Here is a 72,089-nt window from a genome sequence, read left to right as displayed (position 1 = left end):
GGGTAAATGAATTACAAATGGTAACCTACAAAAATAGTTTAAAAAGTGAAAAACTGTTCAATTTCCTTAGAGAAATTTGAGACACACTATTAAGTGGTGTCAATCAAATTCACCATAATAAGAAAATGCCAATACACAAAAGTAGAAATAGTATATATTAAATGGCAGAGAAATAATTTCAACAAAAACCAAAATTATAAAAATTTGAATAAAATATCAAACATATGAAATAAATTCTTTGAAAATGAAATAATTGAAAGTGACTCAAAGTAAAATAATTTTTAAAGTAATTAAAAAAATAAAATGCTTTAAAAGTAATGCCATTTTATAGAATTTTAAAGATACCATGGGAACAATTACATCTAAAAAAAAAATTTTGCTATTAAGAAAAAGAGGAAAACTGTGCTAATTTGTTCCATAAAACATTGAGATCTCTAATGCCATTTTGATTATGATGGATTTACTAGTATCAAATGTGTCAGCTGACATAAATAAAAATGGCAAAACATATTAAACCACACTTTAAACACTGGGAAAGGGTTATCCAGGACTCTAGTCCTTAAAAGAAAAAAACTAATAAAATTATTCTTCCTTTTGCCTTAGCTTTCTGAGAAACTTTTTGGACAGTAGAATTGGCTGAGGATTGGGAGAAAACCAAGTAGAGCATACATCTCTTGCTGGGTTGAGGCATCAAAGATTAGAGTGCAGGAAGACTGCAGCAGATGAAATTTTTGGTACATAATATCAGCAAAGAAAGAGCCAAATGAAAAAAGAGCCCCGGAAACCTGCATGGGATTCCCCTTGATGAACAATAAAGAGCACATGTATAATGACTCTCCACTCTGCTGAGTAAAGAACTACCGGGAGGATCTACACTGAACAATTTCCTGATCATACGCAGGGCTAAGAGACCTTGAGATTCTGAACAGCCAGAATGAAGAGACCACATTGGACATCATGGAAATTCAGTACAGACCACAGAAGATCTATCTTTCTAGTCATGCTAAACTAGTTCTAAATTAAAAGCAACTCTAAACTCACCCTAAAATTATGGCGAAATGAGGTTCTTGCCAACAGTTACGTGAGTCAGCCACTTTGGGACTGGATTCCCTATCTCCAGACAAACAGCTACGTGATTGTACTGATGGCCAACATTTGATGGCAACTTCATGAGACACCCTGAGCCAGAATTTCTGAACCACAAACATGGAAAGAGATAAGAAATGTTTGTTGCTGACGTAGCCACTAAACTTCGGGGTAACTTGTTACACAGCAGTTAATAATTAAAACAATTATGTATTCAGCTAACTTTAGTGCTGTGTCCAATCTGTAACACCAGAAGCCAGTGGGCAACTCCCAAGCTGTATCATCTCCTAGGTGAACCAACCTGGGAGTCCACTGATTTCACTGTACCCCTTCCATAGATTGAATAATCTTTTTGTCCTATCAAGAAAATACAGGAGCATAAGTATAGATTTGCCTTTCCTACACAAATGACTCTTGTAAGAACCACCATTAATTAGTCTCTTGACAAAATACCCTGGATATTTTACACAATATTGTATTTCAGCTGCAGATACAGTTCATGGCAAAGAAAGTGTGGTAGTAATCTCACCTCTACAGAAACGTGCCTTTTGTCATTACTTATCATGTAGAAACAGCCATGTTGATGAAGCAGTAAAATAGTCTACTCATTTATGATCTATGCTGGGGGACAATACACCGTGAGGTTGGGCATAAATTTGCCAGATCTGATAAATCCTTTGAAGCTGCAACCAATATATATTGCCACTCCCTCCATGAGTAAGGTATAGAGGTCAAGATGGTGATGTGAGTGCTTTTCTTATGAAACTTAATATGTAATGGAAAAAAATTTGCCTCATCTTCTCACAATTGGTGGACTTGGACCAGTCCTAATGGAAGAGTAATATTCCAAATAAACAAAATCAGATTTCTAATGGATAAGGAGATGAGTCTGCCCCCTGATCAGTTTGCTCTCAGCATGTCCATGAAATAACAGTTTGAGTAGAGTTATTGAAGCAGGAGGGTGTGTTACATCGTGGTTACCAGGGGCATCTCTCAGTACTGACTTTTACAAAAGTCCTTGTCAGTGGAAAACTGACACAGACTAGCTTCCAAGACTTGGATTATGCAGGAATGAAGGTTTGGGTTATCCCATGAGGAAAGAAAAATTGTGTCCACCTCACTAGAAAAAAATCCCTCAGGCAGAAAAGTTAACATGGAAGAAACAGTGTTAATTTAAAATATAAACTTTTTATATTTCATACTTATTTTATGAATATTTTATTGGACCTTCTGAACAGAAAAGCATGTGGAGACTATAGCAGCTATGTTTAATATTTTCAAAGCACTTCTTTCCCTTAGCACCTTACAAAAAATACCAAGGAAACTTAAAGTTTCAGGTGGGAATATGACCAGAGTTATTCCAAGACTCCACAATTATAGGGAGGTTGATGAGCCAATGATATTTTGCACATTTGCTATGATAGGGAAGTATTCTCAAGCAGATAAAGGACATTAGAAGATGGTAAGGGGCAAAATGGGTGAGCTGTACTCTCTCTTCTCCACGCTTCTCCATTCTGCTTTCTACACCAACAGGCTGAAAAATAAGGAATCTGCTTTCCATGGGTTTCAGCCAATCCGCACAGAAGATCCAAGGGAGAGAGGAGAGAGAGATGACATCTATTTCCCTGATTTCTGCTGCTCAGTGTCACATTGATCTGGCCATATCCCTTGGTCAAATGCCACTACCTCTTTCACATTGGCCAGCTTTATACAACTCTTTCTCTGTAAGTTCCTCAGACACCTTCCTTCCTTATTCTTTCTGGCCTAGGAAACAGTTCTAAGAACTGTTATGCTGCAGGTTACTGCTGATTCCCTTACCCTTTTACTGTTGTAATTAGTTCTTTTAAATAAGCCTTCTGTGAGTTCTGTTTGAATGTACCATCTTACTGGGATCCAGACTGATATACTAGGTTAACTGTAAACAGCCAGAAATATTTAAGTTAAAGATAACTTTACCAAGAATCATAAAAAAATAAGTTGATCAAAGTCAGGTACCATCACTTGGAAATCTTGGTTACACATGATTAAGTATCTAGCAGACATTCAGATGGTATTGCCGATTAATTAAATGATATTTAAAAAAAATAAGATTACTCCTAATTCTGAGATGTGATTATCAATCATATAAATAACACTTCTAAGAAACATTAAAATATTCGTTGCATAGAAACAGAAAAACTGCCAGGTGAAAGATGAAGAATCAGTACAACAATTTATCTCTGAAACTGACATCAAGGACTTTTACAATTATATTGTTCTGTTTTTATAATACATATAGGAAGATTTTTCTTACCTGGGAATTTACATGATAATAAAAGTGAATTCTTTTTACATCTGTTTACATTATTAACTTATATACCCATTGTCAATAATATCACCATTTACCATTTGAAAGTTATGTTCATGTTCTACATCTACCTCTTCTGTGCTTTCAGGGATAGTCTCTCATTCTGCTCCTGGATCTCTTAAAATTTGCATTTCTCCATTCATCAGGGCCATTTTCCTGTATGGTTTCAGTAAACCATTAAGCTTCAATCTTATTTCTCTAGATGAGCAATTTTATTTTTGTCATTTCTTCATTAAAATTTTGATTTCTTCATGGCAGACAATTATTCATGAGGAAATGTCAACTTAGCTAGCATATTCAGGCATCTTTAATTTTAAGCTAAGGAATTATTCTGGATAATGAATTACATCTTTTAAATTGAGATAGTTGACCACAGTGATATATCTGGGTATATTAATTCAACATGAATAAAGCACCTACAGTAATTAATGTTTTTTCTACTTTGTTATTATTAATATAAGAATTATGCTGAGAATAAGCTTATGAATAAAACATAGCTTCTGTCCTGAAGGTGCTCACAGGCAAGTGGAGTTATGATGAGAAGTAAAAAATCCTTGGGGTGTCTGACACAGGATTCATTACATTCAGAAATCCCCCAGTAAGTCCTCTGTATTTTGTTAAATGGTTTTCTTCTCAATTCAAAATAATTTCACATTGTCCAACATAAATTAACGTTTGTATTTTATTGAAAATGGTTTAGATCATATTTTATTATGTTTTTTACTTTTGGATATTTGTGGTATGAGTTTATTCATCTCTTATTATATGGAAACAAATAGGTCAACATGGAACAAACATAAATGGCTAACACATCAATTATTTGTTTCTTACTAACATTAATATTACAGCTGCAAAGTGAGTCTGTTGGAGTTTGGATAAATTATTTATTATAATTCAGTAAAGGTCTATATTAATTTATGATAACAACTGCCTGAAAACCAAGTACTGAATCATGCATGCAGATCCTACGTAAAAATGGAGAAAAAATGTAACAAGACAAAGAGGGGAGAGAAAATTAAAAGAAGAAAATTAAAAAAATACAGTAATCGAGCTGAACTATGTTCTGTCTTAAATTCTTAACTTTATTTTTTGTTTTTAAACATAGGGTAAAATTTATTAGAATTAGTTTTGGTGGGTGATGCTGAGGCATATTTATTGTGGTTCAATGTTGGATTTCTTAATTTAATAATCTGAGTAGTGTAGGTAAGGATAAGATATATCAAAATAATATGTTTGAGGGTAAGATAATTATATCTATCAGGTCAAATATGCTGTCTATAAGATAGATGATTTTTGATAAGTCAAATTTTAGCAAAATCTCACTTACTTGAAGTTATTATCTGGAAACTTCAGATATCCATAATCCAGTGAAGAAGTTTGAAGAAAATACCTCATTCCACCAAAAAAAAAAAAAAAAAAAAAAAGGATCTTCTAAGCAGCCAAGACTTGTAATGATATGAAGTACTGAAAGTGTATGCTTAACAGAGTAAGATTCAGTTGTTTGAAAATTTACTTATATGGATTTTTCCATGCCTAACAGTGCTGAATGAATAAAATATCACCATATTTATACAGCAAATAAATTGGAGATTCTTTCGGTTGCATGTAAGATAAATGTTTATATTAAAATAAACTTGATGATATGCAAAATATGCTATTTTAATTAAATAATACATAAATGGTAGAATTAAATATGCACTTCAGATAATTTCAGACGATTTCATTGTATTATTATTCTTGACTCTATGTAGGAATTATAATATAGAGGCAATACAGTCATAAATTATATCAGAAGTGAGTAAAGCAACTCAAAGACTTTGGCTTATGAGGTCTAGCTGTCATTGATATTTGTTCAGAGCCCAACACTGCTGTTGTCAGTAGGCAGTGGTTGCACTCAGGCAGGTCTGGAAGATCCTTCCACAGGTACTTGCCGAGAATCAGGGGCCATGAGATTGGTTCTCATGGTGATGGTTTTTTTTAGAATAGGCCTGGTTTTAGGGTCCAAGAAAAAGTCCTCTGGTTACTTACCTCTTCTTACCCCAAGCAGACAGCATATCTCTCAGTGTGGTTCCACCTGTGGTTGGAAGGATGATGTGTGTAATGTAAAACTGTTCTCTTATCTTCTTCCATGCATCTTTAAAAAAAAATTATTATTATGCATAACAGGTATTGTGATCTTGCACCTGTTTTACTTTACCTTTGTGAAGACTTTTTTTGTTTGTGTATAGTTGTTCAAATTGATGTTTCTGTGATGGGATAATCACTAAAGAATTCTTTTTTGCAATTTTACAACATTTTCCTCTTGCCAAAATACTCTTTACTGCAAAGAAAATCCTGGTCTTCAAGGACAATCAACTTGAGTCAGTAAGATGTTTCCTATGTTCTAAGGAAACTTCCTTTAACACAACTACTCTTTGGAATTGTTATCCTGTATACCTGGGGAAATATAGATATCTTTTTTTTATCTTTTCTTTTTTAAATTATACTTTAAGTTCTGGGGTACATGTGCAGATCGTGCAAGACTGTTACATAGGTATATCCATGCCATGGTGGTCTGCTGCATCCATACCCCTGTCACCTACATTAGATATTTCTCCTAATGTTATTTTTCCCCAATCTCCCCACACCCTGCTATCCCTCCCGTAACTCCCCCCCGCCACCAACAGATCCCAGTGTGTGATGTTCCACTCCCTGTATCCATGTGTTCTCACTGTTCAACACGCACTTATGAGTGAGAACATGTGGTGTTTGGTTTTCTGTTCTTGTGTCAGTTTGCTGAGAATGATGGTTTCCAGCTTCATCCCTGTCCCTGCAAAGGACATGAACTCATCCTTTTTTATGGCTACATAGTATTCCATGGTGTATATGTGCCATGTTTTCTTTCTCCAGTCTATCATTGATGGGCATTTGGGTTGGTTCCAAGTCTTTGCTATTGTAAACAGTGCCACAATGAACATCCGTGTGCATGTGTTTTTATAATAGAATGATTTATAATCCTTTAGGGTATATACTCAGAAATGGGATTGCTGGGTCAAATGGTATTTCTAGTTCTAGATCCTTGAGGAATCGCCACACTGTCTTCCACAATGACTGAACTAATTTACACTCGCACCAAGAGTGTAAAAGCATTCCTATGTCTCCACATCCTCTCCAGTATCTGTTGTCTCAAGATTTTTTAATGATCGATCACCATTCTAACTGGTGTGAGATGGTATCTCAATGTTGTTTTGATTTGCATTTCTCTAATGACCAATGATGATGAGCCGTTTTTCATGTTTGTTGGCCGCATATATGTCTTCGTTTGAAAAGTGTCAGTTCATATCCTTTGCCCACTTTTGACTGGGTTTGTTTGTTTTCTTCTTGTAAATCTTTTAGTTCTTTGTAGATTCTGGATATTAGCCCTTTGTCAGATGGGTATATTGAAAATTTTTTTTCCCATTCTGTTGGTGGCCAGTTCACTCTAATGATTGTTTCTTTTGCTGTGCAGAAACTGTTAAGTTTAATTAGATCCCATTTGTTTATTTTGACTTTTGTTGCCATTGCTTTTGGTGTTTTAGTGATCAAGTCCTTGCCAATGCCTGTGTACCTGAATGGTACTGCCTATGTTGTCTTCTAGGGTTTTTATGGTATTAGGACTTATGTTTAAATCTTTAATTCATCTGGAGTTAATTTTGTATAAGGTGTAAGGAAGGGGTCCAGTTTCTGCTCTCTGAACATGGCTAGTCAGTTTTCCCAACACCATTTATCAAATAGGGAATCCTTTCCCCGTTGCGTGTCTTTGTCAGGTTTGTAAAAGATCAGATGATTGCTGATGTGTGGTGTTACTTTCGTGGCCTCTGTTCTGTTCCATTGGTCTATATCTCTGTTTTGGTACCAGTACCTTGCTGTTTTGATTACTGTAGCCTTGTAGCATAGTTTGAAGTCCGGTAGTGTGATGCCTCCAGCTTTGTTCTTTTTGCTTAGGATTGTCTTGGCTATGTGGGCTCTCTTTTGGTTCCATATGAAGTTTAAGGTGTTTTTTTTCAGTTCTGTGAAGAAGGTCAATCGTAGCTTGATGGGGATAGCATCAAATCTATAAAGTTTTGGGCAGTATGGCCATTTTCACGATATTGATTCTTCCTAACTATGAGCATGGAATGTTTTTTCATCTGTTTGTGTCCTCTATTATTTCCCTGAGCAGTGGTTTGTAGTTCTCCTTGAAGAGGTCCTTCATGTCCTTTTTTAGTTGTTTTCCTAGGTATTTCATTCTCTTTGTAGCAGTTGTGAATGGGAGTTCACTCATAATGTGGCTCTCTGTTTGTCTGTTATGGTGTATAGCAATGCTTGTGATTTTTGCACATTGATTTTATATTTTGAGACTTTGCCGAAATTACTTATCAGTTTAAGGATATTTTGGGCTGAGACAATGTGATCTTCCTAATATACAATCATGTCATCTGTAAATAGAGACAATTTGGTTTCCTCCTTTCCTAAGTGAATATCCTTTATTTCTTTTTCTTGCCTGATTGCTCTGGCCAGAATTTTCAGTACTATGTTGAATAGGAGTGGTGAGAGAGGGAACACTTGTCTAGTGCCAGTTTTCAAAGAGAATGCTTCCAGTTTTTGCCCATTCAGTATGATATTGGCTGTGTGTTTGTCATAAATAGCTTTTATTATTTTGAGATATGTTCCATCAATACCTAGTTTATTGAGAGTTGTAGCATAAACGGCTGTTGAATTTTGTCAAAGGCATTATTGTCTGCATTTATTGAATAACCATGTGGTTTTTATCTTTGGTTCTGTTTATGTGATGGATTATGTTTATAGATTTGCATATGTTGAACCAGCCTTGCATCCTCGGGATGAAGCCTACCTGATCATGATGGATAAGCTTTTTGATGTGCTGTTGATATTGGTTTGCCAGTATTTTATTGAAGATCTTTGCATAGATGTTCATCATGGATATTGGCCGGAAATTTTTTTATTTGTGTCTCTGCCAGGTTTTGGCATCAGGATGATGTTAGTCTCATAAAATGAGTTAGGGAGAATTCCCTCTTTTTGTATTGTTTGGAATAGTTTCAGGAGGAATGGTACCAGCTCCGAGATCATTTAAGTGAATCTTATTGGCATTTGATTTTTAGAATTTTGTTTTTCAAGGTAGTTGTATTTAGACACTAAGTAGGACAATAATAATCTTAGAGACTTAACTGAGTAATAAAGACTATCTAGCCTATTCTAGATTACTTATCATACTTCACCCTTCTCATTTTGACAATGTCAATAAATACATACATTCTTCCATTAACCTCAAAGTTTCTTTGTGTGTTTGTATACATATATGACACATATCTATGCTATTATAAAACAAGGGATGAATAAAAGAAAATTTAGATATTTTTCTTTTGAGAATGTCATGCTCCATTGCCCAGGCTAGTGCAGTAACATGACCATAGCTCACTGAAACCTCAAACTGCTTGGCTCAAGTGATCCTTCCATCTCAGCCTCTCGAGTAGCTAGGTTTCAAAAAAAAAAAAAAAATTGTAGAGATGTAGTCTTGCTCTGTTGCTCAGGCTGATCTCAAACTCCTGGCCTCAAGCAATCCTCCTGCTTTGGCTCCCGAAAGGCTGGGATTACAGACATGAGTCACCATGTCCAGCCTGGATTAAAATTTTTACTGAATACCTTTTCCATGAATCTACCTGATAAATTGATTACATATCAAAATATGAGACTTATTCATGCATTATTCACTTCAATTTTTCTAGTGTATGAAAATGACTTTTTTGTTTAAACTAATTTGAATTTTATGGATATATTTTTGCAATATATTCCCTACAAACAGCTAATATATGATATTTACATGTTTCTTTATTGGGAACACAAGAATCACAAGTACATAATTTTTACCACTGGTATAATTGCTTATATAAACACACACACTCACACGAGAAACGAAAACCCAGAAGGCAAGCATCAAGCTGATGAAAAGAAACTAATATTTTCTAAGCACCAAGCACTGTACCTGATTACTATTATCTCATTGAAATGTAATACAATATTATGAAATGGGTTCTTATTCTCTTTCACAGATTCAGAAATTTAGGCTTACAGGAAATAGGCAATATTCTTCAATGTTTAACTACTAGTAAATAAATTGGTATTAAAATCTAAGTCTGCTTGAATCAAAAGATCTCATTTGTTAGCTAATATATCACCGTTTTTCCTTTCTTTTTTTTCTTCTTCTAAGACTGTGGTTCAGAAGGAACTCATATATCATCTTATACCTTCACCTAGAACATTTTAAAGCCCTTACTATGTCCTATACACAATACTGGACAATTTTTCAATTGGAAACTTATCTTTTTTGCCAAGGCCTTGTTCTTATTACACTTAATTTCTAAGACAAAGACTGATTATCATTAGGAGTTTGTGGTGTTTAAAAAAAAAGAACTCAAGACATTCAGTCAGAAAAAAAATCTTGTTATAATGAGTATAAATAAGATTTGAAGTTTTGTCTTATTCACCTATGTAAAAAATAAAACAGATTAATAATAATGTTAGAATTAAGAGAGTACAGTCAATTGGGTTAAGTGAAATATTCTGTATTCAGAGGATAATTTGTGAAGTATGCTTCAAGGGGTGTAATACCTGGAGAGAATAATATTTACCTAAGCTGTTACAGGATTCTGCTTTAAAATAATGACTTACATTAGCTCTGGGTGTGAAACTTGTAATAAGTTCCAAATATAGACATACAGAATTTGTAGATATTAAAAAACTGTAGAAGTAATTCTTTTTGCTGAAACATCTGAGCTGAAAAATTTGCTCTGACCAGTCACTATGAACAACTGAGATATTCATAGATGTCAAGGCAAAAAAGTTATTTCATTGCAGGTTTTGGAAGAAAAAAAAGTACTTTTAAAAATTTTCATAGATCCTCACATTATCTCAGAGGTTCTGTACTTATTATTAGACCCTTGATTTCACCAAGATTATGTTCACCTACAAAATATCTTAAAAATTTATTAGCTGCTGAAAGATAACACAGAATGGTCATAATGCAATTTGCAAACAGGCACTAGTAAGAATATCAAGGAGATTTTTTCTGAATAAAGTATTATGATTGCTCTTTTGTCTTCCCACTGGAGAAAACTGTTATCACTGTGCCTTTGGTTTACTATCTAAGTAGTAGAAATGAAAATCCTCAAAGGAACCATTTATTATTAAGTAAGTGAAATATATTAGTCACAGTTCAGCACTTGGAAATGGTAGTTACTTAGGAAACATCTGTCTCTAACAAAAATTTAGTTTGTGAAAAAAATAAAGAAACCCTTACCAAGTATATTTATTTTCAGGTTAAAATTTCAGCTAAAGCCAGGGAGCTCATCTTTCTCTTAAGATTGACTTTTATTTTCCTCACAAAGAGTAACATCTTTGATAACTTTCTAAACAAAAGAAGAATATCTGTGACAGAGCACAATGACTTGTAGCTTATGTTGCATTTTGGGTTGACATTATGGCCTTTTCTTGCCTTTCAGAGTCAACCATACTATTTAAACAGAGGAAGACACTAATGCATCTGAATTAATTTTCTTCTTTTTTACAATATTAAAATATATCTACTAATTATTAAATTCATAAATTTAAAACTTTCCAAACATTTACTTTTAGTTAAACTCATAAACTGATACAAGAACCCAGCACCATAATATACAATAAAATGTAATTTTATATTTTCCTTTTTTAATGTTATATATTGTATATTTTAAAAGTAGTATTTACCATTCCAATTTTGGTAATGAATACATTTCCTCCCACAGATAATTATATATTTTATTCAAAATATCTACAAACAACTATTTGAAGCACAGGTGAGTGACTAAAAACAGGCAGAAACTGCAGCATAAAATAGATAAAAACTCCATTTAGTGACATTTGTACTTATGTAAATTTTTTCCTGAATACAGTTACCAGCTCACAAGATGAAGATAGCTCAAATTCAAACAGAAATCCATAATTTTACTGACTTGAGGCATTAGAGGATTAAGTTATAGGGTGTCAAACAGCCGAAAAGTGAATGAAGAAATTCTGGAAAGGAGAAAGAGATACAGAAGGGAGTACTAACATTTGTCTTTAAACTCCACCAAAAGTCTGGACTTTAAGACAAGCATAGCTATTACTACTATTTGTATTCAAATTTGTAGCAGAGACACTAACCACTGCAATAAGGTAATAAAAAGGAACAAAATGCATACTATTCTACAACACTAAAGAGATAATAAATAATGAAATGTTTTTAAAATTTTATACCAACAAATTTGATGACTTAGATTATACAGAAAAAGTCCTTGAATCAGTCCAACTAGTAAAGCTTACTCAGGAAGAAACAGATACTCTGAATGCTACTGTGTCTATCAATGAACATACAATTGAAATTAAAAGTCTTTATCTTTTCACTAGTTAATTCAACCAAACATTTATAAAAGAGATAGTTCAAGTTCACACAAAATAATATAGATAAAAGCAGAGGAAGGAATATTTTCCAGCTATTTTTATGAAGCCAAAAGCAGAGAAAATCACTATGAGAAAATAAACTATGGACTAAAAATTCTCATAAAGTTATATGTGGAAATTAGTAAATCATATCCAAAAATATGTAAAAATCCATGACTCCGTAATAACAGAAATAAATCAATGTATAATTAAAATATGAAGATGAAGGAAAAGCTCTTCTTTAGAACAGAATGCCAACCAGTATACATATAGACACAATGAGGGTTAAGAAAATCACCACAAGTCTCTAAAGTCAGTAGTTAACGATTTTTAGAGAACAGGATATTTTCATTGTCTCAAGGTAGTCTCCACAAATTGCTTATTAATTCATAAGAAAAGAGAGTCACTTTATAGTGAACAAACCTGAGGGACCTTTATCAAGTGATCAAAGTTAAAATCATTAATATTGGGTCTGTACTGAAAGGAATTAACATCATGGCCTGAGACTGCTATCCTTAGAAAGGCTTCTTGCAAAGTTAGTCCCTGGCATCTGGGAACGTGGCTCTTCAAATGTTCTCTGGGCAACAGTTAACTGATAATAAGGGTGGGGTTCACTGTCCATAGACTGCATGTGCGAACAATATGGTTATTTTGAATGCCTACTTTTCAGAGTCTAGAATTTGTGTACATGTTAGGCAGAGGGTGCTTAAAAATAAAATAAAATCTTAAATAAAAAAATATAATTTTTTCTTTTTAACAATATTAAAATATATCTACTAATGATCACATTTGTAAATTAAAAGCCTATGAATAAAGAAAACTTAGCTACTTAAATTATAAAAACAAAAATCTTAGCTGCTTAGTCTCTAATGGGCTCCCCTAGGCAGAAACATTGCACACATATTGCTACAGATGGGGTTCAGGACATGCTACACCAAAATACGGCAGCTTGGTCTTTAAGAAAACAGTAGAAGCATGATGTCCATTTACCTTCTTTCCCTTCTTCTTTGAAGCAGGCCATAAAACCTAGGTCACTCTTTAAAACCTTCCACCCTCCCTTCTCTTCTGAAGACCTTCCCGTGAAAAGTGTCCTCCCCTGCCTAGATGGAAGGAATATAACACAGGGATGCCAAGAAGCATCTGAACAGGCAGGCCTTGCTAAGTTCCTCCCAGTTTATTACCAAAGATCATACCATTTTGTCCTCCATTAATACTTCTCAACGACTGTCCATAAAAATACACAGATTCTTCTGTTTCTTGGGAGTGTACATTTCTGGAGACTGCAATATCATGTAAAACTTATATTAAATAAATTTGTATGCTTTTCTTTTGTTAATTCATCTTTTGCTATGGATCTTCAGCTACACACACACAAAAGGTGAGAAACAATATTATATATATATATTTTTCCCCTACATTTTTTTTTTGCTGAGGAAAAGTGTACTCTAGGTGACCCCATGTGGGAGGCAGAGAGCATAAGGAAGAGAAGCTTCAGGTGAATTCCTCTGCATTTTGACTGTCTTTTTCCCTTCTGATCTGACCACTTGTCTGTACTACATTGCTGCAATAAATTTTAGTTGTATTATTATATGCTTTGTCTCTTGAATTTTTCTTGGGAATATCTGAGGTTGTCTTGGAGACTTCTGTCATAGGGGCAAATTGACCTGATGTGTATCTCATCATGATGCAATGAGAAAAACAAAACACCATTTTTAATATTTCTGCCAAAACTGTATAAGCTAAATGTAATCATGAGAAGATATCAGACAGTTTAAAATGAAGGACATTTTACAAAATAACTTGTCAAATATGTAAATGGGAGGAAAGACAGAGTTTGGGAGTTTTTTAGAATAAGAGAGACTTAAAGAGACATAAAAACCCTATACAATGACCCTGGAGTAAATCCTGAACCTTGCAAAATAAAAATAGTTTTAAAAGACTTCGTTGGATAGTTTAAAATTTTTGATTTGGGACAATGAATTAAATAATAGTAAAATATTGTGGTTTAATTTTTCTCAGTTTGGTAATTTTACCATGGTACATAAGAAAATATTACTTTTTGAAGTAAAAGTATTAAGATATTTAGGAGATAGAGACATCATGACTCCAACTTATTCCCTAATGATCCAGAAAAAGAATAATAGCAGTACGTGCTTGTGTGTTTGTGCATGCGTGTGTGCATGTGTGTGTGTATGTCTGAAGAGTGGAGAAAACAGCCAGAAGAGGATAAGAACAAGAGCCAGAAAGAAAAAACAAATGAGGCTAAATATAAATAATTGGCAAATATGGGTAAATAATACATGAGAGTTCATTGTATCATTCTTGCAAATTTTGTTCTAGTTTGAATTTATTTCAAAATTAAAAGATAAAAGTTAAAAATAAAACAATGTATGCATTAAATTTAACAATGCAATGGTGTATAAAGAGAAAGGTAAGCAGCCTCCCGCCAACCCCATTTGTAAAGAATAACCATGTTAATAAACTCACGGGTGTCATTGTGCAACTTTCTCTTCACTTATACAAAAAATTCCAAAACAATTATATGCTATATATTAAAATTTTGTATTACATATATATTGTATTTAAGTATATATAAAGCTTTAAGCCTTGTGTGTTTACTAAATAGAATCATAATATAAATACTACCCAACAGCTTATTTTTCTCACTGAATAATATGTCAAGAATAACCTTATCACAGTCAGTACATAAAATTTGAATTAACTGTTTTTTAAAAAATGTACACACAAATACACAATTTCGTATAAAAGAGTACTTTGTTACTGTTGTTTTTAGAGCCATCTTTTTTTGTTGCTATATCTTTTTTCTTTTGCCTCTCGCTTACCCTCTCTTCTACCACTTACTTATTTCGCCACACATCTTCTCTAACCAAGTAACCCATGTTAAAAATATGGGATGTTTTGTTCTATTCCTTACCTCCTGTCTGTTTAAATTATTTTATAGCTTTTAAAGTTACTACTATAAATGAACAATTTTCACAATTCTATTTCTGTGTTTATTATTAGATTTGTAAGATTAAAAGTATAACTGTTTTTGTCTCTGATTTAGCTAAGTCGGCAAAACAACAGCTTTCCCATTGCACAATGAATTGTGAGACTAATATCATCTATTTACATAAGGAGATGAAAATTCACTTTTCAATATTCTCCACCATCACTTACAGCCCATAAAGTCACCGGGTTGTGGGAGGTTAAAGTGGTTCCTTAAAGAAAATTGGTGCTGTCTCCAAGGGAAGGGCGTATGGCTCCCACAATCACCTCAGGTCATGGAAAGGGGCTTCAGTGGGACCATTGGGGTAGCTTTTGTTGTCTTCTATTTATGTCTGAGAAATATAAAAGAGGTCTGGGCACTGGCTTCAAATATGCTCTTAACATAGAATAAAATAGAAGTTATGTTTTGGCTGGTTTTTATATCTAAAGTTTGAGCGCAATGGATTTCTCTAAGTATTTTCTATGGATTAGAGCTGAACCAGATGCAAGAAGGCCAGACAGTACTGGAGCTAAAACAGCTTTCAAACCTGGGGATGGCACTGCCACCTGACAATACCACTAGTCAAGTAAAGTATTTACTGACTCTTTCCTACTCTCCCTCCACCTCATCTGATCCCATACAGAAAAGAAACTCTTAGTCCTGTTATCCTTTCTTTGGGCAACAGAAAAAGTAAACGATGGGAGAAGGAGAAGCAGCCATGTGCCCATACCTCTTTCAATACTAGTTGATCATCTTGCAGTGGTCCAGAAATGGGAAAAAACAGAGATGAGGAACAAAAACGGGATGACATTTAAACTTTTTATTACTGCATTGGACTGGACTTAAGGATACTGAATATTAATTACCTTCAATGACCTAAAAAGTCATCAGAATTTCTGTAAATTTCATCCAGAAGAATGAGAAGACTCAGCATCATAAAACACACATAAACAGCTTTGAGAAACGATTTGTATTATTCTAAGGTAGATTTTTTTAATGTTTTATTGACCAGTTTTCGGACATAAAACAACAGACCTTTGTTGTAGTCCATTAACTTTGTAATCCAATGCTAAATTTTATATATTCCATTTACTTTTATTTAATCCATATAATCAAAATTTTTATATTAATAAACATAATTTGTCTTACGCTTTTCTATTCATGTCTTCTTTTTAGATTTCATTATTATGACTATAAAGACTTTAAAATAAGCATCAGAGACAGTGTCATTTCTTTTGGAGTGAAATAGTTGAAGTATTATTGGAATTATCTTTTTAAATGGTTAGAACATCACTGTGACACTATCTGATCTATGAAATTTTTAATGTTTAAAAATATATTACCATTTTATTCTCTTCTACTGTAATTGGTCCAGTTACATTTCTACTTTTCTTTGAAACTATTTTTGTAGATTTTCTGGAAAACCATCCATTTTCTTTAGATTGTCAAATTTGTTTCTATGGATTCACAAGTTGTAGTCTTTTATAATTCTTTTATCCAATTTTTCCCTGTGGTTGTCATTCCAAATCTTGCATAGTTTTATTCTTTTGAATTTATGTAATCAAAATGTCAAGAATATTGTTGGCATTATTAGTCAAAGAAACCATGTTTCAATCCACTTGTGCTTTTTAAAATTTTCCATTTTCTATTTTATTAATCACATATAATCTTTATTAAATTCTTCTCTTGTTTTTGCATTTTCTAAAATACTATGAATTTTTTTAATGAAGGCTATAAATTTCCCAATGAGTAAAAATAAATAAGTAAATGGATTACTCTTTGTTGTGTGAATAAACCACATTCAATCAGTTGGAGGCATTAAGAACAAAAACTGAGATTTCTAAAAAAGAAAAAAAAAATAGTTTCAAGGGGTGGTAATAATCCCAGCACTTTGAGAGGCTGAGGCTGGAGTATGGCTTGAGCACAGCAGCTTTAGACCACCCTGAGCAATGAAGTGAGACCCTCATCTCTACAAAAAATTTAAAAAGCCAGGAATGATGGTGTGTGCCTGTGATATAACTTATACCAGACCCTGAAGCGGGAGGGTCAAGAGCCTTGTTCCTGTCACTGCACTTCAGCCTGGGTGATATATTGACACACTGTCTCAGAAAAAAAAAAATGAATAAAATGCTTTAGGATTAACTTTTGCCTGGATTTCTAGTCTGTTGGCCTGCCTTACATATTTGAGACTTGCCAGCCCTGACAATTGCATGAACCAATTTCCTAAAATAAATATTTTGATATATGTTTTTTAAAAATAATTTTGCTATGTCCCTTTGGCTTCATTCAAGTTTTATTTTGTTATTGTTTTCCTAATTGGTGGTTATAATTTGTGATTTTTGCGTTTTCATTTTTATCCAAGATTTATCTAAAAATGGATTTTAAATTTGTGTCTGTGTCCTTGCCCAAATCTCAACTAGAATTCTAATCCCCATGTTTCAAGGAAGGGACCTCGTGGATGGTCACTGGATCATCGGGGCAGTTTCCTTGTCCGCTCCCTACTGCCATGTAAGACCTCCCTTTCTTCTCTTTCCATCATGATTGTAAGTTTCCAGAGGTTTTTCCCAGCCATGCAGAGCTGTAAGTCAATTAAACCTTTTTTCTTTATAAATTATCCAGTCTCAGGTATTTTTTATAGCAGTGTGAAAACGGACAAATACAGACTGGTGCCAGGAGTCTGAGGCACTGCTCTAAAGATACTTCATAATGTGGTAGCAACTTTGGAACCGGGAAATGGACCAAGGTTGGAACAGTTTGAAAGGTTCAGAAGAAGATGTGGGAAAGTCTGCAACTTCCTAGAGACTTGTTAAATGGTTTTGAGCAAAATGCTGATAGTGATATTGACAATGAATTACAGGCTAAGGTGATCTCACATGGAGAGGAGAAACTTACTGGGAATTGGAGCAAAGGTCACTCTTGCTGTGCCTTTGCAAAGAGACTGGAGGCATTTGGCCCTTGCCTTAGAAATCTGTGGAACTTTGAACTATGTGCCAGAGGAGATTTCTTAGCAGCTAAGCATTCAAGAGGTGACAGGGCAAAAAAGTTGGGAAAATTTTCAGCCTGACCCTATGGCAGAAAAGAAAAATCCATTTTCTGAGGAGAAGTCAAGCCTGCTACAGAAATTTGCATAAGTCATGAGAAGCTGAATGTTAATCACCAAGACAATAGGGAAAATGTCTCCAGGGAAGGTCAGAGATCTTGAAGGCAGTCCTTCCCATCACAGGCCCAGAGGCGTAGGAGAGAAAAATGGTTTTATGGTCCTGGTCCAGGGAGGTGCTGCTCTGTGCAGCCTTCGGACTTGGTGCCCTGTGTCCCAGCCACTCCAGCTCCAGTTGTGGCTAAAAGGTTCAAGGTACACCTTGGGCTGGTGCTTCAAAGGGTGAAAGCCCCAAGCCTTGGTGGCTTCCATGAGGTGTTGTGCCTGCAGGTACACAGAAGACAAGACTTGAACTTTGGAAGCATTTGCTTAGATTTCAGCAGATGTGGGGAAACACCAGGTGTCCAGGCAAAATTCTGCTGCGGGGCCGAGCCCTAATGGAAAACCTCTGCTAGGGCAGTGTGGAAGGAAAATGTGGGCTTAGAGCCCCCACACAGAGTCCCCTCTGAGGCACTGCCTAGTGGAGTTGAGAAAAGAGGTCCACTGTCCTTCAGGCACTGGAGTGTTAGATCCACTGATAGCTTGCACCATGAACCTGGAAAAGCTGCACATGCTCAATGCCAGCCTGTGAAATTAGCCAAAGGTCTGTATGCTGCAGAACCACAGAAGTGGAGCTCCCCAAGGCCATGGGAGACCACCCCTCCCATCAACATGCCTTGGATGTGAGAAATGGAGTTAAAGAAGATCATTCTGGAGCTTTACGATTTAACATATGCTCTTCTGGGTTTCGGACTTGCATGAGGCCGGTGGCCCCTTTTGTTTTGGCCAATTTTTCCCATTTGGAATGGGAATATATACCCAATGTCTATACCACCAATGTATTTTAGAAGTAACTAACTTGTTTTTGATTTTACAGGCTTATAGGCAGAAGAGACTTGCTTGATCTCAGATGAGACTTTAGACTGTAGACTTTTGAGTTAATGCTGAATTAAGACTTTGGGAGATTGTTGGGAAAGCATGATTGGCTTTGAAATGTAAAAAAGACATGAGATTTGTGAGGGACCATGGGAAGAATAATATGGTTTAGACCTGTGTCCACATCCAAATATCATCTCAAATTGTAATCCCCATGTGTCAAGGGCAGTACCTGGTGGGAGGTGATTAGATCATGAGGGCAGTTTCTCCCATCATGTTCTCATAATAGTGAGTGGGTTCTCATGAGTTCTGATGCTTTAAAAGTATATGGCAGTTTCCTTCTCATCCTTTCTCTCTCACTTGCTGCCATGTAAGATGTGCCTTGCTTTCCCTCCTGCCCTGATCGTGAGTTTCCTGAGACCTCCCTAGCCATGTGGAACTGTGATTCAATTAAACCTCTTTGGTTTATAAATTATTCAGTCTCAGGTATTCTTTATAGCAGTGTTAAAACGTACTAATACAATACTTTTGATATTCTCCTGCTCTAGTTTTATTTAGATTTGAATCTTAAATTTCTTGCTTTTTAATATTAACAGTGTTTTGTTTTTGTTGTCATTTGTCTGATATAGATTTAGGCATACCAATTCTCTATTTTTCTTTTTTTTTTTTTGAGACAGGATCTTGCTCTGTCACCCAGGCTGGAGTGCAGTGGCAGAATCATGGCCCACTGTAGCACTGACTTCTCACCTCAGCCTCATAAATAGCTGGGATCACAGCCATGCACTACCACGCCTGGCTAATTTTTATACTTTTTATAGAAATAGGGTCTTGCTATGTTGCCCTGGCTGGTCTTGAACTCCCGGGCTCAAGCAATCTGTCTCAGCCACCAAAGTGCTGGTATTACAAGCATAAGTCACCACACCAGGCCCTAGTTTTTTAATTCTTAACCTCTCATTCTGACTTAGCTGTATTGCTTATTGAATGACTATGGCTGATTTACATTCTTAACCTAATCTGATAGTGTCTTGTTACGTAAGACTTCAGATCATTCTCATTCAGAGATTTGACTAATATATATGATTTACATTTTTTGATTTATATTCTATTTACTACATAATTCTTACATTTTATATTGCTTATACTTATATTGTTGATCTTCATACTTCCATTTTTATTTGATTTAATTTTCTCTAATTACTTTTAGAATTCACTTTTTTATCATACCAAATAAATCTTCTTTACCACTGTTTGCCACTGACATCTCAATAACATGAGAGCTTTAGAACATTTACTCTTTCCTGCTTTCATTCTCAAATAAAAATTTGACAATGATTTTCCTCGATTGTTTGCACCATTACCTCCCACATCTCTCCACAGGGCTGGCAAATGCTATCCGTGGACTGCCTAAGGCTGATCCTAGGCAGATGTGATGTGCTGGTCTTGGGAATGTAGCAGTCACAGTTCTCTTGTTCCTAGACTTAATTTGTTGGGCCCAGTGCATAATCCTGCGCCTGTTCTTCTCCCAGGGGTATTTTTTTCCTCCTGTTTCCTCCTCCAGTCGCAATTAGTTTATACCTGTTCCCTAAAGGTGGCGGTGTTATGCCCTCTACCTCAAAGATTAAGGCATTTATTTCATATGATAGAAGAGTCCAGATAAAGTTTTTTGACATTCCCACATCACTGATGTTCACCTTTTCACGTCTATACCACCAAAAATATCTTCTCAGGAATCTTCCCATTCTTTTCTGTAAGTTCCTGTAAGAGTTCACAGAGAGCCTGCCAGAGTGTGAGGATTTCCCCGATTTTAGTGGTCATCACAGACTCACGCTCTACATCCCACGTTCAACCTCTAACAGTTCATCACGTACTCTAGCAGTGCTCTTTGTACCTGAGTCCATCAGTGTTTCCCTCAAGTAGAAGAGTGAACACTTGTCCTTTTTTCCTTCAGACTCCTGTCTTTCCTTATATTGTGGGCCAGTCCATAGCTCTGCAAACTTAGGTCTAGTGGGATTTGAAAAAAAATTCTGAATCTGAATTTTATCTCATTCCTTTTTTGCTGTGCTGGTTAAAGGGACACCCTTACAGGCTCTCTGCATTCTGGAGCCAGAAAGTGTTCTTCACATTTTGAAGTTTCCTGGAAAATTCTCAAAAAAGATATGTTTTCTCTTTAAAATTAGTGTAATAGAGTGGTGTGCTGGAGCTAGCTAGTACCAGCTCAAATGAGTTGTTTGTATATTTCTAGGCATTTTATGAGCTAGTTGCATCATCCATGGTGAGAATACCCTACAATAAAAATAAGCAAGTGTTGCAAATAAGGGTGTTTTTCTTTTCCTTCTAATGAGTCAGTTTTTTTTTTAATTTTTTATTTTTATGAGTCAGTTTTTAAACACTGACCAGCATGCCCTACATGATAAATCATAGGAATATGGGTAAGAGTCTTAGATGAAAGTTAGAAAATTATAGGTAAAAACTCAAAAATAGTAATTAATATTTTTTGTGTGTACAAATGGCTATCAACACCAAATATAAAACCAGAAAAATATCCAGAAAGTGAATATACATGGAGTGAAAAACAGACAATGCTGATATTCTTGGGGAAAATTAGGCACAGAGATAAATGAATGAATATCAACAGTGGGATGGGGCAGGGGGGCAGTAAAAAAGCAAGCAATAGTAGATATAGGACATTTTCTATTCCAATGATTTATTCAATAAGATGGTTCTAAAATTTTTCCAGTGTAGTTCAATGTGTTGTTTTCATTTAATGGCATGAGGTTAAGCATAAGATTGAGAATATATTATTTTAGATTATGTATCAAGTCTAAATTTTTAAAAATCTACTTGCAAATATTATGAACAAACTTTATGGCTGTCTATCATACTTCACTGAGAAACTGGAGGTGAATTTCAAACTCTTTCTACCATTAATCATACACATGGATGACCTTGTTTTTAACAATAATGTTTTCAAAATTATTATCAATCAGGACTTCTTATTTTCAAAGACTCTTGCTCTAATCTTGTAAAGTTATAAGAATTTAATCAACACAGTCAACACTTCTAGATTTATTTTCCCATAATTGAAGCCAGATATAAAGGCTCTTGAATTTGTTCACTGAACTACTTTTCTTTCCTCCAAGTGAAAATTGTGCTCTTTATGAGAAAGTTAATATGGAAAAGCACATTTATGTGATCATAAATTGAATTTGAAAGACTGTATAAAATTAAACTCTCACTTTTCTCCTGTATCAATGAAGATTTAATACAGTTCCACTGAATAAAAACCAAGGTTTCCAATTTACATAATCACCAATTTTGATGTTATCCAATGGCGATAAATACCTCTTGGGTAAATTGTGTAGCTATCCTTTTTTTCCGCCCTTCTCAATGAATGGTCTTTCCAGAAAATAGCCAATAAATTGCTGTCAATAACATTTTGAATATGGAATATTTTTAAAATCACATAATTGAAATTCAAAGTATTTTCATTTAACAATATTTTTATTCATATTAATGGTTATAAATTAGCAATGATATGAATACTAGAAAAATAATTAGATATAATGGCTATTTACAAAAAAGGTACAACGTCTTTGATTCTTCATGTCAAAATGTTATTACAGTACGGAGTATAAAGTCTCTTTTAGAACATATTCAACTAGAGACCAAAAGTTTAAGAAGGTACTTATGAAAAAACAATTTTCCAATGAATATGTGATCATGTAATCAAGTGATCCTTTTACTACTGCTATCTAAGGCATATTGATAAAATTGTAATACATATGTGTATCTATAATTGTATTATATATGTGTATCTATATTACAATTGTGTCCTTGTGTTTGTATATGTACATATATACATATATTTTTACATATAATTTTCTTACCAATAACATACTCATACGTATGCTCCTATCAGATATTGTCTTTCCGCAACCTTGGCAAGCAATAGTTCATTTTATTTAAAACTGTCTGTGTTTTGTTATTGCTGTTCCTCTGCTGAAGATGTCTTTATTGAACTAATATCTATATTTATCTCTTTCTCTATGTTCCTCAATACATTTAAACAATTATTTGATTTTCCTGATTTATTTGCTATAAAACATTTAGTAGCAGTTGTAGTAATAGTAGCAATATTTCCTTGAGTTGTCTTCATTTTGTCCAACCTTCCAAAGTTAAGTGTTTAAAAATGGCGCTTTATTACCTTCCAACTACAAGTTCACACACAAAAGTTTATTATCAGTTTAATTTAAAGTTTATTATCAGTTTTAATATTCAAGACATATTTTAATAGTTAGAACCCTCAACATATGTGAAGGATAGTTTCCAAAGACTATATAAGGAGGATTATCACTATTTTTGTCACCTTCACATTACCCTCATTAATTTTCCCCAAGAATTTATTGTTTTTTCTATTGTTATACAGTATTTCCCTTACTTAAAGCCTTTCAAAAAAGTCATTAGACTCACAAAAAATGAGCTGTATGTAAAGCATATTCAGCCCAACATAATATAGGGGAAATAGTTTATTAAAATACTTGTATTTGGCTTGAGCTGTTGAAACCTATGATTGTGCCTCATTCCCTCTATGAAGTAACTTTGAAGATCAAAAACTTAAAGAAACTAGATCTACTCCTCTTCATTTTTCCATATTTATTTTTTCTTTTGATTAAATTGCCTTCTCTGTATGGCTTTTCTCATTTTCTGGTAATTCCCTCAAAGTCTGCGACACAGTCTAGTTTGATGGTTTTCTTTCAAGTGTTTAAAAGTTAGATAGAAAAGTCTTGTGTGGACATTCATTAACATTAATGTGTCTCCTCTCCTGGTATCATGCCAAAAATGTCTCCTTCCTGCAACCAAATAAATAATTTCTAATTTTTTATTCATCATTAAAAATATTCATTGGAAAGAATATTCAAATAAACATTAACAAGGCTAATGATAAGTGGTTTCTGGCCTCTAATAGCCCTCCCTAAGGAGTGTGGGAACCGCCAATGGATATGCTAAGAAAGAGACATGAAACTAGAGTGAAGAGTGGCTGCTTTGATCTTCCTAACTGCAATTTTATTTCAAAACAATTCATGGCATCACTAAAAGCAATATTTATATAAATAAACTTTGTTTCACATATTTAACATGATCTTACTAAGCTTTGGAGAAAAAATGCAGAAAGTTTCCTGATAATAAAGGATAACATAATACTCACTGGAAAAATGCATAATGCATTTCAGGACCAGAAGCAGATTTTACTTTTCTTTTACTGGAGGTCAATTTTGTCATATTGAATCTATATTTGGGTTTTTAAGCACTTTATGTTCCCAGAATTCACTTGTCACAGGCCTTATTCCTCTCAAACTGTCATTTTCAAGACTGTTGTATCCTATGAGTTAATGTTTTTTAGGAGAACAAGGTTCGGTTCTTTGTTATTAATGTAAAAAAATAACAGGGAAGAATGACATACAGTAACCTGGTTTGAATCAAAGTTTTAAAAAATTGAACCAGGACACAGAAAGTCACCAAGTTATCAGAATTAAAATGAAAGATTGCTTTTCCAGGTATTTTCTCTATACTAAAAGAGACAGCTATTTAAACATATTGTCAGACTGAATGAGTTCACTAGCAGCTGTCACACAATTTTATCAAATTTCCTATAGTCACATAGAGAATAATGTCATCACAATAACAAGGAATGTCATTAACTGTTAACTAGAATTTACCTATGGTACTTGTAATATTTTCATTAAAATATGTGTTATTCACTCAAGACTGCATTACTTAAAATAGCTTGATAGTTTGGGGCACTGGTAAGAAGGCTCTGTTCAGAAAAAGTCATCAAAAACAATATGTATATCTTTCTCAGATGAGACATTATGTCTCATGTTTAATATTAAACTATATTTTGAAATGAAAGACAATTACAGCACTGATGATATTTATGATGGATTGCCAATGCCAATGCTTTGTATATTACTTGGGTATTAGAATTTTTGAGAGAATAGACACTAATGCAGACTGACTTAAGGAAAACAAGAAAACAATAAATTACAGCTATGTCATATGAAACATTGGGCCATCATGTCTCACAGAATCCAATCCAAGAGAAAAAATTTCCTTCCAAGTTTTCTACCAAGAAAAGCTCCTAGTCTCAATGGCAGGGTTTAACTACCCCAGCTTAAAAGCTCAACTATTGCTAAGGCTATCCTTCTAATGCTACTCACTATTCCATAACTCAGACCAACATTCCAACACTAGTAAAAACAGCTAGGATCATAGCGGGTAAACACAGCCACAGGGGTTCCATCTGTGAGAGTGAAGGTAAGATCCTAAAAAAGAAACGTCAGATATTATACCACAGTATGTTACTTCTCTAGAAATTTCTGAAAAATTCAAGCAAAGGAAAAAAAACCTCAAACTAAGAAGTGTAATAAATAATTAGGCACGCGCGCACACGCGCACACACACACACACACACACACACACAAACTGTTTTAGAAGAAATTTTCAGTTATTGGGTGAACTATAACACTGTGCAATATTGATTAGATTTAATACACATGGAAATTAACATTAGATCTTCCTTATTGGGAAAAATTACACTCAATGCAATTACCTCCTTGACTAATGCTCTCCAAGAAGAGAGCAAAACTGGGGTCAGAAAAAAGCAAAACTCAATCCAATAGCCAGGAAAATGAGAAACATGAAATTTATTCAATATACTTTGAATAGGCCTACTCTTTCAAGTTGAGGCTAACTTACATTAATACCATATCCAACCACATAAAACTCATTTGGCTTTGCTGGTTTTTCTCCAGAGAAATCTACTCTGCAGCAGTAGATTATTTCTAAATGAATTCATTGAAAGCATTGCCAATATATTCTGTTCTTTAATTCATCAGTTGGGCATTCATAAATGTCAATTTTGTCAGAATTAATTAGCTTGTTAATTTCAAATATTTTGCAACAACACCCTTGAAGATCATATTTTGTTTTGTACTTTGCATTTAACATATGCTATTCCTGACTTTAGATTTCTGTATATCATAAGAAACTAAATAATAAGCTTCCTCTTTGGCTGTTGTTATTTATACACGTCGAAATGTTCAATCTTGAAGTCAGAAAAAGCTGTGAGAAAGTTTATGTGGGACATAAATTCTCCCTGTAGTTTAATTAAAGATTGGTAATTAGGATTATTATGTGTTGTGGCTTATCTTGAATTCTGATCACTATGTTTTGTTCCCAGTTGGCCCTTTTGATCTTTTCTTCCATGCTCCAAATAGTTTTAGCAATTTAAGTCTGAAAAAAAAAATCCTTTGTGACTCAATTTAAAAAATATGTGCTACAACAGTACAGGGAGAATAATAATGAAGATATAATTGAAATTTTATGATGAAGTTATTTCTTTTGAAGTGTGTTCTGCCCAAATTTATTTTCCTTATCTATTTTTTAAATTTAAGATATAATTGGTATAAACTCATTATAAAATAATGCCCAATTATCATCTGTAGATTATGTGTATCTGTTTATATAGGTATGCATATGTAACGGTTTCTTCTTTATGATTTTTTAAAAACATAGGTATAGTTTCAATAATTTCTAAATGGAAAGCATACTGTTCTTTTCTTTTTTAACAGGAATAAATAGAATAGCAGAATTTCCTCAAGGTTATCAAGTGTTAGATAGCTTTTTCCAATTTGTCAAAGCTTACTACTTTGATTTATCCAAGAAAGTCTAGAAGCTTAGTTGATATCATAAACTATGAATCTTGAATTTAAGTGGTTGAGAAATTTGCCAGGTTCACAAATGGTGCTTTAGGGTTTAGGGGAGGAAAAAAAAAAGGTTATGTTCTGGAGAAAGTTGGCCAAACCAAATTCAAACATTCAGTGTGACACAATGGGGAAATCTTCCATGCTATCTCAATTTCAACCTCATGAAAAATTAATGACTGCCATGTAAAGACCAAGCTTGTGAGCTTTATTTAACCCAGCTCTGACATCAGCAAATTCAGGAGGGAAACAAAATCTAGGTATTTTAGTTTTTAATTTTCTTTTGAAAACAAAATGTTCCATCAAATCCAGGCTTCAGTTTTAAAGCTCATATTCTGTTGTGCTACAACTTAAAAAGGCAAACAAACAAAAGAGGGAAACATATTGTGTTATGTTTGTATCTGTACCAATGTTAAAATAATGGACTATTATTTTACTGGCTCCAGTCAATTTGCTATTTCATTGTATCACAGATGATAATGCTTAAAAAAAAATAAAATTGTAGATTTATGAAACACATTTTTTAAAACTGAGGTAGTAATATATTGCTGATAATTTAAACTGCATTATATCAAATTTTTATTTCAGATTCTATTAACTAAATTTTTCTTCTTATAACTATGATTCTTTGACAAACTGTTGAAATTATACAGTGATTTACCACTTAAAATATGTAGATATGGGCATATTAGTAAGAATAGATATGTTTTCCTAGTTATTAAAATTCTATTTAAGATAGCAGTCATACATAGTTCTTTTGAGGAATTCTATAGCTATCATGTTTACTGTTAATTTTTTAATTTATTATGCTTTTTTTTTTTCTGTGAATCTACTAGCTATTAGCACATTCTAAAAAAAGTTCTTCTCTTTGTCAGTCATGATAGGGTGGGTAAATATTGTGGTGATAAACAGGCCCCAAATCTTAGTACTTAATGCATTTAAGATTTATTTCTCTTTCACATAATTTCTGCTGGGTTTAGGCAGTTCTCCAGGACAACTGGCCTACATGGTGGAGGTCAGTGTCCCAGTGTCCCACTTCCATATCATCAGGGCTTCAATAACCATAATAGCAAGATAAGGGACAGCATGAAAAGTCACACATATTCACTTTAACACTTCAACCAGGAAGTGATTCATGGAACCTCTGCTCACATTTTATTGCCAAAGCAAGACCTATGCGATTGCTTGAAGTTCAAGGAGTCAAAAAAAGCAATCCTCCAAAACGCCTGAAAGGAAAAGGGAATTGGAAATATTTATGGACAACAGTAGTATCCACTATATCCTCTGAGGTTTTTTATTTACTTCTTTGATTTTATTATTTGTTTTCATAATTGCAGTGTATTTCAGGCAGGTTTTGGAAAATCTTTCCTATATAGAGTTGCATAGTAAAGATTTTCATCTTTGTGGGCTAGATCCTCACAAATAGCTCTTTTGTTAGCGTAAAATCGGCGATAGATAACAGGTAAACAAGTGAGCATGGCTGTATTCCAGAACAACCTTTTTTTATGGCCTCTAGGTCATAGTTTGCTGAACTCTGACTTTGAATAACACCCATCCCTTCTGATACTAATAGTAAGAAATTCCCCAGATCCATCTCTTTTTCATCATGTTTTGGCCTCCTACCAAGGCTTCCTCATCTAGCCATGCAGATTGTGCACTGTGTAAACTCAATGTGAATTTTTCACATTGACTACAATAGGAATATGGCCTCTTAGATTTCTTCCCTCTGTGAGCCCAATCTACTAAACCTTGATTACAAGTTACGAAAATCTCCTATATTTCTGTTTCTCTCTGCCATTGCAACGTAAGGTCAATATAGTACTCAAGGGAATGGACAAGATGTCGAGAAACTGTATGTGCAAAAAACATTATCAACACTTTTGATTCATAATGACTCATTTTTATATATGATTTGTAAATACAAATTAGCAAATGCAGAAAAATAAAGAAACAAAAAAACTACAAAAGTAGTTGTGTTTAATTTCATATTTTCCATTATTATAAAGTTATGGCATTATAATTTTAATGAATCTCTAGTTCTTTATTAAATGAATTAGCTATAGTTTTTTGATCAGCCCCATTTTTGAAGTTTAACAAGTTTCAAATTTTTGCTAGTAAAAATAATACTAAATAAAATGGTTATACATAAGTGAGAATTTTCTTGGGATAAATTTGTTAAGATAAATTAGTTTCTTAGAATTAATTTCTATACTACAATTTCTGGGTTACCCTTACATATTCTCATTTTTAAAAAGTGTGAATATGCCTATTTCATATTATCCTCACCAAGATTGGGTATTATCTTCATATGGTAAATTCATGTAAAAATACACATTCTTGATTATTTGACTATTATTTCCTGCTTGATGAATGACTCATTTATCTGGCAATTTCAGGAAACAAATTTACACACACATGCACACACACACACACACACACACTTTCCTAGGTATCAGGACATAGCTATTAGAGAGCATATATTTGCTGTATGTTTCTCTGCCTTATTACACAGTAGCATGTTGTAAACGTTTCTCAAAGATTCTGAGTTATCACTAAGACAACACAGGAAGCAATCTTCAGAGATCATGATCAATATTAATGATCACTCTCTCTATGATATATTTGTACTGGTTGACTTTGTTCACCTTTAAGATTTTTTACTCTTATGATAAAAATGGAGATAAATAAATACATATCCATGAGTTGGGACTACTTACTAATAAGCTGTTTTCTTAATGTCCCTTGGGAAAATCAATCTTATTAATGTGTAGCTACATCCTTACATTATTTATGAGCTTATGGTTTCTGGTTGAATGGTCTGTGTGTACTCTTATTCTTTCATGCTGAGTAGTAGGGACAGGGGAAATAAGCAATCCTCCCAGTTAGTCACAGAAAGGGTAGGTACATAGTGATCCTGGAGAAAGATGGTTTTAGAGGAAGTCTATTTGAGGATTGTTTAAGAAAAAAGTTAGGGCGAGCATTTTATTCCACAGGGATAAGTGAGTTTAGGGGCCCATATTTCCTGCTATACTTATGTTTTTCACATTTTTCAAGTTTTCTTAAGCTATCCTGTGCACTCCCAAATGTCCACTCCAACAATGCTTTTCTTATCTGCTTGATTCTGTAAGAACACTTTTGCATGTCACTTTTTCAAAGAAAATATGAAAGGTAGTTGTTGACTCTAATAATTATGATAATTATTGTTAATTAGTAAGTTTTCCTTTGCCTTTTTAAAATGTCATCCACAATCTCTACTGCTATTTTATTTACTCGATATGTGTTGAAAAAGTAATAATAGCAATATGTTGGAGCAAGACAGTTAATTTTAAAGAAAATTTTTAAAAAATAGAAGATATAAATATTGGAAATCAGTGACTGGAAGGGTTACAAAGTTGTCACTTTATAATATTATCTTAAAAGAAAGAAACTAGAGCTCACTGAAAGTCTAGATTATTGGATAACTAGGTACAAGATCAACACTTGAAAATAACTTTATTTTACATTAGTGTAACTGATTAGAACTTGTAATAATTTATTACATATTCATACTCATAATAGTCACAAATCTCTGTTAAAAGTTAAAATAAGCCTCATATATAATATGCAGTATCTCTATGTTTAAAGTTACAAGAGCTTACTAAAAGACTTAAAATAGGACTGAAAAGCATGAAAAAATATTTAAACTTTTATAAAATAAAATGTAGAAAGAACAAAAATGAGCCAAAACATTCCTCACCAATATTTCTTTAGCATAGTCAAGGGAAAAAAAATCCCATTTTCTAACTGCTTTCACTTTCAAATACCTTATACAGAAGAAGGAGCCACAACTCTGTAAGTACACATTCATAGAGAGTTCAGCTTGTCGATTTTTAGTAATATAACTTGTTGAAAGAACAAAGCTTACAATATCTAAAGAATGGAAGAAGAGTTTATGTTTTTTTCTGTGACTCCTGGAGGTGGTAAAGGTCAGGTGCAGATCTAGGGGTCACAAAGCTTAGCTGAAATTAAAAAATTCAAAAGCAGGCTGAAAATTAAGTAAAACCAAACCTGAGATTTCATGACATATGGTGATTTTCTTTATTCCATTCCTGACCTTAACAGTGGCTTGGAGACAACAAATGTTATGTTTCAGGGCATTACTGCTCAGTGCTATTTCCTATATCAAATGTCAATTGTGGAGCTAACTGAAAACAAGTTGTTTAGGAAGCAACAAATTACAATGCCTTATTCAGGCATATTATTAGTATTATTGGAAGGCTACTTTCATAATTCATAGGGCATCATTAAAATAGGGTGAAATAGTGTTTAAAATAGAGTTATTTTAGACTGGATTTTTCCAAGTTATATTTTGTAGGAAAATATTCTCCATTGGATGATCCTGAACAAGCTTTGCCTCTGGAAAAGGTGATTTTAAAATAATTTTGGCAGTAATTCCATATATTAAGTTTCTTTTTCTGTGATTGTTTTTGCATGACTGCTCTTATATAAGGCATTTAGCCAAATATATAGAAATAGTCAACAGAATGGTGATCACTAGGAGATGGGGTTAGGCAGAGTATGGGGAATCGTTCAGTTGGTGTAATGACACACTACACAGGATAAAATTCCAGAGATCTACTGGATCACACAGTGCCCACAGTTAACAATAAGATATTGTATAAATTGAACTAGTACTGAAAAAAAGTGTTCTCTTTTTATTAAGGGTAGATCTCATGCTAAATGTTTTTGCCACAAAACAAAACAAAAACAACCAAAAAGCACAAAAAAGAAAAGGAGGCTGGGTGCGGTGACTCATACCTGTAATCACAGCACTTTGGGAGGCTGAAGTGGGCGGATCACAAGGTCAAGAGATCGAGACCATCCTGGCCAACAAGGTGAAAACCCCATCTCTACTAAAAATACAAAACTTAGCTGGATGTGGTGGCACACACCCGTAGTCCCAGCTACTCGGGAGGCTGAGACAGGAGAATCACTTAAAACCAGGAAGCATAAAGCGGAGATTGCAGTGAGCCAAGATCTTGTCGTGAGCCAAGATCTTGCCACTGCACTTGAGCCTGGCAACAGAGTGAGACTCTGTCACCAAAAAAAAAAAAAAAAAAAAAAAAAAAAAAGAAAGAAAGAAAGAAAGAAAAAGAAAACGAAACTTTCGGAGGTAATATATATGTTTATTATCTCAACTATTGTGACTGAAATATGAATCTGTATATATATATGTGTGTGTGTGTGTGTGTGTCCAAATTCACCAAATTGTATTCATTAGTTATATGCAATTTTTCATATACCAATTATGCCTCAATAAAGCTGGAAAAGACCAGCTGCAGTGGCTTGCATTTGTAATTCCAGTACTTCAGGAGGCTGAGGTGGGAAATTGCTTGAGCGAAGGAGTTTGAGAACAGCTTGGGCAAACAGTAAGACCCTGTCTCTACAAAACATTTTAAAATTAGTAACGCATGGTGGCACACTCTTGTAGACCTATCTACTCAGGGGGCAGAGGCAGGAGGATCACTTGAGTCCAAGAGTTTAGGGTTATGGTGAGCTGGACTCTACCCTGAGAGACAGAGCAATTCTTTCTCAAAAAAAAAAAAAAAAAAAAAAGCTGGAAAAAATAAAATTTTTTGATTCATTGTCTTTAACTGTTAATACAAAGAATATATGTTGATGGGATGATATAAGAGAAAGAAAAGATTTACAAAAAGAATTGACAACCATTTTAAGTTGAAAATGCTATAACCTTTTAAGTTTGGAAAATAAATATTTTCTTATAAAATTCTATGTTTAATAATCCCCACATTATTCACATATTATATGTTAAAACTCTTTCTAGAATGGCAGACTACCATTTTCTTTACTTTTTAATAATATAGACAAAAATATTAGAGCTTACAAGTTGACCATCTATAAAACATTAAGTCAAATTTATAAGAAGTTTCCTACTGATGTATTTGCATCTTTTTATTTACTCTGTGACATTCAATTATTCTACCAGATCTTTTATGCTTCTTAGTCATATTAAAGTTTTTATGAACATAATCAGTGTCTCCAGTGTTGAAATATAAGACGTTATGTGGAAAATGTTAAAAGTATTTACATCCTTAAAAATCCTAATTTATTTTTAGCTGATACACCAATGGAAGTTCCACTGAACTATGTTTACTGGATCATAGGTCTACTGAATATTCTTAATGTCCTTTGGATAGGCCTAGCAAACCCTGGCAAACCAGGAATATTAATGCCAGGGAGACCAATCCAAGTCAAAGTTTTACAACCACAATGATTCCAAGACAACTTACACCAGCATCAGAAAAATGAGTTTTGGCCACTTTTCTGTCTCCTGGAAACAATACTGACAAAGCTAGAAAAATCCAAAATCACAGAGAATAGTACTACGACAACAGTGGGCTGGAAGATCTTACACCCACAAGAACTTTGGGGCATCCAAAGTTCTTCCCCTCCTGTCTTCATTCTTGGCCTATGACCTACCATTTTACACTTGTCTCAGATCTTTCTACAATGCATTGTTTTTCCTTAAACATAGTTCTTTTTTTTTTTCCACGATCATAATATTTTTAGCACAGAAAGGTACTTCTTTATGAAGGTGGTGGGAGTGTTGTCTCCTGTAATCTAAACCATAGATGCTCAAACTCTCACTTCAATTTTGGTTCACCTCAATTTTGATGTAAACCAAATATAAATATTTTTAAATTTCTTTTTATTATGTGTGACTTTCTAAAGTATTATAAATTGTGTCCCCCAAAAAAGATATACTGAAATCCTGACCACAGTGCCTCAGAATGTGATTTTATTTAAAAACATAATGTGGAAAATCATCATCCTGAGAGACCATCCTAATAAGCCCAAGTGAATTTGTGTCATTACTTCCTAATGTCTTATTTTTATATTACTGCTTTTCTAATTATCATGGCAAGAAACATCTAAGAATAGAAATTGAATGCAATGTGCCTAAAAGCTCAGTTATCCAGACTTCAGCTTAGTAACCAGATATGTTTAAAAAGTTCTGACAACAAAAATTATGGACTTAAATACATTACCTTTAATCTATGCACCTATCTCAATTGAAATCCTTTGGGCTCTCATTCAAAGCCTATGCCCTCTTAATTTATAAACAAGTCTACAAGCAAAATTCACTATCTTCAGCTCAAATACACAGAAACATAAGAAAGTCCTCAAATTTAATATATTTTATTTTTGAAGCAATGTAAACACATTAAAGAAAATGCTAAATATATTTTGAAAGTTACCAAGAGGTCAAATTGCAATGCATTAAAAACTTAGCATTTTTAAATTCTGAGTTTTTAACCTGTGTATACATCTTTGATAGTAAATGCTGTACATTTGTAAAAATGTATTTTTTTCTACTTTATCACTTTATATTATATCAAAGATATTTTCCATGCCTTTACTTATTGGCCATTACAACAATTTTAATGTCTGCATAATATTCTACTTTTTTATTTCATTCCATTAAAACTATAAATTAAAATAAGTAGAGAGCAACAAATAATGGCCGATGGAACTGCAGCTTTTAGGGATGAGGAGAATGATTATTTAAAGTTGATATGTGTATTATTTGGTTCTCATACTGCTATAAATAACTGCCTGAGACTGGGAAATTTATTTTAAAAAGAGGTTTAATTGATTCAGAGTTCTGCACGGTTGGAGAGGCCATAACAATGCAATGTTCTTCAATAGCTATTGGATGATTTATTGTAATACTGTATGCCTAGAGTTATTCAAAGTTTTAATTTTATATGTATCTGCAGTTTGCTAAGTCTGAAAAGTATGCAATATGCAAGACATATTAGTCATATTTGTAGAATATTTTGAACTAAGGTGAGCTTTAGTTTAGTAGAAGATACTTCAGATATAGAACAATAACTAAGTGGCCATACTTGCTTTATTGGGACAGGCTAATTGTATAAAACACTTTGTTACCCAAATTTCCAGCTTCGGTTGCAGCTAGAATCATAATCAACCAGTCCTTACACTGGAAAAAAATATATGTTCTGTTGGGAAAATCCCTGATGGTAAGGAAGGATTAATATAACTCAAGCCACAGGATTGCATGGGTTCCATCAAGTTATGGAAATTGCCCCATTCTGCAATGAAACTAGATTTTGAAACTCCTTTTAAAAAACTCTCTTCCTTATAAAACAAAATAACAAAAATCAATAGAGGGATGTATTAATCTAATTATTAAAATATGTATAGGTGATTTTTTTAAGATAAGAGAAACATACTTTTTTTTCTCATAACAACAATTACAGATGACTAGACCTACTTAAATTTAAACTCTCAACTTGCTAACTTCTAGATTTGTTTTAATAGTAAAGAAAGGGAAAATATGATTTGCTTTTAAAGAAGCATGAACTGAATCAGACAATTGATACACATCACTCAATTTAGTAATTATGGCATTGCTATGGAGTATTAATTACAGATGAGGAAAGAGTCTATGAGAACGATGCATGGCTATTAAATGGAATATCCAAGATTACAATTCTGAATCTCCCTTCCTGCATTCTATTAACTAGAAGGGTCTTTCTCAAGTTCAAAGAACCACAAAGGATCCTTCAAAACTATTAAGACACCTTCTTTCTTTCTGATTTAAACTCCAGCTGGAGCTATTTCAGTTGCCCCTGTATCTCTCTCAAATGCATCAAAATATAATTATCAGTATCCACATTCTATGGTCTAGCAGGAAAGGAAAGGAAGGTAAGAAGAGGAATAAAGACAAATAGAATAGTATAGTTGAAAAAAGATAAAAAGATGTAGAGGAAGAGAAAGTAGATGAGAAAATAGAAGCACAGCCCCAGTTCCTTACATTTTAGCTACTGTGCTTGAGAAATGTACTGATAATGTGTTTCCAGAGCCGCCAGCTAAACCTGAGTTCTAGCACTGGTGTGGTTAGCAAGAAGAGTAGAACATAGGTGGATAAAGTATGCCTTTTGCAGGATACTTCTTTTACCTGCTGGTCAGACTAATACCTAATTGTCTCACCCATGACCAGGTGGCTCTCTCATATAGGAAAATTTTTTATTTTGTTAAACCTATGCCCACTTTATGCCATAACCATCACCTTGTCCGTGAACCTTGTGTTCTCTCTGGCATTCTGGGGAAAACTTGGCCTGGGATTCTTCAGAGGGAAGACAGAAACTGATTACAGCACCACAATAGGAAATATGTTCAAAGATTTTTACTTACAGATTCTAGGCAGAGAGCAATGAGCTGGAAGGGCAACCTGCTGTCCTCAGGTCACGTGAGGCAAGAATGAAGAGTCAGGCAGAGAAAGAGAGAGAGAGAGTGTGTGTGTGTGTGTGTGTGTGTGTGTGTGCAAGTTTAGCAACTAGTAGTATATGTAAGAGAATAGGGTGTAGGTCACTTTAAGCTCTCAGGCAAATGCCTGGATGGTCCATGTATTAGTCAGGGTTCTTACACTGCTAATAAAGACATACCCGAGACCTGGTAACTTATAAAGGAAAGAGGTTGAATTGACTCACAGTTCCACATGGCTGAGGAGGTCTCACAATATTGGTGGAAGGCAAATAAGGAACAAAGTCATATCTTACATGATGGCAGGCAAAAAAGCTTGTGCAGGGGAATGTCCATTTATGAAACCATTAGATTTCGTGAGACTTATTCACTATCATGAGAACAGTATGGAGAAAACTGCCTCCACAATTCAATTATGTCTACCTGGTCCTGCCCTTGACACACGGGGATTATCACAGTTCAAGGTGAGATTTGGGTGGAGACACAGCCAAACCATATAAGTTGAATTAAAGAAAACGAAGGGACAAGCTGGAAGCCCAGTCTGTTAAATAAGAGAGAAGCCTCTAAAATGTTATCTCTATCGTCTTGAGCCTTTTGGGTGTGGTGTTCCATTTCTAATGTCTACACAGCAACCTTTGCTGTGATGCTCCCATTACAACACGTGTGGGTACTCTTATATTTCATCTCTGCTATTTTTTAAGAGTCCTGGGTTAAGTTTTGACTTCCCTGAGAGCTCTGAATGCTGACAAAAATGAATGAAAAAAATAATTCTAGAATTTAGAGGAAGACTGATGTATTACACATTGCATATTTCCTCAACTGTGATCTCAGTTTCAATTTTTCTTTAGGATAAATCTGCCAGGAAGTCAGCCAGTCTTCATATCTTACCTTCATGATCTCTGCAGTATTTGGTACCATAATATAATCTTTAAAAAGAAGCAGAAGGAAATGCAACTGCATACTCTATCTTGTGTGATGTCCATGGGATTTACATTTATTGACCCTGCAATCTCATTCTTTATCAGTACTTGCAAAGTCCACCTATGACTGACAGTTCACTAAGACAGCAAATATGACATATTTTGTATTTTTCACTTTAAAAATTATCTAAAATACATTAGCAATTCTTTGAAAGCATGGCAGGGTAACCTGAAAACAAATGACAGTACTGTCATTCCGTATACTCCAGTTGCAGTTCATTGTCTGACTCCAGATTCAGGATTCAAGGTCTACCACCTGTGCAACCTTCTGGCTGGGTAGCATGGGGACATTCACTTAAGCTGTCTGTGTTTCATTTTCATTTTCTATTTGTAGAATAGAGAAAATAGTACCTGTCTCCTACTGCTATGGTGATTAAATGAGATAATTCTTGGGAATGTGTAACACATCACGCTGTCCAATGCAGAGAACACTCAACAAAAGTATAAACATTACCGTTATTGTTACTGATATCACCAATGTAAAATACCTGAAGAAATAATCTTACACACTCACAGGTGTCTAGAAGCATCCCAACCTTACATTATTGACTATACAATATTTATTACTCCAATATGTTAATAGCCAATTTGCTTCAAAATTGTACATGCATACAGGTCAAGTGAGAAAAAAATAAAATTACATGGTATTTGTGAATCAATTACATAAAAAGGTTTTTTGTATGTGGTTTCTAGGCATTTGTATACTTGCAAGTATGGCCTAAAGAGCTTTGTGGGGCAGGATGTCTCAGTAATCCTATACTACAGAGGCTGAGTATAACCAGCCTTCTAAGGATGACTGGGTGGGAATCCTGCATGTTTCTTTCACAGAACATATGTGGTCTCTACATCTTCTGAAACATCCCGTAGATACATAGAACTACTGTATTTCCGTATTTTTTACAAATCAGTGTTGATGCAACAAAAAAGTGAATATACAAAATTATCTTAAAGAATGAGGACTTTTACTCTGGAATAATATACGATTGACTAATTCAAGATGTCTCTTGAATAGTTAAATATAAAGCCCAAACAATGAAGATGTTATGAAGTCAAGCCTTCTAGTTCATTTTTGCAATTTTCTGTCTCTTATGAAGAAAACTGACACACTAGTAATTGCAAAAGTGATACCTGTATGACTATTTTACCACTAAAAATTTGTGCTATTACCCTATGTCTAATGTCAACCAATAAAATTTAGTTCAAAATATTTTATAAAAATGTATTTTAAGTTTCCTCCCTATGACTTACTAAAAGACAGTCATGTTACAAATCTGTAATAACATAGTTTGTCACAGAAATGCTGAGATCCACAAAAGCAGAAGATGTTAATGGGCACTACTGTAAGAATTGAATTGTGGTGCATTCTTCTACAATTACCAGAAATGACTGGGAACAAGTCCTAAGATCATTTGAGAAAGTTTTCAAAAGTGAATTAAAATTTTGTGTGGGTATTATCACTGACTAAGCATTCCTGAAAAATCAGTTGAGGTTTCTCTGAGTGAAGTAAAGCTACGCTGGGTATGATAGAACAAACAGAACAATAAAACTCTTCAACCAGTGATAGCCATATATTACATATGTTGAAGGGAAAACAAACAAACAAAACCTGGCATTTCTATCAATTAAGTCTGGGTACTAAAAAGTAAGAAAAATAATGGTAATGAAAAGAGAGGTATGTCTTTCATTCTAAACTTCTACTTAATCTACCATTTTGTCAGATTTAAATTTACTTTTTCAACTGCCTTAGGTCTTTTGAGTTGCAAACAACATTCTCTTACTTTTAAGATGTAATTATCATTTCCATTAAAAATAAAAAACCTCCTGAACAATCTATTTTATTCCAGTAGAAAAAAGTTGAAATTCAAGTCAAACACCACTTTTTTTTCCAGCAAGGCTTTCATATGGAGTATTTTATTTTGCTTCATTTACTATTTTAAAAAATTCCATGTATTACTCTAGTTTATGTAGTCCAATTTAGTATGTAATGCTCTAGTTTATATAGTCAAAATTGTCAAATTGAGCAACTTTTTCATAAAAGTATTTCTATTTTTAAACTTTATGCCTTGAATATCCCTATATTTTAACATCTCAGGGTTAATCCTTGCTCTTACACTCGAAAAAGTTTAAAAATTGCAGTGATAACTATTATTAACATCTATCAAAAAAAGAAAAACAATAATTCCATTATTTCTGAATATCCTCTAGGAATAATGGGAATCACTGTATCTCGATTTTGCCTCTGCATCTGTGATTAATTTGTTTCATTTGTTGTAATTTTGTGTTATTAAAATAATATCTTTTTATCAATTTCCATTTGTGACCTCTAACTTTGCTCTTGCATCAGTGACAGGCTGTAGCAAAATCTTAAATCACCATGTCACAACTATGCTCCATTGGTCACAAAGGGAATTAGTTATATGACCAGAGATAGTACAAAGTTAGTGCAAAGTCACCATCTAGATTACTGAAACAACTTTGAAAGTCAGGTGTATAACTATATTCATGATGGACAACACATTTTAGCATCATTATATGTAATTTAGATTCATAGCTTTTAGAACATATTTAAAAAGTACAAAATACTAGTAGGCACCATCGGCTTTTATCATTTAGCTTCTAAATATGCATTAAAATAAGAGTAATAAAATTTATTACTTCTCAGAAGCTGAATCCTGTGATGTATAAAATAAATTAACATTATGCCATATACAAGCTTTCCGACTGATCTTTTATGGCAACCTCTGGTTTTCCAGTAGGTGACCATTTGCTGCAATTTGTCTTAAACCAGTGGTCACACATGCTGAGGATGTTGCCCAGTTGCTGATGGAAAAATAATTTGATGGAAATAGAAATGAAAATGTAATAGACATTTTATTCCACAGCAAATGTTTTCCAGGCTGTAGACAGCCTTCCTGGAATGGGCAAAAGATTTTGAATTCTGGAGAAGAAGAAGCAAAGAGTGTAGAAGGAAGAACTCCATTGTGCATCCAAAGCAATGCAATGGTCATCAAAATCCCTTAGCTCAAAGGCTAAACCAAACTTAGAATTTTATCAACTTAATTCGAGTTCAGAACTTGGAATGAATATTCATCCGGCTTGCAAGACCTTCACCTGGTGCCGACTTCCTGACCTTGGACTTTCTAGCTTCTAGAACTGGAAGAAATAATTTCTTTTTACTTTCTCAATTACCCAGTCTGTGCTATTCTGTAATAGTAACATAAAATGGACTAAGACAACCCTTAATTATACATCAGGGAATTTTGTTCAATATGAAGCTTTTATAGAACCTTAATCCAATTTGAAAGAAAACAACAAACTTTGGATATTTTCCAAAAACTAAAGATGTTCTCTCTCTAGCTCCTTCTCTCTTCATTTATTTTTGAGATGGAGTCTTGCGCCCAGGCTGGAATGCAGTGGTGCAATCTCGACTTACTCCAACTTCCGCCTCTCAGGTTCAAGCGATTCTCCTGCCTCAGCCTCCTGAGTAGCTGCGATTACAGACATGCGCTATCATGCCCGGTTAATTTTTAGTATTGACGCAGTTTCACCACATTGACCAGGCTGGTCTCAAACTCCTGACCTCAGGTGATCCATCCACCTCAGCCTCCCAAAGTGCTGGGATTACAGCCATGAGCCACCAAGCCCAGTCTCAGTCTCTTTAATATATGCCATAGTTTGTATTATTGTCATTGCATTTCCTACATAGTTCACAGTCCACAGTCTCTCTCTCTCACACACACACAGAGGTAAATTACTCATGGTGGGTTGTATAATGGCTCCCAAGGATATCAAGGTCCTAATCCCTAGATATGTGAATGTTAACTTCTATGGTTTAAAAAAAAAAAAAAGCCTTTGCAGATTTGATCAAAATAAGGATATTGAGATGGTGAGATTATCCTGAATAATATAAGTGGTCCCTCAATGTAATCAGAAGTGTCCTTAGAAGAGGGAGGCAAAGGTAAATTGGACGACAGAATGGAGAGTAGACCACATGGTAACAGAAGCAAAGAGAAACTTGAAGATGCCATGCTCCTGGCTCCGAAGATGGACAAGGGAGCCATGAACCAAGGAATGCAAGGAGCATAGCCCTAGATGCTGAAAATGTCAGGGAGATGTGTTCCCAATGAAGAGTATCATTGGGAATAATATAAAATATATAAAATATATGTAAAATAAATGGTATGTATTTGAAATAAAATAATATAAAATATGGTATATATTTGAATTATTCGTATTTTATATATTTGTATATACAATATAGGGTATATATTTGAAATACAATAATACAAAGATACATATTTGTATTATTTGTATAAATTATATATATTTGTATATACAATAATACAAAATGTATACAATATGGTATACATTTGAAATACAATAATACAAAATATGGTATATATTTGACATTGTTTCCAATTTCAAATACCATTACATTTAGGGAATAGAATAATTTCTTGGCAAAAGTTGAACCTGTATTACTTAAAGTTGTCTCAACAACTGCCCTACTTTTAATAGGCTCTGTTCTACCATTACTGATGAAGAGGCAGCAGAAATATTTTCTGTCACAGATTCTTAGATCTCTAACTTCTCCCTAAATCTTTCCATAGAGATCAGAAATGGGCAAATGAAACAAATGAAGTCAATGTCTAGGTGATCAGGCACCCAGGGCCTGGAAAAGCTGTGAAGATATTACAATATATCTATCTCAGGAACATGTGCAGAGTTTGCCAGAAAATAAGGTGTTTTTTTTTTCCTTCTCTAGTACTTACCAGAGAAGAAAAAAACATCACTTAGCAAGAGATGCCACAGCACATTTATAAGGTGTGGGAATTATGAGGCAGCAGAAGAAGGCAATTGAGGATATACACCCAAGCCAGAACACAATGAAAGTGAAACCATGTTGCCCAGGAAAAAGACAAAGAGAAATGTCACTCCTATGGTGTCTGTGGTTAAAGGATATTTTATGTCCTAAGCAAGTCTATGAGGATTTCTGTACTGGTAACAAAAATGGTCCTGGCTACAGTAACATAAATACTTCCAAAAATATAGTTTGAGTTTTTGAATGTACTTATTTTAATCAGATGTTCTACATTTTACTTTCTCTTGCTTCTTTTTTTAAAGAACATTGGAATTTGAGTGTATCTTGTATGACTTTGAAGTAATGGTTAAATGTCACACTTCCTGAATCATACAGGGTCTGCTTGTATCATGTAAAGCCTAGGCTCTGAAATTGGACACATCCAGTTTACTTTCAACTTTTTCACTTAGCATCTATGGAATCTTGGCATGTAACTAAACCAACTTACTCAGATCTAAGATTACTCCTTAGAGTAACTGTATTGGTTCATATAAAGCATCTTATCCAGTGCCTGACAAATAGTAACTGTTAAATAACCACTGGTCATTCTCTCTTGCCATTACGCTAGAAAAAAGTTTAGATGGCCAGTAGAGTTTGGGAATGTAGGAGAAAATAATGGAGGAGGGATAAAATTAGAAGGGCAATTTTATAGAATTTTTTCTACTAATTATCACTAAAAATTATACTTCTTTAAAAACTAAGTTGTGCCATACTAAGTATGGGGCAAACCCTTGGTGCATTCATTCTCCCTGCTTCTGCTCCACTTTGCATTTCAGGGAGGCTCGCTGCTACTGATTCTTAAGCTCCTGTGTCTGCTGGCTTTGGCTGGGGTCAGCCAACAGAAAGCTCTTACAGAAGTCTAGATCCTGGAAGAAGAGAGAAGCTAGAGTATTTCTCCTTCCCTCTCTCCCTGTCTCCAGTGACATCACTGGTGTACACCTGCATCTCTTCTATGGTTCCACCTACCACCAAACTGTTCCTCTACAGATCACGCTTCCCCCAGCTGACTAAAACCTTGGATGCATATAGTACTACTTCTTCCCTTGCCCTTTTAACCCTTTTGGTATTCCTAAGCTCCAGGTGGACTTATTTTTCCATTTTGCTTCACAGCTCTTTCTTTACCTCTTGTTTCTATTTACTTCATTGGATGCCGACAGCTATAGCGTGGGGTAAGTAAAAGCTTTCTCTCATCTTCTCTGAGCATCTGCATTAGTTCACACTGTGACTGCTTATTCACTATCTCTTCTCCCTATTCCATTGTTACTTTGTGAGAATGAGATCCATGTTATTTTGGTCATTGATATATCCTTAGTGTTTAGCACACACAAAAATGTGCTGAAAACATTGCTTGAACTTGTGGTTGTTATTAAGGTTTTCTGAAGCTAGCCACTATTATACTAGACTAAGTTGATTAAAGGTCTTCCAGAGACCTGGAAGATATTTAAAGAGTACAGCAACTGTCACTGTATTACATGCATTGCCAATAATAATAGTATCACTTGGCTAAAATGAAGAATAGAATAGTCAATAGCATAAGAAGTAGATATCACATTTATCTTAATACCTTAAAATGAATTTTAAAATTAAAATGAACTACTTAAGACTAAAAGGTCCAATTACAGACTAGGAGGAAAATATTTGCAAACCACGTATCTTTTATAAAGGTCGTGTATACACAACACACAAAGGATCTTGGAACTCAACAGTAAGAAAACAACAAACCAACTGAAAAATAAGCAAAAGATCTGAAAGGATATCTCACCTCACCAAAAAAGATATACAATAGACAAATAAGCATATAAAATGTACTCAACATCATTTGTAATTAGGGAAATACAAATCAAAACAGCAAAGTGATACCACTTCACACCTATTAGAATGACATAATTCCACAGAAACCTGACAATATCAATTGCTAGTAAGGATTCATAGCAACAGGAACACTCGTTTTTGCTGATGAGAATGCAAAATGGTACAGACACTTTGGAAGAGAGTAGAGCACTTTCTTACAAAGCTAAACAGAGTATTAATATGCAATTCAGCAATTGCACTCCTAGATGTTTACCCAACTGATTTGAAAAAATCTCCATGTAAAATCTGCATATGAGTTTTTAAAGAAGCTTTATTTCTAATCATGAAAATATGGAGCAGCCAATATGTCCTTTAAATACTAGAATATACAAACAAAATGTTTTACATTCATACAATAGGATACAATTCAATGATGAAAAGTAATGATACCACTGTTTAACTGGGGTGGGTGGGTGTGTGTGTGTGTGTGTGTGTGTGTGTGTGTGTGTGTGTTTACATGTTTGTGGTTTTCTGGTTGAATTGGTGAAATATGGGAGAATTATTAAAGTGGTGAAACTTCTGTATAATATTGTAATGACAGAAATGCTATGGTATCTATGACACTAAAAAGTAATGCTAAATGACATTTTGCATTTGCCAAAACCCAAAACATTTCACATAACAAAGAGTGAACTTTAATTCATGCAGTATTTTAAACAAGCACTTAGGATATGGGGATAACCTAAAATGGAATATAGAATATGACAAGATAATTTAACTGAAAACTGTACAGTTAACTGTAAACCACGGACTACTAAAAAAAAAGTTTGAACAAGGTGGCCATGAAAGAGACATAGATCTGAGATGATAAAGACCTCTCACAATACAAAAATAAGACAGACTGCCAATAGTAAAAAGAAAATAAGAGATGGTGGCAAAGACTATAAACAGGCAGGTTCACTGAAAAGGGAAAGAAAATGACTAATAAGAAAAACAGACAACCTACTTCATTGCCAGTGAAGGCAATGCAATTTAAAACTATGAGAAACAATCAGTATCTCAGAAGCATTGGTGAAGCTATACAGAAACAAGATTTCATCCTCACTGCTCTTGAGATTTAGTGGGTACCAACATTCTGGAGAGGAAATTTGAAATATCCATTGAAGATGCTTGTACCCTACTTTCAAGGAATTCAATTCCTAGTTATATATTTTAAAGCAATACTTAAAAAATATTGACCACCATTCCTAGTAAAAAAATATTTTTTATAGTACAATCCCATACAAACATACTTTTTTAAGAAAAAAAAGGTACATGAAACAATACCGTTACTATGTGTGATACATTCAGACATTTTATTTTCTCTTATTCCATTCCATTCTGTTTCAATTTTTAAATATTAAAAAGACATGCAAAAGCATGTTTATTATTTATTTTTTGTAACTGAGAAAATACAAAATAGCTATCAAGTAAAGAATGAACATATAGTGAAAATTAATGAAAGAGAAAATTACATACATCAACATAAATAAATATTAAAAACACATTAAGATAAAAACCACATAATCATACATTCACATAAAATCTAAAAACACACAAAATGAAATTATTTTGAGGTGTAAACATATTAATAAAAATATACGATAGGCACTAAAATGATAATTATGAAATTTGTGATATATACTTCTAGGGAGTAAAGGAGAGAAATTGAGAAATAGTGCAATTAATTCAAGCTTGGTGCCCTCTTGGAGTTAAGATCTGGCATATTTCCAAAAAGCTCACTAAGTGAATTCATCATATTTGCATCTGGTTTTGAACCTTTATTAAGCTATCTTAAACTGTTCAGTTTTCCTTGTCACTGAAAGCCTAGAAGTGAATTGGTAGCTTTTTTTCAGACATAAAAAAAGTTTGCTGGTCAGACACGGTGGTTAATGCCTGTAATCCCAGCACTTTGGAAGGCCGAGGTGGGTGGATCACCTGAGATCAGGAATTTCAGACCAGCCTGGTCAACATGGTAAAACCCTCTCTCTACTAACAATACAAAATTAGCCAGGCATGGTGGTGCGTGTCCGTAATCCCAGCTACTTGGGAGGCTGAAGCAGGAGAATTGCTTGAACCGGGAGATGGAGGTTGCAGAGCCAAGATTTGCACTTCAGCCTGGGCAACAGAGTAAGTCTGTCTCAAGAAAAAAAAAAAGAAAAGAAAAGAAAAGAAAAAGTTTGCTAACCACAGTATCTTACCAATATTCTACGTGGAAGCCTATGACATTTTAAAGAGTAAACCCTCAGCAGCATGTGGATATTGCTCAAGCTGAACCTGTTTAAATATTAAGTCTTCCTCAGGCAAAAAAAGAAATGCTTCCATTTTCAGGTTTTTGAACTAAAAGTGAAGTATCTTTAAAAAGGAATTCACAGGGCTAAAGTGTATGGGCTGAGTTGTTCAATTTAGAAGAATAGTACATCTGGACAGCACTGTAATAGCTCAGTAGTGCAGAATTTAATGTGTGAATCTTTGCTTCATTTTTATAAGCTCACAGGCAAATCTGATTTATTTAAATTGATGCTTAGTTTTCAAGATACACTCCATTTATTTGAAATTACAAATTGAGTTGATGACAAACATTATCAATGACATTACTGTATATCTGTGTCTTGTTTAACAAAGTCCACTTGGAAAAGACAGATGACAGGACAGTAGAGGCTATCGGATAACACGAAGACTGATGGCTTTTGCCTTTGTAGAATGAAGCACATTTGCCATCAATTTAAATGCTGGGACTTCATTTCATGAAGAGACAGACAAAATAAGAAAGAAAGCACAAGGAAAAGATCTGTACTTTCAAAATATATACAGGTACAGTAACTTAAAACATCAGTGAGTGGAATTTTCATGTTAAATACATGTAAGTGAGAAGGAAAAAAGGAGGAAACACGCAAGTTGTATTTTTCTCTAATTTGAATATTGCCACTGCATATAATTTTTAAATTTCTAAAATATTATATTTTGGTGTATACATATGGAAATATATAAAAAATAACAAAATAACCTTCCATTAATCACCATGAAATACAAGAAATAGAACATTACCCATATTGTTGTAATTATCTGTATATTCCTGCCCCCAAAATTTCACCCATTGTCTACTCCCAAACCTATAATCAATATAATCTTAATTTGCTGCTTTTTAATTTATTTAAAATTGTATCATGAATTTTTAGCTTTCACTTTCTATAATTCTGCCCTTCTTTTTCCACTTATTCTTGTCAATGTTTTTTGTTATGTTATCACACATTTTCAAAACACGTTTGAAAATTATAAATTCTATTTTCTATTCTTCTGTTGTCCTTCATAATTTCCCATGGAATTTTACAAAGTGTAAAGTTAATAATGTGTATCTTCTTCCAAATAAGAATGTTATAGTCTTATAAGATTTTAAGCCAGCACCACTGCCTTAAAATATGAATACTGTTTTTCCGTTTTTTAGGGTTGGCCATTCTAACTCCACAAAGTAGATTTTTAAAATTGTTTTTGATAGACCACTCTTATTTATATTTAACTAAAATGCTTACATATTTCTTTGTTTACCATTTTGTTTTGCATTTCTTGATTCCTGAAGTATATTTCTTAAAATCTTGTCAATGAAGATTTATTAGTGGTAAACTCTCTCAGATTTTAGCATTTATAGAAGCCCTCATTTCACCCTTCTTAAAATACTATATACAATCATGAGAACATAATTTTAAGTATACAGAATTTTTTCCCCACAATAGTTTAAAGCTATTATTCTGAGGTGTTCTGGTTTCCATTTTTCTCATAAAAAGTTTGTCAGGCTTACAGCCATTCCTTTGCAAATTATTTGCTTTTTACTCTATGTGTTTGTAAGTACTTCTCTTTACTATAGATAATCTGGGTTCACAATGACATATCTAGGTATGGATTTCCTGGTATTTGTGATGCTTAGGCTATGTTATACTTTCAAAATCTATAGGCCAGAATACCCATCCCCTCCTCAAGAACACTCTCTACTGCCTTACCTGATATATTTTACAAAATATACTTTATATTTTACCTATATACATGTCTCCCTTGATTAGAATGTAAGCTTTATGTAGATAGCGATTTTGTTTGTTTTATTCACTGTTGTATTTCTAGTGCCTAGATGGTGCCTCAACTTTATGTAAGATTAAAAGTTCTATGTGTGTGTGTATTTTATTATATATATATATATATATATATATATATATATATATATATATATAGAAATATAGGCTAATATATGTTCTAGTATGAAAGAAAAATGATTCCAAGTCAAATCTCTGGGGGAAAAAAGAAATTAAATACTAAAGAAAAGAATAAATATCTTAGTAAATCTAAAAGAATAGTGGCTGTTTACTGCAAAAAAAAAAAAAGATTCAGATATTTAAAAGAGAAAACCAGTATATACAACAACAATGGCATGTAAGTTGGAAAAAGAGAAGACAGAATTGAAATGATGTAAGGTCTGGACAGATGTCAAAATCAGAACTCAGCATTATATTTGATAATTTAAGGAGACATGCAGTAATCACTACAGTAAATAATGAATAGAAAAAGAATGCATAACTTCCAAATTAATTGAGGTCATGACAGCAATTTTTAAAACACTTAAATAAAAATAAGACAAGAAAATAGAAAGTAAAGGATCATAGGCAGGTGAGTCAAATAGCCCTTTGTAATGTGACAGTTATAAATTAAATATAAATTATTTATTAAATGGAAGTGGGCTAAATGTTATAATAATATGATAAAAGGTTTTTAGTTTATGAACAATAACAAAGCTGAAATTTTAAATGTTAAAAAATACACCAGATACATGAGTAAATAAACATATGACACACAAATCTAGCTGTAAAGAAGTTGGTCTATGATATAGTAGCTGTGTCAAAGAAACAATTACAAAAGATAATGATATAAGGTAGACATATATAGGAAATGTGAGAATTCCAAAAATTAGCAAAAATGTAAGACAAAACAGGCAAGTCTATAAAGGTAGTGAGAGATTTTAGTATTGCTCTTAATTACTGATAGAACATGCAGACAAAACACAGTAAAAATTGACCGTAAGTCTAGACCCAGGCATATCAAGAATTCTTGAGTTTCACGAAGATGGCACTGCAAAGCAAATTTGTAGAAGCAGTCTTTTTTTTTTTTTTCTTCCTCTTTTTTTTTTATTGTACTTTGGGCTCTGGGATACATGTGCACATCCTGCATCCTGCAGGACTGCTGCATAGGTACATACATGCCATGTTGGTTTGCTGTCTCCATCCCTCCCACTGCATCGCCTACATCAGGCATTTCTCCCAGTGTTAACCCTCCCCATCCTCCCCACCCTGCACCCCCCTCACTGTCCCTCCCTTCCACTCTCCTCCACCCATCCATCTAGCCCAGTGAGTGTTGTTCCATTCCCAAGTGTTCTCATTGTTTGTTACCTGCCTATGAGTAAAAACATATGCTGTTTGGTTTTCTGTTCTTGTGTGAGTTTGCTGACAATGATGGTTTCTAGATTCATCCATGTCTCTACAAAGGACATGAACTCAGTTTTTTATGGCTGCATAGTATTCCACGGTGTATATGTGCCAAATTTTCCCTGTCCAGTCTATCATCAATGCGCATTTGGGTTGGTTCCAAGTCTTTGCTATTGTAAACAGTGCTGCAATGAACATTACTGTGCTATGTCCTTATAATAGAACGATTTATAATCCTTTGGATATATATCCAGTAATGGGATTGCTGGGTCAAATGGGATTTCTATTTCTAGATCCTTGAGGAATCGCCACACTATCTTCCGTAATGGTTGAACTAATTTACACTCCTATCAACAGTGTAAAAGTGCTCCCTTTTCTCCACATCCTCTCCAGCATCTGTAGTCTCCAGCTTTTTTAATGATCACCATTCTAACTGGCGTGAGATGGTATCTCAATGTGGTTTTGATTTGCATTTCTCTAATAACCAATGATGATGAGCCTTTTTTCATACGTTTGTTGGCTGCATATATGTCTTCTTTTGTAAAGTGTCTGTTCATATCCTTCGCCCACTTTTGAATGGGTTTGTTTTTTTCTTGTAAATCTGCGTTATTTTTTGTAGATGCTGGATATTAGCCCTTTGTCAGATGGGTAGATTGCAAACATTTTTTCCCATTCTGTTGGTTGCTGATGCGCTCTAATGACTGTTTCATTTGCTGTGCAGAAGCTGTGGAGTTTGATTAGGTCCCATTTGTGTATTTTGGCTTTTGTTGTCAATGCTTTTGGTGTTTTGGTCATGAAGTCCTTGCCTGTGCCTATGTCCTGAATGGTTTTGCCTAGGTTTTCTTCTAGGATGTTTATGGTGTTAGTCATTGTGTTACATCTTTAATCCATCTGGAGTTTATTTTTGTGTAAGGTGTAAGGAAAGAGTCCTGTTTCAGCTTCCTGCATATGGCTAGCCAGTTTTCCCAAAACCATTTATTAAACAGGGAATCCTTCCCCCATTGCTTTTCTCTGGATTATCAAAGATCAGATGGTTGTAGATGTGTGGTGTTGCTTCTGAGGCCTCTGTTCTTTTCCATTGGTCTACATCTCTGTTTTGGTACCAGTACCATGCTGTTTTTATTATACTAGCCCTGTAGTATAGTTTGAAGTCAGGTAGCATGATGCCTCCAGCTTTGTTCTTTTTGTTTAGGATTGTCTTGGCTATGTGGGCTCTCTTTTGGTTCCATATGAAGATTAAGGTGGTTTTTTCCAGGTCTGTGAAGAAGGTCATTGGTAGCTTGATGGGGATAGCATTGAATCTATAAATTACTTTGGGCAGTATGGCCATTTTCACAATTCTGATTCTTATTTATTAAGAGTTTTTAGCATAAAGCGTTGTTGAATTTTGTCAAAGGCCTTCTCTGCATCAATTGAGACAATCATTGGTTTTTGTTTGGTTCTGTTTATGTGGTGGATTACATTTATAGATTTGGGTATATTGAACCAGCCTTGCATCCCCAGGATGAAGCCTACATGCTTGTGGTGGATAAGCTTTTTGATGTGCTGTTGGATTTGGTTTGCCTGTATTTTATTGAAGATTTTTGCATCAATGTTCACCATGTATATTGGCCTGAAATTTTCTTTCTTTGTTGTGTCTCTGCCAGGTTTTGTTATCAGGATGATATTGGTCTCATAGAAAGAGTTAGGGAGGATTCCCTCTTTTTGTATTGTTGGAATAGTTTCAACAGGAATGGTGCCAGCCCCTCTTTGTATGTCTGGTAGAATTCAGCTGTGAACACATCTGGACCTGGGTTTTTTTTTTTTTTTTTGGTTGGTAGGCTATTAATTGCTGCCTCAACTTCAGACCTTGATATTGGTCTATTCAGGGTTTCGACTTCTTCCTGGCTTAGGCTTAGGAGTGTGAAAGTGTCCAGGAATTTATCTATTTCTTCCAGGTTTCCGGTTTATGTGCATAGAGCTGTTTGCAGTAATCTCTGATGGTAGTTTGTATTTCTGTGGAATCTGTGATGATATCCCCTTTATTGTTTTTTATTGCATGTATTTGATTCTTCTCTCTTTTCTTTTTTATTAATCTGGCTAGTGGTCTATTTTGTTGATCTTTTCAAAAAACCAGCTCCTAGATTTACTGATTTTTTTTTCAGGGTTTTTGTGTCTATCACCTTCAGTTCTGCTCTGCTCTTATTTTTTGTTTTCTAATTGCTTTTTTTTTTTTTTTGATCTTGCTCCTCTTCCTCTTTCAATTTTGACGATAGGGCATTGATTTTATATGTTTCCTTGTTTCTCATGTGGGCATTTATTGCTATAAATGTCCCTCTAGACACTGCTTTAAATGTGTCCTATAGGATCTGGTACATTGTGTCTTCATTCTTGTTGGTTTCAAAGAACACTTTTATTTCTGTCTTCATTTCATTGTTTATCCCTTCCTCATTCAGGAGTAAGTTGTTCAGTTTCCATGTGATTGTGCAGTTTTGAGTGCTTTTCTTAATCCTGAGTTCTAACTTGATTGTGCTGTAGTCTGAGCGACTGTTTGTTATGATTTCCATTCTTTTGCATTTGCTGAGGAGTGATTTACTTCCAATTATGTGGTCAATTTTAGAGTGTGATGTGGTGCTGAGAAGAATGTGTATTCTGTGGATTTGGGATGGAGTGTTCTGTAAATGTCTGTTAGGTCTGCTTGGTCCAGATCTGTGTTCAAGTCCTGGATATCCTTGTTGACTTTCTGTCTTGCTGATCTGTCAATTAGTCAAACTCATTCTCTGTCTTGTTTTGTTCCCTTGATGGTGAGGAGTTGTGATCCTTGGGAGGAGAAGAGGTGTTCTGGTCTTTGATGGTTTCATCCTTTTTGCACTGGTTTCTTCCCATCTTCATGGATTTATCTCCCTTTGATCTCTGATGTTGGCGATTTCAGGAGGAATCTCTGAGTGGACGTCCTTTCTGTTTAGGTTGGAGCTATATATTTTTTGGACTGTAGAGGTGCTGCTGGGCTGCCTTGGAATCAGTCAGGCTGCTGGGGGGGGCTGTCCTCCCCTGGAGTTTGTTGGCAGGTGAGATTAGCCTCGCCTTCCCAATGGCGTCTCTCCTTCCTCCAGCTCAATCTTCATGGTTAGAGCCAAACTGGTGTATTCACTGCCAAGCTCTCTAGAGTACAAGCTTCAGTTTGAGTTCTGTGGGGGTGGTGTCTTCCAGGCCTTATGTCCTATTTCCCTGCTTTCAACTCTGTCTTTCTGTGGGATGGGTCCATCCTGCTGGCGTTAGTCCAAACTTCTGCCCAGATCCATGTGAAAACTTGCAGCACCAGGCGGGAGCCGTCACTCAGATTTGCATCAACAACCCATGGTGCCCCTCAGTATAGCAGGGCTCTCGTGGATCATGGGTTGCAGGAGGGAGGAGGTAAGCACAGGATCCAAACTGGAGCACCAACTGGGTGAAATCCCCAACCCTCTAAGCCAGCTACACATTCCAGGTGGGGACACACTCTGCCCTGTCTCGGTTCACCCTCCCTTGGTGGCTCTCACCCTGGGAAGCAGTCTTTTTAACACCCGGCATTAGGGTTAACTGGATAGATATACATATGAAAAAAAAATTTGAATACTATCTTTAACTATACACAGAAAAAAAGTAACAACTGGGTTATTTCAATCTAATTATGATAGTCAAAACAAAATTTACTAGAAGATAATACAAGGGACTTTATGAGCTGGAGTTAGGATCAGCCCTCTTAAATAGGATGCAAAATGCATGAATAAATGGAAAATTTATAAATTAGATTACAATAAAATCAAGAATTTCTGATTATTAAGACATCATCAAGAGACCAAACAGAAAAATCTTGGACTAGATCAGTAAGTTTGTAACACATATAAATGACAAAAGTAATTAGGTTCAGAATTCATTTTTTAATTCCATAAAGGAATGAAAAAAAGAAAAACAATAGAAAAATGAACAAGAGGTGTTAATAGCAACTAAAAAAAAAAGGACACCCAAACAGCCAATTAAACATAAGAAAAGATACTCATATTATTAGTGATGAGGGAAATTCACAAGCTAAAACTAAAATAAAACAACATACTACAATGGCTAAAATTAAAAGTACTAAGAATTAGAGTGTAGGAGGAACTGTGGAAATTTCATAAACTGCAAATGGGAACATAAAATTGCACGGTTTGGAAAATGCAATAGCAGAATCTAATATAGTATATCATATACACATGCCCAATATCTAATATGGCTAATAGCTATTGAATTGGACAATGGAAAACATTTATATCATCTCAGTACATTCTGTTAGGTAGTGTTGATCTACTATTAATATGTTCAAGTCAGACAGTTCCTTTGGCTAATTTGGTCCCCACAAAAATCTTTCTTTCACTAAGATCTGTATATTTTCTTGAAATGATTTAGATGTTGCATTATTTAGGATGTGGTGTGGTTGTTATAAAAAATGAAAAGCATAGCAGTGGCTCAGGTAAAAGGTAAATATATAACCCTTTCCAAGTGGAAGCAATCTGTTTCATGACATCAAATAATCCAGGTCCTGCCAGTTTGTGGCCTTGTCAGCTTCCTCATGCAGGTCTTATCTCATGTCTAAGATGGCTGTTCTAACTCCCACCATTACATCCACATTCCAACAAAATTACAATAGGGAAAAAACAGGAAGAGGGTACCCCTTTTCTTTTAAACCACATAACTCTGAAATAGCATATATTGCTTCCTTTCACATCTGATTGGCCAGAAGCTAATCTCATGGCCACATCTAACTAGGAGGGTGTCCAAGAAAGTAATCTTCAACTTGATGTCCACATGACTAGCTAAAATTCCTATTCCTATAGAAGATGGAAATACTTGCTTTTGTTAATGCATCTAGCAATCCTTCCTATACACAGCTCCATTTTATACTATTTTACACATATAATTGAGTTTTCCTGCTTCCCCCTATAGCTGTTCAGATAAAAATAATATAAAGTTTTTATTGCAAACATTCAGAACATTAAACAAGACATTTATATTATCATCTGATTTCTGTAGTAGAATTCTTATTATCAATTTTGAGCTTCCAACCACCATAAGTAGTGAGTTACCCCCAAACATAAAATAGAAATTCACTCCCATTCAGGAAAGAAACAAAATGTCAATACAAAAAGATCTTACAGCTGACAAGATTATCAAGTTTTCATGAGTAGTGAAATCTGCTATATGCCATCTATTCACCTGTGTGTGAATGCTGACTATTTGAAATGGAAATCTGTTCCTACTGAAATAGTAAAATGTAGTGCAATAATTACAGTTATTTTTTGCACAGTGCAGCACATACTAAGCACTAAGAATTGTTTTACATAGTAGTTAATAAAAGACTCATATAATAGAGGTGGGAAATTGTGTATGTAAACTATTCACTTCACTGAATTAAAATATAAATGCAAGTTAAATCAAATGTATATGGATAAAATTTATGAGATAAATAATTTCATATAAATTCTTAACAATCAAGAAATTTCTATTATTTCAGGCCTTTTTCTTTTGATATAGGCTACATGAAAAATCAGATTTTTAGATTATATTTTTTGAAAGTAAAATAATAAATGGATATTTATGACAAATAGTATGACTACACAACTCTTCAGCCAGAGGACATTAGCCTTCATTTGATGACCCTGTGCTCATGATTTACAAAGTGCCTGACATCATAACAAACTTGTGATAACAAGGACAGGTTTGACATTGCTATCTATTCATGTAGTAGACACTATATTAATAAAGATTGATGGAACACTGAGTCATTCCTAAAAATTTGCCTTCCACTTTGTCTGTTCATCATTTATATGACAGAGTACCAGGATTATATAATATAATAATAGGACTTTTGTCAAAGGAAATAAAGGTCATTAAGAAAATAAAAACTTCCAAGAGATGCCTCTAAGCCAACTACAGATAAACACGTCATAGTCCCCTTGACATTTCATGTGTAAAATATTTTATTAATACTTCCTCATATCTACCATTTCTTTCTTCACATCTTTATCTTTATACCCTCAAATCATCTCCTGCTTTATAAATCTATCTCCTCACCTGAAGCTTTACTGGCTCCCAGAGACTCACAAATAAAATTGGAAAGACTGATGCTAAACTAGGAGATAGCATTATGTATTTGAGAAATACCGGAAACTAGGGGCAGCGGGGGAGGAATCGAAACCAGAAGATTAGGAACATATAGTGATTGGCTTACCTTCAAATTTAAGCTACAGATAACTACAATGATACTATCAAGAAAAGGAAAATCTACCTGTTACCTGTTGTATCAAAATCTTACTTAATCCTCTTTAAATTTTTACTTAGTTGAACTATTATGAAGCCCCAATCCTTAAAAATTAGTGAAAAGTATTCTCATTTCTCTACTTCCATTTTATGTAGTTACCTAGCTATTAGCAAAACTATACCAGAACAACATAACATAAATAACCACATCTTTCTAAAGTGTCCCATAGTGCTCTGGCCACTAATTAATAAAATGACAAACAGATAGAGAAAATGTCCTTTAGATGTGTGTTCTTTCTGAATTTTTAGTTTCTTGAAGAATGGAAATACTATGTAACTCATGCTCAGTAGTAAACAACTTTGTTCTATTTATATTTATTAGATTTTCACAACAAGAGAGAATCTCACAGAGAAATATTTGTTTATTATGTTTTGGATCTGTGTTCTATACTTCAGGAGTCAGTCAACTCTGGAAGTTTAATCAATTTTTGCAGAAGCATTTAGATAACACTATCACCATAAGACAATCATATATTACTGTATTTTTATTATAACTGTTGCTTATTTTTTAAAAACTTGAATAATTTTATTCGTGTACTTTCTATGTTTAGATTTCAAGGTAAATTACCATAAATGTGATTTTCCCCTTTTATTTCTAAGCCCACCTCAAAACAGAATATAATCCCATTATATCTGTATTACCACAATACACTCCTAAACGTTGTAGGAGGCACCAGCAATCTAACATTGGTGCAATTGATACTATGGCCTTAAGACACACATTTAAGCAAATTACTACAAACAAACAAGGTAAAATGAGAATGTAACCTTCATTAGCTCCACATTGCTACCAAATTCTCAGTTCAATAGTCAAAGTCCTATACCATCATATATTACACCCTGCAAGTCCAGACTAGCAATCACAGTCTGAAATCTAACCCTATGATGCCTCAGTCCAAGCATCATCTCCAAAACAAAAGAGAATAAGGAGGTGAGTTAAATTTATTATTTTAAAATATGTAATAATCCATTTTCATCCTTCTGATAAAGACACACTCAAGACTAGGCAATTTACAAAAGAAAGAGGTTTAATGGACTTAAAGTTCCACATGGCTAGGGAAACCTCATAATCATGGCAGAAGGTGAAAGGGACTTCTTACACGGTGGTGGCAAGAAAGAGAATGAGAGCCAAGTGAAAGGGGTTTCCCCAGATAAAATCATCAGATTTCGTGAGACTTATTCACTACCATAAGAATAGTATGGGAGAAATTAACCTCATGATTCAATTATCTCCCACAATAAATGGGAATTAAAGGACCACAATTCAAGATGAGATTTGGGTGGGGACACAGAGCCAAACAATATCAAAATAGTATATATATCAATGAAAATATGTTCAAAGCACTATCCTTGAACCAGAGCCACAAAAGAACAAGGTACATTTGGGAAACCGTAAACAGTTTTGTGCAACTTCAATATAAACAAGGTGGCCACAAAAAATGCAAAGTATTAAGAAATGTCTATGTTATATTAAAGAAACAAGATTTTATGCAACATACACCACAAATTTATGAAGAATTTTAAGCAGAACAGTAACTTGATTAGATTTGTACTTAAGAAAAATGTTCTTGACAGCATGTGGATGACTGAATGGGGAGAGAAATTAAGGCTTTTAGTTTAAAAGTCCAAATGAAAAATGATGATGGTCCCAAATAAGAAAATGATACTGGAAGGAAATGATCTGAGGACAGGAATTATTTCTTATCCATTTCTTTTGACCACAACAGTTAGCAGAGTGCTTATCACATATCTCTCCTTAATTTCAAAATGACTCTATAGTTAAGAAAAAGTAACTAGCATCAAAATGTGACAAAAATGTAAATTACTGTTACATTTTATAGTTTATTTATTCATTTAACACAATGTTATTAAATGTCTCTGATATGGTTTAGATGTGTGTCCCTTCTTCATCTCATGTTGAAATGTGATCCCTAATGTTGGAAGTAGACCACAGTGGGAGGCATTGGATCATGGCAGCGGATCTCTAATGAATGGCTTAGTGCCATCCCTTTGGTGATGAGTGATTTCTTGCTCATTTCATGAGAGATCTGGTTGGTTAAAACAGTCTGGAACTTCTTCCTTCTCACTCTTTCTCCTCCTCTCTCCATGTGATATGTGGGCTTCCCCCTTTACCATCCACCATGATTATAAGCTTCCTGAGACTCTCACCAGAAACTGAGCAGATGGTGGTACCATGCTTGCTGGATAGCCCGCAGCAACACGAACCAAGTAAGCCTCTATTCTTCATAAGTTACTCAACCTCAGGCATTTTTTATAGCAATGCAAAATGGACCAGCATAGTCTCTGAGAGCATTGTTATAACCAACCTGTTAACAGACTTATTATTAACCACCTCTCTAGAGAATGCTCTTTATTCTTTTTTTTGTATTTTTTTTTTTTTTTTTTTGAGATGGAGTTTCACTCATGTTACCCAGGCTGGAGTCCAATGGCGCGATCTCGGCTCACCGCAACCTCCGCCTCCTGGGTTCAGGCAATTCTCCTGCCTCAGCCTCCTGAGTAGCTGGGATTACAGGCACGCACCACCATGCCCAGCTAATTTTTTGTATTTTTAGTAGAGACGGGGTTTCACCATGTTGACCAGGATGGTCTCGATCTCTTGACCTGGTGATCCACCCGCCTCAGCCTCCCAAAGTGCTGGGATTACAGGCTTGAGCCACCGCGCCCGGCCTGAGAATGCTCTTTATTCTTGTTTCCACCATATTTATGGTAAAAAGACTCACAGAGGAAAATTCAGCCCTTTTTCACTTACCTAACTTAATCCTCATTTCAGCCAAAAGAAAACACGACAAGCATCCCTATTAAACCTTTTCTCTATCTAGTAAATACAAAGCTACTCAATTTCCCTGTCTAATAACACATATTTTGTCATGAAAGTTTCTCTCTTTAATTCACTTTGCTTTCTCAACCATAGTGTCAGTTTACTGAGGGTAGGAATTTAATTTCTTAACACTTCTAGAATTGTACAAGGTGCAGCATGATAGACATTTTAAACTAATGTTGGTTTATTAGTTCCTAAATTTAGGCATATGTAAGTCACTGATATTATTTTACATTAAATACAATTACAGTTGAGGGGTGATGATTTTCATATCACTGGGATGTACAGGTGCTCTAGACAGCTTTCAAAGCTTGAAACTTTGCAGGTTTTCCTGAATAATTAAGATGTCATATTTTATTGTTATGTGCAAAAGAAAGGAACTGTGGCTGTGACCAGCATTAAAAAACTTCAAAAGGATGGAAAAGTCAAGTCTAAACAGACTTTTTTCTTTGAAAAATCCTAGATGTAAGTGTGTCAAGACGATAAAAGCCATGGACGCATTATATGAAAACCTTGTATTGATTTAATTTTACTGACGGAATTAATTGGGATGGATTTTGTTCTCTTATTTACATAATACAATTTTATAACTACATTTTACTAATAGTCTTCAAAATGTTTTACCTTTTAGGTTCAAAGTGATTTGTTAAACGTGCTTATGACTTTAATAATGAGAAATAACCATATAAATTCATTAACCCATGTTTGGACTCAAGGACACTAGTACATGGGCCACACCCAGGCCTTGCAATCATTAATTAGGATTAGTGTGAAAATGCGGGGGGAAATTACAAGTGCACAAATTGAATACTGCTGAAGGTCTATTTGCCTGGCTTGTCAGTCTTACCTACCACCTCATCATGGGAAGAAAGGGGGTCATAACAAAGCATTTTCAAGAAACATTTATTTAGTGCCAGTTATATGTCGGGCAACTAAACCCTGAAGCTACAAAGCTGAGCCATCCCTGAGACCTGACGATCTGCAAGGATCAATGCTGTCCATTCTCAAATTCAAATACCAGATCAGATCACTAATTTTAGTTCAACTCCTATATATCCAGTCCTCAAAATATCTCCAGTTATCTAACTAAATAATTTAATTGGTTCTTGAAACTTTATATGTCTAACTCGGAGCTAACCAATTTCATCCCTCAAATTTTGCATAACATTTACCTCTCCGGGAAAGCTAGAAACAAAGCAAATAGTTTTTACTCCTCTTCTAGGTAATTCACTTCTCAAATAGAAAAAAAGAAAAAGAAAAGCCTGGATAGGTGCGATGGCTCACATCTACAATCCCAGCAGTTTGGAAAGCTGAGGTGAAAGGATTGCTTGAGCAGGAGTTCGAGGTACTGTGGACCGTGATCAACCGTGCATTCCAGCCAGGCAATTGAGCCAGACCTTGTTTCTAAAGGGCAAAAAAAAAACGTCTATTTGATTTTACCTCCTAAACATCTTGAATCTCTTCACTACATTCCCCAGTCTTTGTTATTACCTGCTCTTGCCCAGACTATGGCAAGTGCTAATTGTAATTCCTGGATACTCTCCTTCATATCCACTCTTGCCCCTTCAATCCATTCTTCCCATGGCAGCAAAGGCAATCTTTTGAAATCCTAATCAATACCTGTATACCCTACTTAAAATTTTCAGTTACCTCTCATAACACATAGAATAATGAATACAACATATGGCATTAACAAGAACTCTAAAAATCCATGTAATTTAGCTCTGTTTTATGCTACTTTACTTGAAACCTGTGCTCTCTGCAAGACAAGCTGTTTTATTTTCTCTACTTCTCCTTGCTACTTTGCTCTTACTGGGATCTTGTCTCTGTCTGTAAAATTTCTCTTCTCTAGTTTGCCTGGTTAGTTCTTTAAAGCTACACTGGCTGTTATGGAAGCCAGCAGCCATATGGCTACTGGGCACTTGATATGTGGCTGGTTAGAATTGAGATCTGTTACGTAGATATACTAAACTATACACTGGATGTCAAATACTTAGTAGTAAAATTGTAAAATGGTAGATCTTCTGTTAAGTGCTCTTACTACAAAAGGAAAAGCCAAAACAGAATGATAACAGAAAAAAAAGGGGGGAGGGGGATGGGAGAAACCTTTTGGAGGTAATGGATACATTTACAGAATTGATGGTGATGGTTCATATATGTATAGTTATCTCCAAACACATTAAGTTGTGTACATTAAACATGTACGGCTTTTTGTATGCCAATCACACCCCAGTGACATGGTCAAAATATATACACACACAAGCATAAAGAATGTAAAATAGTTCATCACTAATTTTTGTGAGGCAGGAGAATAGGAAATTAGAGTAGCCAAGGGTTAAAACATAAAAAGAAAAAACAGATGTGGTCAGTTCTAGGCAAGATTAAGGAGCATACAGGCCACATCCTTACTCCTGTGATAACAAGTTTCCACTTCAGCCTCTGATAGACTGCAGGCTAAGCCTCCACTTCAGCCTCTAATTAGTTGTGGGCCAATCTTTCATATGGTATAACCAATTGGAGGCCTCAAGGAGACTTAGGGGTGTTACCAAATTTTTTTACGTTAATAAAAACCCCAAAGAACATTGCAGTCAGGGCTCTTGAGCTGCTTGCTGAAGCTCTCTCCAACTCTGTGGAGAGTACTTTAGCTTCTATAAAACTGCACTTCTGTTGCTTTTTTCTTGTTTTCTTGCTTTGTTTGTGTGTTCTGTTCAGTTCTCTTTTCAACACACCAAGAACCTGAACAAGTTATAGTCAAGACTTTCCATCTGATAACAATTGCATATTGAAACGATAATACTTTTGATATATTACATTATATTGATATATATATATATTACATTATATTGCTAATATCAATTTCATCTGCTTCTTCTTTCTTTATTTAATGTAGCTACTAAAGACTTAAAATTGTATTTGTGGTTTAAATTATATTACTGTTAGAGAGAACAGTGTTTTTTGGTTTTTTGTTTGTTTGTTGGTTTTTGTTTTTGAGACGGAGTTTCGCTCTTGTTACCCAGGCTGGAGTGCAATGGCGCGATCTCGGCTCACCGCAACCTCCACCTCCTGGGTTCAGGCAATTCTCCTGCCTCAGCCTCCCGAGTAACTGGGACTACAGGCACGTGCCACCATGCCCAGCTGATTTTTTGTATTTTTAGTAGAGACGGGGTGTCACCATGTTGACCAGGATGGTCTCGATCTCTTGACCTGGTGATCCACCTGCCTCGGCCTCCCAAAGTGCTGGGATTACAGGAGAACAGTGTTTTAAAGCTTCATTCAAATATCAGTCCTGCCATGTTGTTTTGCAAATTCCCAGGCTAGTTCTTTTCCTTCTGCTAGACACTGTCATTGTGCTCTTCCAGTTTTAGTTACAGCATTTATCTCAAACATAGTTCAGTACTTGTTTGTGTAAGGTTTAATTTTTTTTAATGACTATACTCCCTGCTAAAACACAAGCTTTAAGAGAACTAGGGTCTGGTGTGACTCATTCAACCACAATATTTGCTATGCATAAGACAAGTTCTTATGGAACAGACATCCAATAAATAGTTGCTTAATGAAATAATCAATAACCAGTAAATACAGAGTGAAACAGGCACAAAAAGTTAGAAGGTTGTGATAAGTGGATGAATAGTGGCATGAAGAAAGAGGCAGGAACTAACACCTATGAACAAAATGGCAAGAAATGGTTTTAGAAGAGGGCTCTTTTATTTCTGGAGGCTTAGTAATCTGAATAAATGCTGACGTATTTCCTCTTATATATCACAACTGGATTAACAAAGTCTATAGGTAAAGAATGTGGGTAAACACCACAGCTTAAGTCCTTCCTTTTAGGCAAAGGGAGACAGCCCTACATGACTCTGGGCCTGAATCCACTGGACTCCTTGGAAAGTTCAATATGACTTACAGAAAAAGCACTTTCATCCTAGTTGTTTGCTTTGTTGGTAAATTGTATTTTTGGCCCCAATTCTTACCATCTTCCCTCCCGTGACCCTGACAAGGCCTTGTTTGTGTGTAGTCTTCATTGCTCCTTGATGTTGGGTTTGTCATGTCACTTATTTTGACCAATAGCAAAAATGACAATGTGCCAATTCTGAATCTGGGCTTCAGAAGGCATCATGTGACTTCAATGCCCTTTTTGCAGGTCTGCCTTCAGCATGAGAACAATCTGCTCTGCAGAGCCCACTAGTCTAAGGAGGAGGAATGCTATGGGGAGCTGAAGATAAGCAATAAGAAACAAAGTCGCCAGACAAGGCCAGACTAAATCAGTCAAATCTTAGCCTATATGCAGTGTATGATCAATAAGAAATAACTGATTTTTAACCTGCTCAGCTTTGGAATGATTTGTTATGAAGCAACAGTAACCTATACATGGAAAAGCTTCAGTTAAAAAATAACATACAACAGCAATGTCTGAACCCCACTGGTATGTTGATAACAATAATGATAATATGACTAATAACAATCAGTACTGAATACTGATTATATTCCCAACACTATGCTCAATTCTTCACTTTTTATTTATTAGTTTCTCTTAATGACAAAAATTATACATGTATTTGTGGTATACAATATGAGGTTTTGATACAGGTATATATTGAAAAATGGCTAAATAAAGCTATTTAAAATATATATTACCTCTCATACTTATTTTTTTGTGGTGAGATCATTTAAAATCTACTTTCTTGGCAATTTTAAGTATATAATATGTTGTTATTAACTATAGTCACTGTAATGTATAATAGATCTCTTGAAATTATTGTCTAAATTTTGTGTCCTTTGACCAAAACCTCTCCAATCTCCAAACTATGATCCAGGCTCCAAACTCATAGTCTCTGTTAACTACCATTTTACTCTCTGTTTCTAGGACCTCTACTTTTTAAGATTCCATATATAAGTGACATTACGTAGTATTTGTCTTTCAGAGTCTGACTTATTTCAGTTAACAGAATATCCTCCAGGACCCATGTTGTCACAAATAACAGGATTTCTTTCTTTTTTATGGCTGAATAGTATTCCACTGTGGACACTTAGGTTGATTCCATATCTTGGCTCTTGTGAATAATGCTACAATGAACATGAGAATGCAGATATCTCTTTGAGATACTGACTTCTGTCTTCAGAATATATAACCAGGATTGGGAATGGTGAATCATATAATAGTTCTATTTTCAATATTTTAGGAAACTTCATACTGTTTTTCATAATAGTTATACTAATTAACATTCCCTGCAAGAGTATATAAGGATTCCCTTTTCTCCATGTTCTGGCCAACACTGGCTATCTTTCCTCTTTTAACATTCTAAGAGGTGTAAGATATTTTATTGTGGCTTTAATTGTTTTATTTTGCATTTCCCCGATTAGTGATAAGCATTTTTTCATATACCTGTTGGCCATTTGTATGTCTTTTTTCAAGAAATGTCTATTCAGGTTTTTTGCCCATTTTTTAATCAGCTTGTTTATTGTTACTGAATTGTTTTGAGTACCTTATATGCTATGCATAATAACAGCCTACGTTAGATGTATGGTTTTCAAATATATTCTCCCATTCCATAGGTTGTCTTTCCACTCTGTTTATTGCTTCCTTTGTTCAGAAGCTTTGTAAATTTGTTGTGATCCTAGTTGTTTGTTTTTGCCTCTGTTGCCTATATTTTAGAGTCATATCCAAAAAAATCTTTGCCCAGGCCAATACCATGAAGATTTCCTTCTAGGTTTTCTTCTAGTAGTTTTATAATTTAATACCTTACATTTAAGTCTTTAATCCATTTTGAGTTTTTTTTTTGTATATAAGACAAGGATATAATTTCATTCTTCTGGATCTGGATATACAGTTTTCTCAGCACCATTTCTAAAAGGGACTCATCCCCATTGTGTGTTTTTCCTATATTTGTTGAAAATCAGTTGACTATAAATTAGTGTATTTATTTCTTGGTTCTCTATTCTGTTCTGTTGGTCTATGTGTCTATTTTTATGCTGGTACCATGCTGTTTTGATTAGTATGGACTTGTAGTAGATTTCAAATCCTATGGTGTGATCACTCCGGCTTTACCCGTTTGGCTGAAGATTGATTTGGTAATTCAGAGGTCTTTCGTGGTTCCATATTATTTTTAGAATTTTTTTCTATTCTGTGAAAAAAATTCATTGGAATTATCATAAAGATTGCACTGAATCTGAAGACTGATTTGGATAGTACTGACATTTTAGCAACAATAATTCTTCCAATTCATGAAGACAGGATATCTTTCCATTTATTTGTGTCTTCAAATTCTTTCATTAATTATTTAATAGCTTCCAGTGTGCAGATTTATCACCTCCTTCAGCATACAGATCTATCACCTTCTAGGTTAAATTTGTTTCTAAGCAGTTATTTAAAAGAGTTGTGATAAGTGGGATTGTTTTCTTGACTTCTGTTTTCAGATAGATCATTGTTACCATATAAAAATTACTGGTTTTCATATGCTGATTTTTGTTTCCTGCAAATATAATGAATTTGTTTTTCAAAGTTTTAATATTTTATTATGAAGTATAATACATAAGTGTGTGTGTGTGTGTGTGTGTGTGTGTGTGTAAGAACCAGAAAACAATGAATGTAATCAAATTATTCAGTCCTTACCTATTATTATCTTAAATATAATTGGACTTAAATTATTCAATAGAAGGAATGAGTGGCAGAATAAATTTTTAAAAAATAAATCCAACTATATATTGCCTGTTTTAGGCAATATAAATATTGCTTAAGTATTAATAAGTAATATATTTGAGGCATTATATAGTTGGATTTATTTTAAAAAATCTCTTCTGTCACTCAATATTTTGACTGGAGAATTTAAGTTCATTTATATTTAAGATAATTATTAACAAGTAAGAACTGAACAGTTCCATTAGATTGTTTTCTGGTTGTTTTGTTGATCCTTTGTTCCTTCTTCTACTCATGCTGTCTTCTTTTGAAATAGATGATTTTATCTACAGATACACTTTGATTCATTACTTTTTATCTTTTTTGAATCTATTATAGGCTTTGTTTTGTGGTTACCAGGAAGCTTACATAAAATATCCTATTGTTATAACAATCTGCTAATAATTTAAATATAATCACATAAAAATCACTATACTGTAACTTATCCATGCCAGGCATTTGTGCTTCTGAGGTCACAATCTATATCCTTTTAGGTTACATATCCTTAACAAATTATCATAGCTACTATTGTTTGTAAGAGTTTTGTTTTTTAACCTTCATACTAAAAATATAAGTGGTGTACACACCACCATTACAGTATTACAGTATTATGAATTTGACTGTGTACTGACTTTTACCAGTGAGTTTAACTTTCATGTGTTTTTGGGTTACTCACTAGTGTCCTTTTCTTTCAAGCTTGAAGAAATTTTAGCAATTTCTTTTAAGACAGATCTGGTGGTGATGAACTTTCTCAGCTTATGTTCATCTGTCAAAGACTTTATCTCCCTTTCATAACTCCAGGACACCTTTGCTGGACATAGTAATCTTGATTGGCAAGATTTTTCCTTCAGCCCTTTCAATATATTATTCCACTCTCTCTTGATCAGTAAGCTTTCAGCTGAGAGATCCACTGCTGGCGTTATTAAAAGTTCTACATATTATTGGCTTCTTTTCTCCTGTTGCTTTCAGGATCTTCTGTTTGTCTTTGATTTTTTGCAGCCAGGTTATAATATGTCTTGGGGAGTGTTGCCCATATTGAATCTCTGATTGGAGAATTTTGACCTTCTGGTACCTGGATAGTTATCTTTTCCCAGATTTGAAGTTTCCTGCTCTTATTTGTTTAAATAAGTTTTCTACCTTTTTGTCTCTGTCTTCTCCTTAATCGCTAAAATTAGAATCTTTATTTTTTGGTGCTGTCTTATAAATTATACAAGCTTTCTTCATTTCTTTTTAATGTTTTTTTTTTCTCCTCTGACTATAAATTTTCAAACAACCTGTCTTACGTTCACAGATTATTTTTTCTATTTTAACAGTTATGCTGTGGACACACTTTATTGTGCTTTCATTTTATTCATTTTATTTTTCAGCTCCTAAAGTTGTGGTGTTTTAAAAATAATCTTAATCTCTCTCTTAAATTTTTCATTTTGTTCAGGTATTGCATTCCTAATATCACTGAATTGTTTCTCTATGCTTTATTGATTGTGCTTAAAATAATTATTTTGCATTCTTTTTCAGGTAGTTTGCATATATTCCTATCTTTGGATTTTGAAAAATTATTTTATTTTGGTAGTAATGTGTCTCCTTAGTTTTTCATGTTTCTTGTTGCCTTATATAAATGTCTATATATTTGGTAGAGCTGTTACCTTTTCCAAACTTTACTAACTAGTTTTAGTGTGAAAAGACTTCTTTTATGGAGGAGTGGGAGAGTGCTTGCTGCGTGAGGTGTAGAAGTTCTGGCACCAGTGCAGGTATAGCTTGGTGGCGCAGCTCTGTCAGCTGAAGTCAACATTGACAAAAATTACAGGGATCCTCAGTAGCTAATGCTGTGGATATCCACAGTGGCGATGACTATTGTTGAGGTCTCTAGTGATGGCAACTATGGTATCTTTTTCTTCCAAAGGGAAACTTGTGCCTGAGGGGGTCCATCTTGGCAGTAGGTCCAGCTTCTGAGCTTGTTCACAATAGTAGTGACGCTGGTGTCACCGAGCTGAAGCCTAAAACATGGGCACACGTGACGAGATGATAGTTCTGGGATCTCAAACAGTAATGTTACTGGTGTCTGGAGTACTAGCACCCTTCTGCTGCATTGTTAGCAGTATGCAAGGTACAAATGCTTGTGAAGTATTCCGGGAGCCTATTATAGAAATATGGTTGTGTGCAAAGTTACAGTGGCCCTGGGCTTGGCCTCTGAGCCTGGCCTCAGCCCAAGCTCTCTATGGCAACTGAGCTGGTGTCCAGAATGTAGGCATGCTCAAAGAGAATTTGGCTCTGGAGCTTGAAGTGCAAACTAGTTTTCTATGGCAGTGTTCCAGCTTCTGAGATGTAAGCAGTTACAGTGCAACTACAGAGCCCAAAGCTGGAGTATGCGCATTATGTGTATGGCCACAGCTTTGGATTTAGGGAATGCAGAAGATTTGGGGAGGTGGAATTTCTTTTCCCAAAGCACCTCAACAATGGCTGCTCTTTGTGGGGTTAGTGTTGTGTACTCAAGTCTGCCTTTCTAGAGTTCCCTAGTGGAAAAGAATGTTTGTTACCTCAGTTACAAAAGAAACCAGTGTTCTCAACAGAACTGGCCACTAGAAACCACTGTGGTTCCTGCCACATGGCTGATACCAATAGCCTCTGCCTTTCTTCTTTGTTCTTAGACATTTACTGGCATTTCAAGCACGCCAACCTCACCAGTATTTCTTTCTGTGTGAATATTCTCCATTTGTTGTTGTTTTGTTTTGTTTTAATTTTTTTTTGTGGGAGTTGGGAAGCTGGAGACTGCTATTTCCTACTGTGCCACCTTGTTGATGTCATTTCAAAGTCATATAAATAATAATGCAGAATGATAGGAACAGAAAGACGGGTACTGTAATCTTCATTTGTGTCAGTGAGAAAATGAGGGTCTGAAAATTTATAAGGCAAGGCAGAATTTGAACTCTGAGTCTCTCACATTTAAAATCACAAAAACACATCCATTCTGATGTTGAATTTTTATGACACAGTTGAGTAAACTGGAATGAAAATATTAAAGTAGGAAGTAAATAAGGTTCTCACCAACTTACTCTTTCCGTATATTGTTTTGTTAACAATTATAGTTGTAGTTTATAGAGCTTAGAAAAGGGAGAGCTGGTATCCGTGTCTTACCTTACCATGCATCAATATAATGAGTCCATTAGCACAAAACACCTAGCTATCATTGCCTCAATTTGTGTATGCAATACATTGTAAAGTTGTCATAGAACATTCTTTATTCTATGCTTTAATGTCATGATATTTAGGAATGGCCATTATCTGGGAGCAATGTTGCCACAGAATGCCCATTAAACTATGAGCCACATTTAAGAGAATTTCAGTTAAAAAGATTTTTAGCCACTGGGGCTCTTTCAAAATCCTTTCTGTTCCTTTGCAAAATATGTGGTTTCTTTTTGGCTAAATATTGTAACATCTCTTTCATTTGCTAGTATATTCTACCCTCAAAGTAAAAGTCTTATTAACATAACAAAAAACTGAAAGTCATTTCTCAAAATTAATATAAATTAACTGCTGAGAAATTTAGTCCATTACTTTTGACAGACATGTCACTAAGTTGTGAAAATGAAATGCCATTAAGTGGCAGAGATCATGACACTGAAGATGAAATGTGGAGTCTAGGGCCCAAAGCAGCTATAAGAGAAACAAGTCATGCAAGGTCTTCAAATAGTGAAAAACTTGGGGGAAAATTTGTAGCAAAAACTTATTTTGTAAGATGACAACTTGTTCTATATTTACCATTGCTACATTTTATAATAACATAGAATTCTCACCCACCCGCAGCATGGATGACAGCCCAGTGTCTTCATGCATAATCCTCTCACCTTGCTCTCAGAAACTCTAGTTTCCGGAAGGTCTTCTGTTCTTTTAGCTGGCAGATACCAGACATAGTACAGATGCAACACATTTCACACCAGCACACAAGCATTGAGCTAAGCTTCCTATGTAACCAATTCAACCCAAGCATTACTAAGCAGTTGTTACAGAATGATGGTTGAAATTTCAGCCTCTCTGTAACAGCCAAGAGACAGAAATCAGGTAGTGACCACAAATAATAATTTCTAGAACAATTAACATTATGAAGATATGAGTGGTCTCAACCCAGTAACTTAGAACTTTTCAAACATGAGAAAAATTTATCTTTCGTGAAAGCAAACAAACCAAGTGTGAAGTCTATAAACGTGAATGTGAATGCAAAAATGGATAAAAAGTATTTGTTCTCTCCATGATAACTCAATGACTTATCTGGAAGAGAACATTTATCCTCTGATGTGGAGGGTAGCATTAAGGAGCCAGCCCAGCTGCTCTCCTCACTTTAGAATAAGCACACATCACATTATCAGCTGTATCATTACACCTCCATGTCTTTGCATATACTATTCCCCTGTCCCCAGAAGTTTCCTTCATATATGCAGCCTCTGTGAACTTCCACTGTCTCCTTCTTCTGCAATTACTGTTGACATCACAGAATCAATGATTTACTCCAATTGTCTTATTCTCTGGTAGTCCACACTATATAATTTAATCATTAAGACAACTGAATAATCTGTGGACATCTGGCACATTCTAAAGAAGTCCAACGGAGAGTGAGAGGAAGAGGATAAAATGACTTTGCACACACACACACACACACACACACACACACACACCCCTTTTCAATCTAAAATTTTGGATGGAAAATTTCCTTGATTTTTTCATTGTCATATTTCCTTCACTCATCCTGACACTCCTGCCTCTCTCTTATAAAGACCCTTGTGAAAATCTACATCCAAGACAATCTAACCATTCAAAAATTTTAACTTAATCATATCTTTATATTTCCTTTGTCATTTAAGGTCTGGGGATTAGGACATAGACATTTTTCAGGGAGGAGGGCATTATCCTGCTTATCACAGTAGCACGCCTCAAAAACTTTTATTGATTCTTCCAATAAGCCCAGTGGTAATTGGTACTTCTGCAATACCAAACTACATTGTTCACATTCTCGAATTCTGTGGACCATCATACTCCTGAGGCAGCAGAAGGTTTCAAGGCACGTCACCCCTACCTGGCTTAATTTATATGCAGGGAAAGCACTTGCCCATTTCCCAGAGAAGAAGTGGGAGCATGTTTAACACTCTTTTGGCCCAGATTTGGCCCAAAAAGTCAATGTCTACTTATTAACCTTGCCCTCCTGAATGCTTCCTTGATTTTTTTCAACTCTGCATAGCTTGCATCTGAGTATGAGCCAAAGGCCATAAGTTCTGTTATGTTTCCACTGAATAAGTGTTGTGGTCTATCACCTTGATCTAGAATGTTTTCGGCCTCAGCAGTCTTGGTCCTCAGCATGGGACCTTTGGCAAAAATCCCAAAATTAGGGGACGATATAGATTAAATGTCCTGCTACATATAAATGTAAATTTAATCTTAATCATCTGAATAATACATAAAATTTCCCTTATAAGATTTGGGGCAAAAGTCTCTCCTTTCCCAAAGACAGCCTATTATTATTTGAAAGTATATCCTAGCTCTTTGTACCTAAAGAAATGTGTCATTTTGTTTTCTGTGGTTTTTACTTAGTAAGTAATGTATCATATCACATTGTGTGATCTACCTCATTCTTTTAAACTATAATGCATCATTTCATCGATTATGCCAAATCTGTTTAGCCATTTTATCAAAGCCAGTTCACCAAAAGGCATTTTGCCAAATACTCAATTTGTCAAACATTTTGCAACGTTTACTTTTTACATTTTAACAATTTATGTTGTCACAATGACATAATTTCCTACTTTTTTAAGGCTAAATAGTATTCCACTGTGTATAGATAGCATGTTTTCTTTCTCCATTCATCTGTTGACAGATACAGACTGATTCAATCACTTGGGTATTTTGAACAATGCTGCAATGAACATGAGGGTGCAGATATCTCTTTACCTAATGATTTCACGTCCTTTGAATGTACACCCAACGGTAGAATTGCTGGATCATACAATAATTCTTTATGCAGTTATAATTTGTCAATTTGCAATGAAATAAAATTTAGTAATTTAAAAATTACTTATAGTACTTACAAAAATTTGAGGACATAAGGTAGTTTTGTCAGCTCTTGCAGATTTCTGCAACATTTAAGTTGACTCATTTAGAAATCAAAAATACTTAACTTTTCCGAAGGTGGTGATCAAGTTCTAAATATATGCCGTTCTGGCTTCACTTCTTTGTGCCCCTCACTCACCTGTAACCCTGGTATCACCATCCTGGGCTGATTCTTTCCTTCATTTTTGTCCTAGCAGCAAGTTTTATCTGTGTTCTGATTCTTTCCACTGAAGCTTCAAGTTGCTAAAACACAAATGGACATTCCTTATAATTCTGTCAAGTAAATAAAAACGTGTCAATTATCCAAAACAAAATGTTTAAAATTTTTCATGTAATTTAATTTACGTAAACTTTAGAAATTATATTTTTAAATTTAAATTTGGCAAATTGAGTTTTCTATGAAATAACTTTTATAATTTGGCTATGCGGTGAATTAGTTTGTCATAATTGGCTTGAGTGAATTACCTTTAGCAGTTGCCCACTTTCCTTATTAATAGAAGCCCAATGTCTGTTTTTATTTTTCCATTGGGCTTTTGGAAACAAAACGTAATTATATTCTGCCTCATTTTCCTCTGAAATGCCTTTTGCACACCCATAGGAATATATAGAAGGTATCAATTTCACCAGACCTTTACATATGCTAGTTATCATAAAATTTGTGCTTCTTGTTTTTGTTTGCCTATATCAGGAAGATTAATAAAACTTGCATTTCCAGTTTGTACCTCATGTTTTGGGAGTGGAGCTTTTTGGAATTTTTCTTTTTGTGGGTTTTGGGGGCCTTTGGTAATTATTTTTTTTATTAAAATTCTGAGGTACATGTGCAGATTGTGCAGGATTGTTATATAGGCATACACATGCCATGGTGGTTTGCTGCCTCCACCCCACCTTCACCTACATTAGGTATTTCTCCTAATATTATCCCTCCCCAACCTTCCACCCCCTGCTATTTCCCCCCTAGCCCCCCACCCCCAACAGACCCCAGTGTGTGATGTTCCCCTCTGTGTCCATGTGTTCTCATTGTCCGTCATCTGCCTATAAGTGAAAACGTGGTGTTTGGTTTGCTGCTCCTGTGT

At 34.6% G+C, this 72,089-nt stretch overlaps 1 long non-coding RNA gene across 1 annotated transcript; it reads right to left on the bottom strand.

The window, feature by feature from the left end:
* Positions 1-36,277: 36,277 nt before the first annotated feature.
* Positions 36,278-56,648, bottom strand: LOC116550396. The gene is made up of 3 exons (XR_004268382.1): positions 56,626-56,648; positions 42,837-42,843; positions 36,278-36,356 (listed from the first exon to the last, which is right to left on the bottom strand). It is a non-coding gene; the product is annotated as an uncharacterized LOC116550396 (long non-coding RNA).
* Between the last annotated feature and the right edge of the window lie 15,441 nt (positions 56,649-72,089).

The sequence above is a fragment of the Sapajus apella genome, unplaced genomic scaffold, assembly GCF_009761245.1.
Source record: "Sapajus apella isolate SASKATOON/1434 unplaced genomic scaffold, GSC_monkey_1.0 scaffold7, whole genome shotgun sequence".
NCBI lineage: Eukaryota > Metazoa > Chordata > Mammalia > Primates > Cebidae > Sapajus > Sapajus apella.
Note: the sequence above shows the minus strand (reverse complement) of the source record. Positions and strands in the feature narration are given on the sequence as shown.